Genomic DNA, 52,220 nt, shown 5'->3' with positions numbered 1-52,220 from the left:
CACACCTCTAATACATCATATAGGCATCTAATTCAAGCCATTAAACCATTAAAAATTGGCCTGGAAATGGCCGAACATGGCAGGGGCAAAATCGGAAGTTTTTGCTTCTTACACCCAATGAAGTTCCTACTAATTACCCACCACTAATGCATCATTATAATCACTAAACCAACAATATAATCACCATCAATCATCACATCAGCAACAATAACCCAAGTGTGGGAATTCCAAGAGCCCACTATCACATTTTTACACCATACACAAGCTAACCAAATGCATGCATGAACTTAACAAGGTAAGATAGCTTCCAAACTTCAAGTTTTCAAGAGTGGATCATCACTTACTTTGGGTTGATGTTCAGCAGAATTTTCGGCCCTCTATTACCCCAGAAAAACCGTGATTTCCAGCCCTTGTTTGCAGCTCAAAATGATCCTCAAGTGTCAAGCTAGGTGTGGTGCAAGTTTGGTTAATTTTGGAGATGATTTGGAGTGGTTTTGAGTGAGATTAGTGAGCAGAAATTTTGTTGCAAATGAGTTAGAGAGAGGAGGGAGCTGGCCGGCTGTTTGAAGCTCAAGAGAGAGAGAGAGTGATCAGATTTTAGCTTCCAAGAGAAGACATTAACTTGTGGCCTCAAGTCACCCATTAGTCAACTCACATTAGGGTGCGTTTGGCGCGATTAGGGCTCGATTTTCTCGCGCGTTTGGTTCACTAGTGCACTAAACCTCCAATGTATTTATATTCATGTAGATAATATTCACTCTTAATTGTCCCGAAATAAAGGTCTAAAGTCCCTCAAATAAAGTCGCGCGTGTGAAAACGCGTACCGTCAATTTTTTACGCTATAACGCGAAACCTCCGGGAAATTCTTATAACGATAGTACTAATAACTATCACTTGAGTATTTAAACATTAAAATACCGAATTTAGGTCCATTGTACATGTCTCCAATATTCCAAACTTATTGTACTCTCAAGCGGATAAAATCTTCAAGCACTATTCACTGTTTTTACTAAACGCGCTCCAGGAAATTAATTCATGAAATGAGTTACTTTAAAAATATAACGAAGTTATATTACCATGTATTTAGGTCTAATAAGACTAGAAAATATTCCTCGAGGCAAATATCCAATTAAATAATTTATTAAGCCACAAATTAGGCTAAAAAAATAATAGTTTTTACGAGTCCTCACAACCTCCCCTCCTTAAAAGAATTTCGTCCTCGAAATTCATACCTTCTGTAATCTCAGACAACTCTGAACCATGTGGTGTGTTCATGTTATGCTGCCATTGGTCGGTTTCTCCTTCCATTGACTTGTCGAGGGACAGTTCCATTTCCTTGTGGAGCAGTAGTTTCTCGTGGATACCTCCTTGGACAGTCATGAACTTTATGGTTGGTACTCCCACACCCCATACACTTTCGTCCCTTTAGCCAACAGTTTTCTTCAATGTGATTCGTCCTTCCACAATATCCACAAGTCGGACGAGGTGTTGTGACCTGACTGGCTTGCGAGGTTTTCTTTGATCGTGTCTGTTCTACTGAAGTCCCTCGCGACATAGTTCCTTTTGGTTCCTTTATCATGAGTGGTGCAGGAAATAACAGTCCTACTCCATCCACTTCTTTTCTAACTTTGGGTGGTGGTCCATTTCCTCCTAGTGTACTATCAGATGCATCTCTTTTCCTTGCTTGGAGAGCTCTCAGTTGAGATTTTGTGCTTTCTACCCTTTGCGCTTTTTCGAGAGCGTCACTAAATGTTTCAACCTATGCTGCAGCAAGGGCATCTTGGATTTCCAAATCTAATCCTTGGATAAACCTTCTTATTCTCTTCCGTTCAGTAGCCACCAATTCTGGGGCATATGTAGATAACTTTGTAAAGCGTGTTTCATACTCAGCTACGCTCAAAGTTCCTTGACGAAGCTTTATAAAATCATCTTCTCTCTTTTCTTGGACAAGTGGAGGAAGAAATTTCTCATTAAATTCACGTACAAAGTTTATCCAAGTCCTTAGGGTTTGATCTCTTTCCCACTTGTTTCTTATAACATTCCACCAGGCTCGGGCTGCTCCTTCAAGTTGAAATACAGCAAAGGTGACTTGTCTCTCCTCTGTGTAATCCAAGGCATCGAATATATTTCTTATATTCTCTAACCAATTTTCAGCCACCTCTGGATCAGGTCCTCCAGCAAACTTGGGCGGAGAGAATTTCTGAAACCGCTCTAAAGCTCGATCCTCCCCTATCTCTTGGTTTCCACGTTGGTTTCCTTGTCCAACACCTTGACCTTGTTGAGCTACCAAGAGCTCCAGGATATCCGTCATGCGAGTTAAAACTTGTCCCATTTGGTCATTTCCTCTCCCAACACTTGACTCAACGTTTTGATCAATACCGGACCCATTAGCTACTCTTTCATTTCGGGGTTGTCTAGGTTGACGTCCCTTTCGTTGTCCTCTAGTTTCCATGTTCACAACTAATCTATACGCACATGCATAACCCTCACACTTAGTTAAAATTGAACTATACTCATATACCAGTAGCAACATTTAAAGAGAATGAAGTCACTTACACAAATAACATTATCACTATGCAAGTAAACACAAACTAGAGTTCATTAAATTATAAAACAAGTTATGGCCAAGTAAAGTTCATGCCAAGTCAAAGTCAATAGCAAAATAAACAAGTGATCATCACAAGTACATTCATCTTCAAGGCGCAGACTCTAAGTTCTACTCCCATCGTCTCACTATAAAAGATCACAAGTAGGGATTCACTAGATTATTGGAACTAGACGATTCTCATTCCCTAACATGCTCGATTTCAATCCCAACACAAGGATCTTTTGAGTTACAATATTTTCCATCTTCCACTCTTAATTATTGTACCATCTTAACCAAACAATTATTGGTTTCCTGCAACCATTCACATGAAATATCGATTCATTCTTATTCCCCAAAAATAGAGATATAAAGTCCTTATGGTTGCCCTCAACTCTCAAGTACTCGGGTACAAGAATCCGAAATAAGGTAATTCACAACTCGAGCCGGCCGGTCCCAAGACTAAATCACCACATTCGAGATTCCTACCCAACATACATATCAAATTCCCTCCAATTATCAAGATAAAGGTTTTACAACCTATAACATTCATGATTCACAGCTTACATTTTTTTTTTGAAGGGCACTTAAACCTTTACTCAATCACATAGTAAGGACCATAACACCACTTGGTCCTATCTTGCTCCTTTGTAGAGACCACGTGAATTGGCTCTAAATTTCATTGCTACAAGCAATCATTTAACTTTCAAACCAGTCCCACAGTCCGGCATCCTAAACATTTAAGCCTAGGATACACTACAAAGATCTGAAGCCTAAGCTCTGATACCAACTGTGACGCCCCCACTTCTCCCTAAGGCGAACCAAAGGGTATCCGCGGGACGCCTGCCCAGCTCTCGCCGGGACTCACTACAATCGATCATTCAAAAGCTCGAAATACTTTAAGTAACCTCAATACATAATTAAAGTACTTCGAATATCTCACACTTACAATTATGCAGCTTTCAAGCTTAAATACAACCCAATGGAAAAGGGGTACTATAGCCATCCGTTATAATATAACTTAAAGTCTTCAAAAGAAAACAATCTAGTACTACTCACGAGCACCCTTGGTCTCGAACCCTGTAAAAGAAATCCACAACGTGGTATGAGCTACACAGCCCAGTGAGGTTCCAAGACACTCTAACAGTTCAAATAAATCAAATAAGTTGGGCATATCATACGCATGGTTCAAGGTTACACAATGGCATGTTATCATGAGGCAATAATCATTGTACAGGTAATTTGAGCATATCATAGGTATGGCACGTTTTCATAAAACGGTTATCATTATGTAAAATAAACACACATTGAAGGATACGGTGTTCTAGTGGAACTCTGTCGGTCATCTGCACCTTATGACTTCCGGATCCCCTCGGTTTGACTGGCCATCACCTTATCCCTCCAGTGGTAATACTCGAGTATACCGAAACGGTTGTCCAGGGTTCCAACCTACCCGACCGAGCCCAGTCCTGGCTCGAGTAGGTCAGTAACCGAGGCAGGGCCCAAGTTCAGCTTAGAGCTTACAACATGCACAAGTAATCAAGTAATTCGGCAAAAGGTAAAATTCATCATTTGAGTAGGTCGAGTGAGGTAAAGTACACACTCGCCTAGCAATGATGGACAACTTCATATAACATGCGATTCATGATAATCAAGTGATCAAGTAAGTTGGTGATCACGTAAGCAGATAATCAAGTAAGCAAGTAGCCGAATGGATTAGAAAACGGTAAGTAAACACGGTAAACGGTAAACGGTGGTAATTACGGTTAATTGGCAGACATATGTCATTTTAATAGGCTACCATTGGCCGATTTTCACTTTTTCCACATAAGAGTCGAGGAGATTCACTCCAACCGACTTATGCTGTCATAGCATAATTAATCATTTAAACACATCATGTAGATATGCTCTCCAAACATTTCATATCTAGTATTTCAAGTAATCACATAAATATGCTCTTTAAGCATTTCATATCGAATAGTTCAAATATACATATTTCAGGTATTTCATGTCGAGTAATTCAAGTATACCTTATTCAGATATGCATGAGTGTGGCAAATACTTAACATATAGCACTTAACACTTAATAATCATGGGTTATGCATGTCATAGACTTATTCCAATTACGTATTCCTATATGGAACACTCACCTATAGCAACAAGAGAGTAATACTCAAACAAGTGTCTAGGCGTCCACTTCGAGTTCTTCTTGAAGGTCCCCTTGAGCGCCTGAGCAAATAACCATTAACTATTATACACTATCACTTAGAACTCCTACTTATCAAAGAAGGTTGTACAATCTAAAGGGAATTCATGAATTGGGCCTTAATTATTAATAATCGAGGCTCAAGAGTAAAGTTTTAAAGTCTAAAGAAAGAGACTAACATTTTTCATGAAATCGAGTTCAAAATGTTCAATCGGTATCGAGAAAAGAAGGCAAGTTTCCAAAATCTCATTTCTAAGAAATTGTCAAATTTTAGCTTTGGGTGTCAATTCTAGAAAAATCGTATCTTGCACTACGTAAGTCCAAAATTGGAAAGCTTGATACCATTGGAAACTACATTCCGAGTACTACAAGTTTCTAGAAGACACTTTTCCATGATTCGAAATGGAAGGTATTCAAAAGTTGGATCAAAGTTACTGCTGTAGAATACTAAGACAGTTTCAAGGTTGGTTTTTGGCCAATTTTGGAAATTCAGTAAAATTCACTTGTTTTGAACTAACCTTTGAAATTTGGAAATCAAATAGTGTTCCAATCCAAGAGTATAACAAAACAAGCGGATTGAGAAACGGAGTTTCGAGCACCAAGATATAGTAGCCCCAAGTTGAGGAAGATTCAAGACTGAAGAAGAATTTCCAGTTTTGAACCTCCAACACTAGAAATTTAATTGGGTATCGAAACGAACTTGGATTGGTACCAAAATTGGCAGTATTTTACTCCCATATGAAAGGTACCACTCTATCAAATTTCAGGGAAAAATACTTTCGGTAAGATAGTTAACTAGTCAACCAAAGTTCAGGAAAATTATAAGGCAATCTGCCTTGAGACTTTCATTACCCAATTCAAAACGTCTAATCAAGCAAACTATACAATCATGGTTCATTTGTGAAATAAAGGCCTAAGAAACATCCATAATGCCTTTGGTAAGTGTTTAGTATCAAGAACATCAATTAACAAGTTCACTCCAATATCTTGTTCCAAACCAGTCCAACATTAGGGTTTTTCCAAAACAGAGCAGTCCACTTGTTTCAGTCACAACTCAGTCAATTTAACTCGAAATCGAGCATGGCTTACGCCGTTGGAAAATACGTTCATAGGGGTAAAATATCACAGAAGAAATCATTTCCAAATTCGGCACCAATCTGGTTCAAAATCGGGCATCAAGTTGCTGCCTGAACACTTCATTCCAGATGAACAGAGCAACAGGACAGCGAACTTAAAACATTTGGTTCGGCTTGCTCACAAAGAATCAGAACGTGAATTATATACCAAATTAAAGCCAGGAATGTCTAGTTTCCAACGCCACCAACGGCACATGATTTCGACATCCGAGGACAGAGTTACAGCCAAAATACTACCACTGGTCAGAATCATACGCGAACAGTTTTCCAGATTGCTAGTTTCTCAAGAAAAATTCATTTACTCAATCAAACCTCAATATTTTCCAATGAAATTTTTCACACATCTAATACATCCTATAAACATCTAATTCAAGCCATTAAACCATTAAAAATTGGCCTGGAAATGGCCGAACATGGCAGGGGCAAAATCGGAAGTTTTTGCTTCTTACACCCAATGAAGTTTCTACTAATTACCCACCACTAATGCATCATTATAACCACTAAACCAACAATATAATCACCATCAATCATCACATCAGAAACAATAACCCAAGTGTGGGAATTCCAAGAGCCCACTATCACATTTTTACACCATACACAAGCTAACCAAATGCATGCATGAACTTAACAAGGTAAGATAGCTTCCAAACTTCAAGTTTTCAAGAGTGGATCATCACTTACTTTGGGTTGATGTTCAGCAGAATTTTCGGCCCTCTATTACCCCAGAAAAACCGTGATTTCCAGCCCTTGTTTGCAGCTCAAAATGATCCTCAAGTGTCAAGCTAGGTGTGGTGCAAGTTTGGTTAATTTTGGAGATGATTTGGAGTGGTTTTGAGTGAGATTAGTGAGCAGAAATTTTGTTGCAAATGAGTTAGAGAGAGGAGGGAGCTGGCCGGCTGTTTGAAGCTCAAGAGAGAGAGAGAGTGATCAGATTTTAGCTTCCAAGAGAAGACATTAACTTGTGGCCTCAAGTCACCCATTAGTCAACTCACATTAGGGTGCGTTTGGCGCGATTAGGGCTCGATTTTCTCGCGCGTTTGGTTCACTAGTGCACTAAACCTCCAATGTATTTATATTCATGTAGATAATATTCACTCTTAATTGTCCCGAAATAAAGGTCTAAAGTCTCTCAAATAAAGTCGCGCGTGTGAAAACGCGTACCGTCAATTTTTTACGCTATAACGCGAAACCTCCGGGAAATTCTTATAACGATAGTACTAATAACTATCACTTGAGTATTTAAACATTAAAATACCGAATTTAGGTCCATTGTACATGTCTCCAATATTCCAAACTTATTGTACTCTCAAGCGGATAAAATCTTCAAGCACTATTCACTGTTTTTACTAAACGCGCTCCAGGAAATTAATTCATGAAATGAGTTACTTTAAAAATATAACGAAGTTATATTACCATGTATTTAGGTCTAATAAGACTAGAAAATATTCCTCGAGGCAAATATCCAATTAAATAATTTATTAAGCCACAAATTAGGCTAAAAAAATAATAGTTTTTACGAGTCCTCACAAATTCGGCCTCTAACTAGGATCTACAAATTCAGGCAGAAAGAAGAACATCAAACCCTAACTTTCCAAGATTTCTTCCAAAACAGAAATTGGTTGCAATTAACCACCAAATACACCTTCTAGCTTCATTCTATATCATTTCCAATCATCATACATAGCCACACAATCATGTTCATATTAAAACAGAAAAATCCCCAAAAATTATAAAACTTCACCAGTTCAACCAAACTCAAGATATAATCCATAAAAGTGCATCTTATACCACCACCAATCATGAATTGAACATCATTAGAGGAAGGAGAGGGGTCCTTCACAACTCACCTTAGCAATACAAGAGATAGAGCAACTAGTCACCTTAGCTTTCCAAACAACTTCACAACCAAGCTCAACTCCACCAAACTAAGAGGTTTTATGGAGTAATTGGAAGATTAATCGGTTTAATTGAAAGATTGGGCAAGATTGGAGACTAGAAAATTGAGAGCTTTTCTTCCCTTTTTTGAGCAAGAGAATTCGGCCAAGAAGCTTGCAAAATGAAGAGATTTTTGGTCAATTTCAATTAAATGGTAAAGTTATGAATAGTAGTCAAACTCAAGACTAAATCTTATGGTGACACTTGTCACCTTTAGGTTTAAAACTTATCTTTTTGTCTCTCCAATGCAAATATCTTAACACTTTGTAAAATAATATCACTTAATACAAAATTCCAACAAGTTGTCAAAAATATAATGCATTTACCGCACTTGCGGGTCCCACGTTCAAAATACGCTCTTAATTTCTCAAAAACTAACCGATACTAGAAAAATCATTTTAAAACTATCTTTGCTCATAAACTTTATCTGGGGAATTTTTCTAATAAAGAAATGTAGAAAAGGCGGGTGATTAAAAAAAAAAATAAACCCTAGAAAATTAGAAAATTTCCGGGTTCTCACTCTCATTCTTTCGGGGCATCACATAAAGCAAGAAAAAAAGGATACAAAATAGCAAGAAATTGAGAAAACTGGCAAAAACTAGTAGCAAGGCTTCTAGTAATTGATGGAGAACACCAACAAGAATTGGAGTTCTACATCTCAAATTTGGATCAGAAAATTTAACACCTTTATGCAAACTTTTGCCTAAAAGAATAGAGAAAAAAAAAAAGTGAGTAGAAACAACAAAACATCATGTTGCTTGCTTTGTGGGGCTTTACTATTACAATACTAGTAGAAGGTGAATAAGGAATATCTCTATGCAATGTAATTTTAATTAATTAAACATTTTTCATTGGTCTATAAATTGTTCCATGGCATATTTTTCAACTAATAAAATATTTTCATATGTCATGCATACTTAAGAGTTTGATTTTATATAGCCAATTATGTTTCTCAACATAGCATGTTGAGGAGTTCTAGTCGAACAAATATGTTGAGGTGTCTCTGCCAATCAAATTATGTTGTCACATGTCCATATGACTTGACAAAATAAAGATAAATATATACGTATTTATTTCTTTGTTAAAGGGATAGTATTTGGAGTTAGTTAACCCTTATATATATCTTATATACTATAATGATTTGTTCAATTAGATTGGTGTCATATGTTTCTACAACCTAACAAATCAAAGAAGTAACCATTAATATTATCTCTTTATTAGTAAATATAAAATAAAGGAATAACATTCAAGGTGTGCAATCCTTATATGATTGCATGTCTTGAAAGACAGGCAAAGAGGTATGCATGTCTTCTATCTTCATTCTATTCTAATGCTATAAATAGGGTCTCTACTGAAGGTCACATATACATATCTCATACATGCATATTTTCTTGAAGTTCCAAGGTTGTGAAAGCCCTGCATCTTCAAGTTCTTCAAGTCTTCCATATATTAAGGCTTGAAATCTTCAAGATCTTTGAATCTTTACCATACAAAGTTGTGAATTCTTCATCAAATTCATCAAGTTCTTCAAATCTTTCATGTGAAAATTTGAAGAAGTCAGCAATTGATCCAAGCACAAGTTGTGAAACCCTTGAATTGACGTTTGAAGAAAAGAATTGAAGAAAGCTTTCTACAGTATTGAGAAAATCATGGATATTATAATTTGCATTTTTTAAAATTTTCATATTTCGTATTTATCGTATACTTTTCTTATCTTGTAATTTTCTGCAAACTTGAAATTTTATTGGGTACAAATTCAGGCACACTCGATGTGTTGAATATACCTAGATACGTGTGATATATTATACATCAATTATAGGGATTAGATAGCCTGATTATTAGCCTGATTATCCTAGTCTAATTATAGGAAGTAGATAGCTAATTATTCTAGCTTGATTTTAGGATCTTGATAGCTTGATTTTAGGATCTAGATTATTTCAATCTTGTATATATATGTCAGTTATACTACTCACACTGAGAGGAGAACAAATGTTATCCCAAAACATCTTCCTCTCTTGCTTCTTCTCTTACAGGTGGAATAGTCTTATCTTGCATCTCTTCTCTTTATATATTCGATTGCATATAACAAACTATGGCTCTAAAGAATGACAAATCCATGGCTACATGTTCCAAGACTGGTGATGCCAAATTTGTTGATAATGGTATGTTGTTACAAACTCTCGTGCTGTTTGTCCAATGACAAGGAGCATAATAAGACCTTTCACTCAAAGTAGCATGGAAACTCCATTTACTTCAACTCCCATCTTTGGTTCAACATCATCCAAAATCTCTTCTTCCATATTAGGGCTGAAGGATGTCTCTGCTTCAATTGAGAAGACTCTTGTCATGCTCAAAATTGGATCTACATCCAAACTTTTGAAGCCTGATAATGACCTATCAAATATTGTATCAGAATCCTCCCATGAAACTCTATAGTCAACATTTCTTGTTGAAGATTCTACTATTCTTCTATTTCTTTCATACTGCATGTTATGGTGACAAGCACTCCAAATTTCAAAGAGCAAGTGGTAAACATGTCCAAGATAATAGAATTAATGATGAATCAACATCAAGGATCGAGATGCTCTCATTACTCAGCTTCTCAACCAAAGATATTCTGCTTCTAAAGGAAGTTATATAGACTTCAAAGTACAACAAGAACATGAGATTTCATCATTTAAAAGAAAAGATAAAGTGAAGGAAGTACACATAACCTCTGAAAGAACAATTCCCATGAAGCAATTAAAGGAGTTTGTTGAAGACATTGCTAAAATCAAACATGAAAGTGATTTGAAGTCAAGCTTCAATTATTCCAAGCCTTATACTATGAGAATTGACAATCTCATGATGCCTACTAGATATCAACTACCCAAGTTTAGCAGTATGATGGGAAAGGGAATCCAAAGCAATACATAGTCCATTTCATTGAAATTTGCAACAATACTGAAATATATGGTAACTTTCTAGTCGAACAATTTGTCTAATCTTTGAAGGGCAATGCATTTGATTGATATACTAATCTCTAGCCTGGATCCATTGAAAGTTGGGAGCAACTTGAGCAAGAGTTTCTAAATCATTTCCATAGTATTCAAAGAATGATTAGCATGTTAGAATTGACAACGCACACCAATGGAAAAATGAACCCATAGTCAATTATATTGATAGGTAGAGAAGTCTATGCCTAAATTATAAAGATAGACTTTTTGAAGATTTTGAAATTAACAAGATTTTGTGGTAAGAAGATGGCAATGTTCGTGAGTAGATCAAAAGCTATGAAGATCTACAAAGAAATTGTGACGCCCCACTTCTCCCAAGGGTAAATCTAAGGGTATCTGCGGAACGCCAGCCTAGTGTCGCGCCCCATTTTTTTAAAAATAAAAATTACCGAGTATTTTATAAAAATAGATTTTAAGTGAAAATGAGTTTTTGATTTGAAAAAAAATGAATATTGTTTTTTAGAAAAATGAATAAGAAAATGGGCCTAAAATGGGGTTTAATAAGTGCGATTATTTTGGCCCAAATTATAGTTTAAAAAGGGTTTTTGAATAAAAAATCGGAGTCACCACTTGGTATTGAGTTAAGGTGTACCAAGTCACCTAAAATGAATTTTAAAGAAAAAGTAGAAAAACCCCTTTTAAACGACTCCAAGTCTTCGAAAATTAGAGAAAAGTGTTCGGGAGTCACATTTGAAGAAAGGGAGGCAAGGATAAAATCCAAGGCACCCTTTCAACCTAGCCAAGGCTAGTCGCGTGATTTAGTCAAAGATTTTCTTATTTTAACCTAAGAATTTATCATATTTGGACGTACTATATGAATGCAAACCCTAGACCTAGTGTATCGTGGTCAACATGTCTCTTCAAATTTTAGTTGGTGCAAATCGCATTAATTACAATACCCAAAAGTAATTATTTGAAGAGGTCACGAATGTGCAAAATATGAGACTCGAAGAAAAAGAAAAAGAAAATAATAATTATACAAATATACATGACCTAGAGGAATGCATCATAACAGGTGCGGGGGCTAATACTCGTGACTTCAATATTCCCTTTGATAGAGGGAATACGAGCGTGCTAAGGTTAGAAAGCCAAACTCGTCTATATCCCATATTCTAGGGGTAACTCTTCTAATCTAGGCAAGCAAAATGATCTAAGCTAGTTCTAACTTTCCTTATACGAAATGTAAGTCTAATGTCATGTCTCACACATAGGGTTATATAGAGGAAAATATGGGATAAGGGATATATATAGGGGAAATATGGGATAAGGGATGTGTATACAAGGGAAATGTCATGCAAAAATAATAAAAAACCCTAAAAAGTAGAAAATATGCATGAGAGTGTAGTGATTGTCACACAAACATGATCTAACGCGTGGATGGTCCCTAAGGATCTAGCGTTGGACTAGTCCATGTCTATAAGTCCTCATTAGCATTGGACTAGTGAGAAGTTAGAAAGGAGGGCCACAACTAGCGTTGGATTAGTGCGGAATCGGAAAAAGGGGGGCCACAACTAGCGTTGGACTAGTGTGGTGACGTTAAACATTTATTACAATCAAATAAATCATGTAAAACATAATAAAGAAAATAAACACATAAATCACATATAGCACCTAGTACATATGTGAGAACCCGTAAAACCCTAATTATTTTCTTAGGGTTTAGTTCCCTTTAATTGCATGTTTTCTGCATTTTCTGGTTTAGAAATATTTTCTTAGTGGATTTTATGAGCAATTATAGTTTTAAGATGATTTTTCTAGCATTGGAGAATTTTTAGAAAATTAAGAGTAAATAGTGGACGTGGGACCCACTAGTGCGAAAAGTTCGGAAAAATTCGGCCAATAAGGTTAAGTTTCGGATACTGTTTAAAATTTATCGGGTGTTAAGTGATAAGTAGAATGTGTGAAGTGATTGATGTGAGAGAGGAAAGAAAGATAAGAATGCATTTATGGAGGTGACAAGTGTCACCTCCTCATTGGAAGTTTTTTTAAGAATTACTATTCCCAATTTTGACTTTTTTGACCAAAGGATTATATATCAAAAAAAATGCACAAAAAATCACCATTTTTCTTCTCTTGTTGGCCGGCCACCTTGAGCAAGGAAGGAAGAAACTTTCTTCACCATTCAAGCTTCTACTTGTTGCAAATCAACCAAAAACATTGGTTACATCCAATTCCATTCCATACAATCTTACCTTCTAGTGCTAGTAAGTTGTTTATTGAAGCTTGGTTGAAGGTTTAAGGTGTTCAACAACCTCTTCTCTCTTGTTTCTTGGTAAGTGAAGCTTGAACACCCTCTTACACCCTATGAAGCTTAAATTATGCTTAGTAGTGCTTGAAGTGCTGAAATTTCTGGTTTTATCTTGGTTTGAAGTGATTTGGTGAAGTTTTTCATTTTATTGATGATTTTTCTGGTTTAATATGATCTTGATGTTGGGTGCTTGTATGATGGATTGTAATGGTTGGAAATGACTCTAGTGAGTGTGAATTGTGGTTAAATGCAATCAATTTTGGATTTGGTGTGAAAATTGAAAAGTTAGGGTTCTTAAATCCCCTATTCTGTCCGAAATTTTAGGTCATAGCTAGAGGCCGAATTGGACTTTGCTCAAAACATGAAAGTTGTAGGTATTGGTGAGTAAGAAGTGCCTGCAAAATTGCAGGGAATTTAGAGTAGTATAGAGAGAGTTATGCCGTTTTTACTGTTGCTGTTTTTGGTGAACAGAATGTGCGGAACTGCGATAGTAATTGCCTATTTTGACTGGATTTGGTTTGGATTTTGAAGTTGGTGTCTTCTGATGAAATGTTACTGGATGTCTTAGCTATCATATGCCTTTGGAATTTCGGCATTTGGACTTGTATAGACTGAGTTATAGTAATTACAGTTTTCTGTGTTTTGCAAACCTGTTTTGGTAATTCTGGTATAGTATTTGGCACTTTCGACCTAGTTAAGCTAGGAACTGGATTGAGTGCCCTTCTACATTGTTGTAGCCCTGTTTCATAGCTTCGAATCGGTGGGTCTTACACCCCCAACCGATAACCGTAGTGAAATTGACGCCATTACCGCATTATAAGATCAAACACGGTTTTTCTATTAAGGCTTAAGTTAAGGTCATATATTAATTGCTGGTTTGCTACCATGTTTATTTATGCATATGAGACCCTATTGGGGTTGTGTTCAGCATTGTTTTATGACTCGTCGTCGAGTCTCTCTTAGGGCTTGCTTTCATTTTGGTTGTTTCCTAGCTAACTTTTGTACTTGTACCACTTTGAGCCCTGTACGGCTTTTGGGAAATGAGATGACCTTTGGTGTGAAATGTTGGGGCTAATTTGAGGAAATAATGAAGCCTTAATGGCTGGAAAAGTAAGAATTTTAGGGACGGTGCTGCCCGATTTTCTAGGCCGTTTGGTTCCTTTAAGTAGATTTGCCTTTTGGTGGAAATGAAAGGCTTTTGGGTTGTTTGCGCCTAAGTCTTCATGTTACCTTTTTGTTTCCAAGAAAATCATGTTTTCCACCCTTGCATTAGTAATTATTTTGGCGAGGCATACGACTAGTAGTCGAGCCTCATGTGCATTGTGTTTACTCGATTCTGGAAGTAAAACCTTCAATTGATTTATTTTGATTATTTTAGGGTTTCTTGGCGATTAAGGCCAATATGAAGTGAAAACTTTTGAAGTTAAGCCGGTGAGTGTACCACTCCCCTCCATTGCTATTTAACTTGATTTCTGCTCTGCAATCTGTTTATTTGTTCGAGACGAGGGTGTACTTTATCACACTCGTTCTCTAGTCTGCTCATATGCCAATTTACTATGCAAAAATTTGAATCTGTTATCTGTGTCTGCATCTGTTCGGATTTCTATGACCTATGAGCTCAATCCTGTGGCTAAGTTATTCGAGTCGGGCCGGCAAGGGCCTGGACGATTAGATAACGAACCACGGTAGTCTGTTCGGGGATTTTGGGTATTGAGACCCTTTGTGAGGACTCGCAAAATTTACTTATTTAATCTCCTATTTCTAGCTTATTTAATTATTTATTTGGTCTTTTACTCCGAATATTATTTTCTAAGCTCTTGAGACCTAATTACATGGAAATATAGTTTCATTATATTTTTAAAATGACTTGTTTCAAAAATTAATTTCCGAAAGCCCGATAAGTGAAATAGTGCACGTTCATTTGGAACGATAGCCGATTTGAGGATACACTGAGCTCAGAAAAATTGGAGATACGTGCCTTAGTCTTAAAATAGGAATTTTAATGTTTAAATACTCAAGTGATGGTTAGTAGTACGGACGTTATAAGAATTTCTCGGAGGTTTCGCGTTATAGCGATAAAATTGACGGTACACGTTTCCACACGCGTGACTTTATTTGAGGGACCTTAGACCCTTATTTCGGGATAATTAAGAGTGAATATTATCTACATGAATATAAGTGCATTAGAGGTTTAGTGCACTAGTGAACCAAACGCGCGAGAAATCGAGCCGAAACGCGCCCAAACGCACCCTAGTGAGAGTTGACTTTGGGGATGATTTTTGCACCACACATTGTGTCTTCCTTAAGAAGCTAAATTTAGACCAAACACTCTCTCTCTTAGTCTCTCTCTTGGCCGAATTCTCTGCAGCAAAAACACAACACAAAGTTGCCATTTTCATCTTCAATTCTTGCACAAAAACTTCATGGATTCACACCAAATTTGAACTACACTTAGCTTGTCACGTGGAGAGATCATCTAGCTAGAAAAAGGAGGAGTTTCTCACGGTTTCTTGGAGCATCTTGAGGACCGAAATTTCTGGTTTAAAGCAACAAGGAGGTATAACCTCATCCTACACCTTAAGCTTGGTTTATGATGGTAGAAATGCATCCTTAAGCTATTGCATGTGTATGGGTATCTTGATATTGTTGGAAAAATGTGAAAGTGGGCTCTATGGATTCCCACACTTGGGTTGTTGCTGATTTGATGATTGATGGTGGATATATTGTTGGTTTAGTGGTTAAAATGATGGATTAATGGTGTGTAATTGATAGAAATTTCATTGGGTGCAAGAGGCAAAAGTTTCCGATTTTACCCCTGCCTTGTCCGACCACTTTTGTGCAAAATTTTGAGGTTCTAATGACTTGATTATGTTGTTTACATGTTATTGTGAGTGTGTACAAAATTTCATTGAAAAATAACATGATTTGGTTGGTCAAATGAATTGATTTCGAAAGTTAGCAAATCTGGAAAATGATTCCCGTATTGCCCAGGCAGTCATTTTGTATCGGCTATAACTCTTTACTCCGATGTCGAAATCAAGTGCCGTTTGCGGCATTGGAAACTAGACATTCTCAGCTTTCCATTGGTACCAAATTCACGTTCTGGTTCCACTTGAGTGAGCCACACCATTCGTTTGAAAATCACTGCCCTGTTTCGTTGCTCTCCAGGAGACAGGACAGAAATTGCTTCTTGATGCTCAAAAACGAGCTGTTTGTAGATAGAATTTGAAAATGGTTTCTTCTGAGAAAATTCAGCTTTATAAGAGAGCTTTCCAACGCCATCAACCACGTCCAATTCCAAGTTGAATTGAGTGAGTTGTGGCCAAAGTTTGAAACTGCTACAGTGATAGAATTTTCCACTTGGACAGATTTGTAACTAACAATGATTTGGGACTTGTTGTTTTGGAAAATTTGATGTCCAACACCTACCAAACTTTAGATTAGATGTTCCTTGGACTTTGTTTTACAAATAAACCAGATTTGGGTTGGTTGCTTTGGACAAAATATTTAAAAAGGAAAGAAGAGCTAGAAGACAGTTTTACCTTGGGAAATTTCCTGAACTTTGATGGTTTAGTTAACTACCTTCCCGTGTGAATTTTCAAATGAAATTTGATAGAAGAGTAATCCTCATATGGAGGTTTAATTGTACAAAATTTGGTAATATTCTAAGACCATTTTGATATGCAAATGATGTCACAAAATTCGCTCATCGAATCTGGAAAACTTTTCGTTTTCTCTTAGCCAAATGGTCAAATCTGATTTGGAGAGTTTTATTTCTAGAATTTGGATGTCAATGGTCTTTAAATTGCTCAGTGGATGTTTATGAACTCTTGGTTTCAATAATGGAGAGATTTGAAACTGATTTCATGGTACAAAAGTTTGTAAACAAAAGAAAAAGTGAGAAGGTAGTTTAGCCTTGAAACTCTTCATAAACTTTGGTTGTTTTAATGACTACCTTACCGTGTGAGTTTTCGTATGAAACTTGGTAGAAACGTTGTTCACATATGGAAGATTTAGTGTACCAAGTTTTATGTAATTCCACTGCCAACTCGGTGACCAAATGATGCTTCGAATTTAGTTTTTAAACCTGGAAAATAGCCCAACCGTCTTAACTTTTTCAGCAACTTGGAGCTACTATATCTTGGTGCTCGAAACTCCGTTTCTCATTCCGCTTGTTTTGTTATACTCATGGATTGCAACACTAATTTATTTCCAAATTTCAAAGGTTAGTTCAAAACAAGTGAATTTTGCCGAATTTCCAAAATTGGCCAAAAACCAACCTTGAAACTGTCTTAGTATTCTACAGCAGTAACTTTGATCCAACTTTTGAATACCTTCCATTTGGGATCATGGAAAAGTGTCTTCTAGAAACTTGTAGTACTCGGAATGTAGTTTCCAATGGTATCAAGCGTTCCAATTTTGGACCTACGTAGTGCAAGATACGATTTTTTCTAAAATTGACACCCAAAGCTGAAATTTGGCAATTTCTTAGAAAATGAGATTTTGGAAACTTGCCTTCTTTTCTCGATACCGATTGAACATTTTGAACTCGATTTCATGAAAAATGTTAGTCTCTCTCTTTAGACTTTCAAACTCTACTCTTGAGCCTCGATTATTAATAATTAAGGCCCAATTTATGAATTCCCCTTAGATTGTACAACCTTCTTTGATAAGTAGGAGTTCTAAGTGATAGTGCATAATAGTTAATGGTTATTTGCTCAGGCGCTCAAGGGGACCTTCAAGAGGAACTCGAAGTGGACGCCTAGACACTTGTTTGAGTATTTACTCTCTTGTTGCAATAGGTGAGTGTTCCATATAGGAATACGTAATTGGAATAAGTCTATGACATGCTTAACTCCTGGTCATTAGGTGTTAAGTGCTATATGTTAAGTATTTACCACACTCATGCATATTTGAATAGTGTATACTTGAATTACTCGACATGAAACACCTGAAGTATGTATATTTGAACTATTCGATATGAAACCCTTGAAGAGCATATTTACGTGACTACTTGAACTATTCGATATGAAATGCTTAAAGAGCATACTTATGTGATTACTTGAAATACTAGATATGAAATGTTTGGAGAGCATATTTACATGATGTGTTTAAATGATTAATTATGCTATGGAAGCATAAGTCGGTTGGAGTGAATCTCCTCGACTCTTACGTGGTGAAAGTGAAAAACGGCCAATGGCGGCCTATTGAAATGACATATGTCTACCAATTAACCGTAATTACTACCGTTAACCGTTTACCGTTTACCGTTAACCGTGTTTACTTACCGTTTTCTAATCTATTTGGTTACTTGCTTACTTGGTTATCTGCTTACGTGATCACCAACTTACTTGGTTACTTGACCACCTGATTACTTGATTATCATGAATCACATGTTATATGAAGCTGTCCATCATTATTAGGCGAGTGTGTACTTTACCTCACTCGACCTACTCAAATGATGAATTTTACCTTTTGTCGAATTACTTGGTTACTTGTGCATGTTGTAAGCTCTAAGCTGAACTTGGGCCCTGCCCTTGGTTACTGACCTACTCGAGCCAGGACTGGGCTCGGTCGGGTAGGTTGGAACCCTGGGCCACCGTTTCGGTATACTCGAGTATTACCACTGGAGGGATAAGGCGATGGCCAGACCGTACCGTGGGGATCAGAAGTCATAAGGTGCAGATGACCGACAGAGTTCCACTGGAACACCGTATCCTACCGTATATGTTTACCTTGTATCATGATAATTGTTTCATGCTAAAATGTCAACATGAAATCCTGAACTATGCCTGTGATATGCTCCATACCTGTTACCTGACCAATGTACTTATATCATGATACCTGTCTCATGATAAATGTCTCATACCATGATAAATATCTCAAATTACTCGTACAATGATTATCACCTCATGATAACATGCCAGTGTGTGACCTTGAATCATGCATATGATATGCCCAACTTACTTGATTTATTTGAACTGTTAGAGTGTCTCGGAACCTCACTGGGCTGTGTAGCTCATCCCACGTTGTGGTTTTCTTTTACAGGGTTCGAGACCAAGGGTGCTCGTGAGTAGTACTAGATTGTTTTCTTTTGAAAACTTTAAGTTATATTATAACGGATGGCTATTGTACCCTTTTCCGTTGGGTTGTATTTAAGCTTGGAAGCTGCATAATTGTAAGTGTGAGATATTTGGAGTACTTTAATTATGTATTGAAGTTACTTAAAGTATTTCGAGCTTTTGAATGATGGATTGTAGTGAGTCCTGGCGAGAGCTGGGCAGGCGTCCCGCGGATACCCTTTGGTTCGCCTTAGGGAGAAGTGGGGGCGCTACAATTGGTATCAGAGCTTAGGCTTCAGATTTTGTAGTGTATCCTAGGCTTAAATGTTTAGGATGCCGGACTGTGGGACTATTCTGAAAGTTAAATGATTGCTTGTAATGATGAATTTAGAGCCACTTCACGTGGTCTCTACAAAGGAGCAAGATAGGGCCAAGTAGTGTTATGGTCCTTACTATGTGATTGAGTAAAGACTTAAGTGCCCTTCTAGAAATGTAAGTTGTGAATCATGAATGTTATAGGTTGTAAAACCTTTATCTTGATGATTGGAGGGAATTTGATATGTATGTTGGGTAGGAATCTCGAATGTGGTGATTTACTCTTGGGACCGGCCGGCTCGAGATGTGAATTATCCTATTTTGGATTCTTGAACCCGAGTACTTGGGAGTGGAAAGCAACCATAGGGACTTTATATCTCCATTTGTGGGGAATAAGAATGAATCGATATTTCATGTGAATGGTTACAGGAAACCAATAATTGTTTGGTTAAGATGGTACAATAATTAAGAGTGGAAGATGGAAAATATCGTAACCCAAAAGATCCTTGTGTTGGGATTGAAATCGAGCATGTTAGGGAACGAGAATCGTCTAATTCCAATTAATCTAGTGAATCTCTACTGGTGATCTTTCATAGTGAGACGATGGGAGTAGAACTTAAGAGTTTGCGCGTTGGAGATGAATGTACTTGTGATAATCACTTGTTTATTTTTGTTATTGACTTTGACTTGGTATGAACTTTACCTGGCCATAATTTGTGTTATGATTTAATGAACTCTAGTTTGTGTTTACTTGCATAGTGATAATGTTATTTGTGAAAGTATCTTCATCCTCTTTAAATGTTGCTACTGGTATATGAGTGTAGTTCAATTTTAACTAAGTGTAAGGGTTATGCATGTGCGTATAGATTAGTTGTGGACATGGAAACTAGAGGACAACGAAAGGGACGTCAACCTAGACAACCCCGAAATGAAAGAGTAGCTAATGGGTCCGATATCGATCAAAACGTTGAGCTAAGTGCTGGGAGAGGAAATGACCAGATAGGACAAGTTTTAACTCGCATGACGGATATCCTAGAGCTCTTGGTAGCTCAACAAGGTCAAGGTGTTGGACAAGGGAACCAACGTGGAAACCAAGAGATAGGGGAGGATCGAGCTTTAGAGCGGTTTCAGAAATTTTCCCCACCTAAGTTTGCTGGAGGACCTGATCCAGAGGTGGCTGAAAATTGGTTAGAGAATATAAGAAATATATTCGATGCCTTGGATTACACAGAGGAGAGACAAGTCACCTTTGCTGTATTTCAACTTGAAGGAGCAGCCCGAGCCTGGTGGAATGTTATAAGAAACAAGTGGGAAAGAGATCAAACTCCGAGAATTTGGATAAACTTCGTGCGTGAATTTAATGAGAAATTTCTTCCTCCACTTGTCCAAGAAAAGAGAGAAGATGATTTTATAAAGCTTCGTCAAGGAACTTTAAGCGTAGCTGAGTATGAAACACGCTTTACGAAGTTATCTACATATGCCCCAGAATTGGTGGCTACTGAACGGAAGAGAATAAGACGGTTTATCCAAGGATTAGATTTGGAAATCCAAGATGCCTTTGCTGCAGCACAGGTTGAAACATTTAGTGACGCTCTTGAAAAAGCGCAAAGGGTAGAAAGCACAAAATCTCAACTGAGAGCTTTTCAAAAAAGGAAAAGAGATACATCTGACAGTACACTAGGAAAAAATGGACCACCGCCCAAAGTTAGAAAAGAAGTGGATGAAGTAGGACTGTCACTTCCTGCACCACTCATGATAAAGGAACCAAAAGGAACTATGTCACGAGGGACTTCAGTAGGACAAACACGATCAAAGAAAACCTCGCAAGCAAGTCAGGTCACAACACCTCGTCCGACTTGTGGATATTGTGGAAGGACGAATCACACTGAAGAAAACTGTTGGCTAAAGGGACGAAAGTGTATGGGATGTGGGAGTACCAATCATAAAGTTCATGACTGTCCAAGGAGGTATCCACGAGAAACTACTGCTCAACAAGGAAATGGAACTGCCCCTCGACAAGTCAATGGAAGGAGAAACCGACTAGTGACATCTGAAAGAACGCTTGACATGAACACATCACACGGTTCAGAATTGTCTGAGATTACAGAAGGTATGAATTTCGAGGACGAAATTCTTTTAAGGAGGGGAGGTTGTGAGGACTCGCAAAATTTACTTATTTAATCTCCTATTTCTAGCTTATTTAATTATTTATTTGGTCTTTTACTCCGAATATTATTTTCTAAGCTCTTGAGACCTAATTACATGGAAATATAGTTTCATTATATTTTTAAAATGACTTGTTTCAAAAATTAATTTCCGAAAGCCCGATAAGTGAAATAGTGCACGTTCATTTGGAACGATAGCCGATTTGAGGATACACTGAGCTCAGAAAAATTGGAGATACGTGCCTTAGTCTTAAAATAGGAATTTTAATGTTTAAATACTCAAGTGATGGTTAGTAGTACGGACGTTATAAGAATTTCTCGGAGGTTTCGCGTTATAGCGATAAAATTGACGGTACACGTTTCCACACGCGTGACTTTATTTGAGGGACCTTAGACCCTTATTTCGGGATAATTAAGAGTGAATATTATCTACATGAATATAAGTGCATTAGAGGTTTAGTGCACTAGTGAACCAAACGCGCGAGAAATCGAGCCGAAACGCGCCCAAACGCACCCTAGTGAGAGTTGACTTTGGGGATGATTTTTGCACCACACATTGTGTCTTCCTTAAGAAGCTAAATTTAGACCAAACACTCTCTCTCTTAGTCTCTCTCTTGGCCGAATTCTCTGCAGCAAAAACACAACACAAAGTTGCCATTTTCATCTTCAATTCTTGCACAAAAACTTCATGGATTCACACCAAATTTGAACTACACTTAGCTTGTCACGTGGAGAGATCATCTAGCTAGAAAAAGGAGGAGTTTCTCACGGTTTCTTGGAGCATCTTGAGGACCGAAATTTCTGGTTTAAAGCAACAAGGAGGTATAACCTCATCCTACACCTTAAGCTTGGTTTATGATGGTAGAAATGCATCCTTAAGCTATTGCATGTGTATGGGTATCTTGATATTGTTGGAAAAATGTGAAAGTGGGCTCTATGGATTCCCACACTTGGGTTGTTGCTGATTTGATGATTGATGGTGGATATATTGTTGGTTTAGTGGTTAAAATGATGGATTAATGGTGTGTAATTGATAGAAATTTCATTGGGTGCAAGAGGCAAAAGTTTCCGATTTTACCCCTGCCTTGTCCGACCACTTTTGTGCAAAATTTTGAGGTTCTAATGACTTGATTATGTTGTTTACATGTTATTGTGAGTGTGTACAAAATTTCATTGAAAAATAACATGATTTGGTTGGTCAAATGAATTGATTTCGAAAGTTAGCAAATCTGGAAAATGATTCCCGTATTGCCCAGGCAGTCATTTTGTATCGGCTATAACTCTTTACTCCGATGTCGAAATCAAGTGCCGTTTGCGGCATTGGAAACTAGACATTCTCAGCTTTCCATTGGTACCAAATTCACGTTCTGGTTCCACTTGAGTGAGCCACACCATTCGTTTGAAAATCACTGCCCTGTTTCGTTGCTCTCCAGGAGACAGGACAGAAATTGCTTCTTGATGCTCAAAAACGAGCTGTTTGTAGATAGAATTTGAAAATGGTTTCTTCTGAGAAAATTCAGCTTTATAAGAGAGCTTTCCAACGCCATCAACCACGTCCAATTCCAAGTTGAATTGAGTGAGTTGTGGCCAAAGTTTGAAACTGCTACAGTGATAGAATTTTCCACTTGGACAGATTTGTAACTAACAATGATTTGGGACTTGTTGTTTTGGAAAATTTGATGTCCAACACCTACCAAACTTTAGATTAGATGTTCCTTGGACTTTGTTTTACAAATAAACCAGATTTGGGTTGGTTGCTTTGGACAAAATATTTAAAAAGGAAAGAAGAGCTAGAAGACAGTTTTACCTTGGGAAATTTCCTGAACTTTGATGGTTTAGTTAACTACCTTCCCGTGTGAATTTTCAAATGAAATTTGATAGAAGAGTAATCCTCATATGGAGGTTTAATTGTACAAAATTTGGTAATATTCTAAGACCATTTTGATATGCAAATGATGTCACAAAATTCGCTCATCGAATCTGGAAAACTTTTCGTTTTCTCTTAGCCAAATGGTCAAATCTGATTTGGAGAGTTTTATTTCTAGAATTTGGATGTCAATGGTCTTTAAATTGCTCAGTGGATGTTTATGAACTCTTGGTTTCAATAATGGAGAGATTTGAAACTGATTTCATGGTACAAAAGTTTGTAAACAAAAGAAAAAGTGAGAAGGTAGTTTAGCCTTGAAACTCTTCATAAACTTTGGTTGTTTTAATGACTACCTTACCGTGTGAGTTTTCGTATGAAACTTGGTAGAAACGTTGTTCACATATGGAAGATTTAGTGTACCAAGTTTTATGTAATTCCACTGCCAACTCGGTGACCAAATGATGCTTCGAATTTAGTTTTTAAACCTGGAAAATAGCCCAACCGTCTTAACTTTTTCAGCAACTTGGAGCTACTATATCTTGGTGCTCGAAACTCCGTTTCTCATTCCGCTTGTTTTGTTATACTCATGGATTGCAACACTAATTGATTTCCAAATTTCAAAGGTTAGTTCAAAACAAGTGAATTTTGCCGAATTTCCAAAATTGGCCAAAAACCAACCTTGAAACTGTCTTAGTATTCTACAGCAGTAACTTTGATCCAACTTTTGAATACCTTCCATTTGGGATCATGGAAAAGTGTCTTCTAGAAACTTGTAGTACTCGGAATGTAGTTTCCAATGGTATCAAGCGTTCCAATTTTGGACCTACGTAGTGCAAGATACGATTTTTTCTAAAATTGACACCCAAAGCTGAAATTTGGCAATTTCTTAGAAAATGAGATTTTGGAAACTTGCCTTCTTTTCTCGATACCGATTGAACATTTTGAACTCGATTTCATGAAAAATGTTAGTCTCTCTCTTTAGACTTTCAAACTCTACTCTTGAGCCTCGATTATTAATAATTAAGGCCCAATTTATGAATTCCCCTTAGATTGTACAACCTTCTTTGATAAGTAGGAGTTCTAAGTGATAGTGCATAATAGTTAATGGTTATTTGCTCAGGCGCTCAAGGGGACCTTCAAGAGGAACTCGAAGTGGACGCCTAGACACTTGTTTGAGTATTTACTCTCTTGTTGCAATAGGTGAGTGTTCCATATAGGAATACGTAATTGGAATAAGTCTATGACATGCTTAACTCCTGGTCATTAGGTGTTAAGTGCTATATGTTAAGTATTTACCACACTCATGCATATTTGAATAGTGTATACTTGAATTACTCGACATGAAACACCTGAAGTATGTATATTTGAACTATTCGATATGAAACCCTTGAAGAGCATATTTACGTGACTACTTGAACTATTCGATATGAAATGCTTAAAGAGCATACTTATGTGATTACTTGAAATACTAGATATGAAATGTTTGGAGAGCATATTTACATGATGTGTTTAAATGATTAATTATGCTATGGAAGCATAAGTCGGTTGGAGTGAATCTCCTCGACTCTTACGTGGTGAAAGTGAAAAACGGCCAATGGCGGCCTATTGAAATGACATATGTCTACCAATTAACCGTAATTACTACCGTTAACCGTTTACCGTTTACCGTTAACCGTGTTTACTTACCGTTTTCTAATCTATTTGGTTACTTGCTTACTTGGTTATCTGCTTACGTGATCACCAACTTACTTGGTTACTTGACCACCTGATTACTTGATTATCATGAATCACATGTTATATGAAGCTGTCCATCATTATTAGGCGAGTGTGTACTTTACCTCACTCGACCTACTCAAATGATGAATTTTACCTTTTGTCGAATTACTTGGTTACTTGTGCATGTTGTAAGCTCTAAGCTGAACTTGGGCCCTGCCCTTGGTTACTGACCTACTCGAGCCAGGACTGGGCTCGGTCGGGTAGGTTGGAACCCTGGGCCACCGTTTCGGTATACTCGAGTATTACCACTGGAGGGATAAGGCGATGGCCAGACCGTACCGTGGGGATCAGAAGTCATAAGGTGCAGATGACCGACAGAGTTCCACTGGAACACCGTATCCTACCGTATATGTTTACCTTGTATCATGATAATTGTTTCATGCTAAAATGTCAACATGAAATCCTGAACTATGCCTGTGATATGCTCCATACCTGTTACCTGACCAATGTACTTATATCATGATACCTGTCTCATGATAAATGTCTCATACCATGATAAATATCTCAAATTACTCGTACAATGATTATCACCTCATGATAACATGCCAGTGTGTGACCTTGAATCATGCATATGATATGCCCAACTTACTTGATTTATTTGAACTGTTAGAGTGTCTCGGAACCTCACTGGGCTGTGTAGCTCATCCCACGTTGTGGTTTTCTTTTACAGGGTTCGAGACCAAGGGTGCTCGTGAGTAGTACTAGATTGTTTTCTTTTGAAAACTTTAAGTTATATTATAACGGATGGCTATTGTACCCTTTTCCGTTGGGTTGTATTTAAGCTTGGAAGCTGCATAATTGTAAGTGTGAGATATTTGGAGTACTTTAATTATGTATTGAAGTTACTTAAAGTATTTCGAGCTTTTGAATGATGGATTGTAGTGAGTCCTGGCGAGAGCTGGGCAGGCGTCCCGCGGATACCCTTTGGTTCGCCTTAGGGAGAAGTGGGGGCGCTACACCCTTGATTCCGGGTATACTCGAGTATTACCATTTTTGTTCGTTTGAGGTGAGCGGGCCCGGTAAAGGGGTGTTTGGTGGACGGAATTCGGTGATAAGAGGGGTCTACGGACGCATTGGTTCTATATACGTTGACGGAGAGTCAACCGGTTAGGATCAAGTATTGCGCTGGAAATTTGGCTCCTGAGAGCCACCCGTATCCTTCTGATTTGAATCATTCGTTCCTTTGCTTTACATCTGACATGTGTATCTGATTTGTTAAATGTGAAATGCCATGATTTTAATGCTACCTGTTTGGTACCTCATTGAGCGCAAGCTCACCCCGTTCTGTTCCTTTTGTTTTCCTTACAGGAAAAATAAATACTTTTGGACTGGATTTGATAATCGGTTGCCGACTTGAGCTAGTTGAACATATGTTTTGTATAGCTCATGTATTAAAACCCTAAGTGTACTTTTGGGCCGTTTCTCTTTTGATTTGGCAAACCGTGTATATGTATTAACTTTTGAAAACTTTTGTATGTCCTTTTGGATTGTAATCGCTAAAGTTCAGATGTGAATGTTTGCGTGCTCTTTCGGTTGGGTTTTGACGGATCGGTTACTATTCATGGCCGGCTCCGGATTTCATCTCATTTTATTTTGGGTTATTTTACCATTTTGACCTGTTTACGCTCGTTTGTAAGTTCCGGATCGCAATAGATAGCTCTAATCTGATCCGTAGTCCTGGCGAGAGCTGGGCAGGCAGTCCGCTAACCCCTTTGGTTCGCCTTAGGGGAAAGTGGGGCTGTTACAATTGGTATCAGAGCCACTTCGCGTGGTCTCTGCGCGGAGTGAGACTGGGCCAAGTGGTGTTGTGGTCCTAATTTCATGAATATGTCTAAGTGCTCGTTTGAGCGTAAGTTATGAACCGGGCATGTGATAAGTGTACGAATCATTATCATAGGACTCGAGGAAGCTAGGTATGTATGTCGGGTAGGAATCTTTAATAAGGATGGTTTACTCTTGGGACCGGCCGGCTCGAGTTGTGAATTATCTTAGATGGGATTCTTGCGCCCGGATACGAAAGATATGAGGGCCTAGGTTAGAAAGGATTTGGTGAACTAGAAAGGCCATTCCTCGGTGGATCGTCTATGTTTGTACTTGACTTAACTGGCTGTATGTATGTGTGCGGCCTAATTTTGACCGACTTGTATATATGTGTTGATCTTGTTTGGAATGTATAAATGTGTGTTATCATAAAAGTTTTGAGTGTTACTTACATGTATCGTGCTTATTTTGGTTTAGCATTCTTGCCTAGACCGAGTGAAACTTATGGAAGGAACACGAAGTGGTTGGGGACGTGGGCGCGGAACTAGACAACCCACGCCGGTTAGGGAAACGGGGGAAACCTCTACTGGACCCAATCCTGAATCCCAAATAGACCCCAATGTGCAGATAGCTGCCGCTATGCAGCAAATGATAAACCTACTAGCACAAGTAGTACAACAACAGGGCCAAAACCCAAACCCTAACCCCGGGAACCCTGGTAACCACGTCGAGAGCGAGGATAGAGCTCTCGAACGTTTTCAAAAGTTTTCCCCGCCAAAGTTTATTGGGGGACCCGACCCCGACGTTGCTGAGAAGTGGCTTGAGAAAATGGTTGATATATTCGCGGCCCTACACTACCCTGACGAAAGGCAGGTCACTTTTGCCGTGTTCCAACTGGAGGGAGCTGCCCGTTCCTGGTGGAACGTAATTAGACAGAAATGGGAGCGGGAGCAGACGCCTAGGACTTGGGTGAACTTCATCCGAGAATTTAATGCAAAGTTTTTCCCTCCTCTAGTCCAGGAGAGGAAGGAGGACGAGTTTATCCGGCTCCGGCAAGGGGCTCAGACTGTGGCGGAATATGAGAGTCAATTCACCCGCCTATCCAAATTTGCGCCCGAACTCATCATGACCGAGCAACGGCGAATAAGGCGTTTTATCCAGGGCTTGAACGTGGAAATTCAAAAAGATCTGGCGGTAGCTCAACTTAATGCCTTTAGTGATGCGGTGGAAAAAGCCCAGCGCGTTGAAACTGCAGGGTTACAAGTTAGAAACTTCCAAGCAAGAAAAAGGGGTTTTCCGGGAAGCAGCTCAGAACAAGCAGATAATAGTACAATCTCTAAAGTTCGCAAGGGAAACGGGGAAGTACGGCAACCAGGGGTGTCGCGTGATGTCCCTCAGGGAGGACTGGTCTCTGCTACTCGTGGTCCCTGTGGATATTGCGGAGGGCCAAGTCATACGGAAACAAATTGCTGGAAGAAAGAAGGAAAATGCTTGCGCTGTGGAAGCGCTGAACATCGGATTGCTAACTGTCCAGCTCGCCTGCGCGAGCGGAGAGGGATTCTGCCACCGACCAAGCCCAATTCTCAGCAACCCGCCAAGAACAACCCTGGACAGACGAAAGGAGAAGGGACGGGATCGAAGGCACCAGCTCGAGTATATTCTCTAGAGCAGCATCAGGTCCCTGACTCGTCTGAGGATGGAGAAGGTATGGTCCGTTGGGTACTCTAGATTTGATAGATTCCGTTAATAAGAAATTTCGAGGACGAAATTCTTTTAAGGGGGGGAGAGTGTGAGAACCCGTAAAACCCTAATTATTTTCTTAGGGTTTAGTTCCCTTTAATTGCATGTTTTCTGCATTTTCTGGTTTAGAAATATTTTCTTAGTGGATTTTATGAGCAATTATAGTTTTAAGATGATTTTTCTAGCATTGGAGAATTTTTAGAAAATTAAGAGTAAATAGTGGACGTGGGACCCACTAGTGCGAAAAGTTCGGAAAAATTCGGCCAATAAGGTTAAGTTTCGGATACTGTTTAAAATTTATCGGGTGTTAAGTGATAAGTAGAATGTGTGAAGTGATTGATGTGAGAGAGGAAAGAAAGATAAGAATGCATTTATGGAGGTGACAAGTGTCACCTCCTCATTGGAAGTTTTTTTAAGAATTACTATTCCCAATTTTGACTTTTTTGACCAAAGGATTATATATCAAAAAAATGCACAAAAAATCACCATTTTTCTTCTCTTGTTGGCCGGCCACCTTGAGCAAGGAAGGAAGAAACTTTCTTCACCATTCAAGCTTCTACTTGTTGCAAATCAACCAAAAACATTGGTTACATCCAATTCCATTCCATACAATCTTACCTTCTAGTGCTAGTAAGTTGTTTATTGAAGCTTGGTTGAAGGTTTAAGGTGTTCAACAACCTCTTCTCTCTTGTTTCTTGGTAAGTGAAGCTTGAACACCCTCTTACACCCTATGAAGCTTAAATTATGCTTAGTAGTGCTTGAAGTGCTGAAATTTCTGGTTTTATCTTGGTTTGAAGTGATTTGGTGAAGTTTTTCATTTTATTGATGATTTTTCTGGTTTAATATGATCTTGATGTTGGGTGCTTGTATGATGGATTGTAATGGTTGGAAATGACTCTAGTGAGTGTGAATTGTGGTTAAATGCAATCAATTTTGGATTTGGTGTGAAAATTGAAAAGTTAGGGTTCTTAAATCCCCTATTCTGTCCGAAATTTTAGGTCATAGCTAGAGGCCGAATTGGACTTTGCTCAAAACATGAAAGTTGTAGGTATTGGTGAGTAAGAAGTGCCTGCAAAATGTCAGGGAATTTGGAGTAGTATAGAGAGAGTTATGCCGTTTTTACTGTTGCTGTTTTTGGTGAACAGAATGTGCGGAACTGCGATAGTAATTGCCTATTTTGACTGGATTTGGTTTGGATTTTGAAGTTGGTGTCTTCTGATGAAATGTTACTGGATGTCTTAGCTATCATATGCCTTTGGAATTTCGGCATTTGGACTTGTATAGACTGAGTTATAGTAATTACAGTTTTCTGTGTTTTGCAAACCTGTTTTGGTAATTCTGGTATAGTATTTGGCACTTTCGACCTAGTTAAGCTAGGAACTGGATTGAGTGCCCTTCTACATTGTTGTAGCCCTGTTTCATAGCTTCGAATCGGTGGGTCTTACACCCCCAACCGATAACCGTAGTGAAATTGACGCCATTACCGCATTATAAGATCAAACACGGTTTTTCTATTAAGGCTTAAGTTAAGGTCATATATTAATTGCTGGTTTGCTACCATGTTTATTTATGCATATGAGACCCTATTGGGGTTGTGTTCAGCATTGTTTTATGACTCGTCGTCGAGTCTCTCTTAGGGCTTGCTTTCATTTTGGTTGTTTCCTAGCTAACTTTTGTACTTGTACCACTTTGAGCCCTGTACGGCTTTTGGGAAATGAGATGACCTTTGGTGTGAAATGTTGGGGCTAATTTGAGGAAATAATGAAGCCTTAATGGCTGGAAAAGTAAGAATTTTAGGGACGGTGCTGCCCGATTTTCTAGGCCGTTTGGTTCCTTTAAGTAGATTTGCCTTTTGGTGGAAATGAAAGGCTTTTGGGTTGTTTGCGCCTAAGTCTTCATGTTACCTTTTTGTTTCCAAGAAAATCATGTTTTCCACCCTTGCATTAGTAATTATTTTGGCGAGGCATACGACTAGTAGTCGAGCCTCATGTGCATTGTGTTTACTCGATTCTGGAAGTAAAACCTTCAATTGATTTATTTTGATTATTTTAGGGTTTCTTGGCGATTAAGGCCAATCTGAAGTGAAAACTTTTGAAGTTAAGCCGGTGAGTGTACCACTCCCCTCCATTGCTATTTAACTTGATTTCTGCTCTGCAATCTGTTTATTTGTTCGAGACGAGGGTGTACTTTATCACACTCGTTCTCTAGTCTGCTCATATGCCAATTTACTATGCAAAAATTTGAATCTGTTATCTGTGTCTGCATCTGTTCGGATTTCTGTTCGGATTTCTATGACCTATGAGCTCAATCCTGTGGCTAAGTTATTCGAGTCGGGCCGGCAAGGGCCTGGACGATTAGATAACGAACCACGGTAGTCTGTTCGGGGATTTTGGGTATTGAGACCCTTGATTCCGGGTATACTCGAGTATTACCATTTTTGTTCGTTTGAGGTGAGCGGGCCCGGTAAAGGGGTGTTTGGTGGACGGAATTCGGTGATAAGAGGGGTCTACGGACGCATTGGTTCTATATACGTTGACGGAGAGTCAACCGGTTAGGATCAAGTATTGCGCTGGAAATTTGGCTCCTGAGAGCCACCCGTATCCTTCTGATTTGAATCATTCGTTCCTTTGCTTTACATCTGACATGTGTATCTGATTTGTTAAATGTGAAATGCCATGATTTTAATGCTACCTGTTTGGTACCTCATTGAGCGCAAGCTCACCCCGTTCTGTTCCTTTTGTTTTCCTTACAGGAAAAATAAATACTTTTGGACTGGATTTGATAATCGGTTGCCGACTTGAGCTAGTTGAACATATGTTTTGTATAGCTCATGTATTAAAACCCTAAGTGTACTTTTGGGGCGTTTCTCTTTTGATTTGGCAAACCGTGTATATGTATTAACTTTTGAAAACTTTTGTATGTCCTTTTGGATTGTAATCGCTAAAGTTCAGATGTGAATGTTTGCGTGCTCTTTCGGTTGGGTTTTGACGGATCGGTTACTATTCATGGCCGGCTCCGGATTTCATCTCATTTTATTTTGGGTTATTTTACCATTTTGACCTGTTTACGCTCGTTTGTAAGTTCCGGATCGCAATAGATAGCTCTAATCTGATCCGTAGTCCTGGCGAGAGCTGGGCAGGCAGTCCGCTAACCCCTTTGGTTCGCCTTAGGGGAAAGTGGGGCTGTTACAATTGGTATCAGAGCCACTTCGCGTGGTCTCTGCGCGGAGTGAGACTGGGCCAAGTGGTGTTGTGGTCCTAATTTCATGAATATGTCTAAGTGCTCGTTTGAGCGTAAGTTATGAACCGGGCATGTGATAAGTGTACGAATCATTATCATAGGACTCGAGGAAGCTAGGTATGTATGTCGGGTAGGAATCTTTAATAAGGATGGTTTACTCTTGGGACCGGCCGGCTCGAGTTGTGAATTATCTTAGATGGGATTCTTGCGCCCGGATACGAAAGATATGAGGGCCTAGGTTAGAAAGGATTTGGTGAACTAGAAAGGCCATTCCTCGGTGGATCGTCTATGTTTGTACTTGACTTAACTGGCTGTATGTATGTGTGCGGCCTAATTTTGACCGACTTGTATATATGCGTTGATCTTGTTTGGAATGTATAAATGTGTGTTATCATAAAAGTTTTGAGTGTTACTTACATGTATCGTGCTTATTTTGGTTTAGCATTCTTGCCTAGACCGAGTGAAACTTATGGAAGGAACACGAAGTGGTCGGGGACGTGGGCGCGGAACTAGACAACCCACGCCGGTTAGGGAAACGGGGGAAACCTCTACTGGACCCAATCCTGAATCCCAAATAGACCCCAATGTGCAGATAGCTGCCGCTATGCAGCAAATGACAAACCTACTAGCACAAGTAGTACAACAACAGGGCCAAAACCCAAACCCTAACCCCGGGAACCCTGGTAACCACGTCGAGAGCGAGGATAGAGCTCTCGAACGTTTTCAAAAGTTTTCCCCGCCAAAGTTTATTGGGGGACCCGACCCCGACGTTGCTGAGAAGTGGCTTGAGAAAATGGTTGATATATTCGCGGCCCTACACTACCCTGACGAAAGGCAGGTCACTTTTGCCGTGTTCCAACTGGAGGGAGCTGCCCGTTCCTGGTGGAACGTAATTAGACAGAAATGGGAGCGGGAGCAGACGCCTAGGACTTGGGTGAACTTCATCCGAGAATTTAATGCAAAGTTTTTCCCTCCTCTAGTCCAGGAGAGGAAGGAGGACGAGTTTATCCGGCTCCGGCAAGGGGCTCAGACTGTGGCGGAATATGAGAGTCAATTCACCCGCCTATCCAAATTTGCGCCCGAACTCATCATGACCGAGCAACGGCGAATAAGGCGTTTTATCCAGGGCTTGAACGTGGAAATTCAAAAAGATCTGGCGGTAGCCCAACTTAATGCCTTTAGTGATGCGGTGGAAAAAGCCCAGCGCGTTGAAACTGCAGGGTTACAAGTTAGAAACTTCCAAGCAAGAAAAAGGGGTTTTCCGGGGAGCAGCTCAGAACAAGCAGATAATAGTACAATCTCTAAAGTTCGCAAGGGAAACGGGGAAGTACGGCAACCAGGGGTGTCGCGTGATGTCCCTCAGGGAGGACTGGTCTCTGCTACTCGTGGTCCCTGTGGATATTGCGGAGGGCCAAGTCATACGGAAACAAATTGCTGGAAGAAAGAAGGAAAATGCTTGCGCTGTGGAAGCGCTGAACATCGGATTGCTAACTGTCCAGCTCGCCTGCGCGAGCGGAGAGGGATTCTGCCACCGACCAAGCCCAATTCTCAGCAACCCGCCAAGAACAACCCTGGACAGACGAAAGGAGAAGGGACGGGATCGAAGGCACCAGCTCGAGTATATTCTCTAGAGCAGCATCAGGTCCCTGACTCGTCTGAGGATGGAGAAGGTATGGTCCGTTGGGTACTCTAGATTTGATAGATTCCGTTAATAAGAAATTTCGAGGACGAAATTCTTTTAAGGGGGGGAGAGTGTGAGAACCCGTAAAACCCTAATTATTTTCTTAGGGTTTAGTTCCCTTTAATTGCATGTTTTCTGCATTTTCTGGTTTAGAAATATTTTCTTAGTGGATTTTATGAGCAATTATAGTTTTAAGATGATTTTTCTAGCATTGGAGAATTTTTAGAAAATTAAGAGTAAATAGTGGACGTGGGACCCACTAGTGCGAAAAGTTCGGAAAAATTCGGCCAATAAGGTTAAGTTTCGGATACTGTTTAAAATTTATCGGGTGTTAAGTGATAAGTAGAATGTGTGAAGTGATTGATGTGAGAGAGGAAAGAAAGATAAGAATGCATTTATGGAGGTGACAAGTGTCACCTCCTCATTGGAAGTTTTTTTAAGAATTACTATTCCCAATTTTGACTTTTTTGACCAAAGGATTATATATCAAAAAAATGCACAAAAAATCACCATTTTTCTTCTCTTGTTGGCCGGCCACCTTGAGCAAGGAAGGAAGAAACTTTCTTCACCATTCAAGCTTCTACTTGTTGCAAATCAACCAAAAACATTGGTTACATCCAATTCCATTCCATACAATCTTACCTTCTAGTGCTAGTAAGTTGTTTATTGAAGCTTGGTTGAAGGTTTAAGGTGTTCAACAACCTCTTCTCTCTTGTTTCTTGGTAAGTTAAGCTTGAACACCCTCTTACACCCTATGAAGCTTAAATTATGCTTATTAGTGCTTGAAGTGCTGAAATTTCTGGTTTTATCTTGGTTTGAAGTGATTTGGTGAAGTTTTTCATTTTATTGATGATTTTTCTGGTTTAATATGATCTTGATGTTGGGTGCTTGTATGATGGATTGTAATGGTTGGAAATGACTCTAGTGAGTGTGAATTGTGGTTAAATGCAATCAATTTTGGATTTGGTGTGAAAATTGAAAAGTTAGGGTTCTTAAATCCCCTATTCTGTCCGAAATTTTAGGTCATAGCTAGAGGCCGAATTGGACTTTGCTCAAAACATGAAAGTTGTAGGTATTGGTGAGTAAGAAGTGCCTGCAAAATTTCAGGGAATTTGGAGTAGTATAGAGAGAGTTATGCCGTTTTTACTGTTGCTGTTTTTGGTGAACAGAATGTGCGGAACTGCGATAGTAATTGCCTATTTTGACTGGATTTGGTTTGGATTTTGAAGTTGGTGTCTTCTGATGAAATGTTACTGGATGTCTTAGCTATCATATTCCTTTGGAATTTCGGCATTTGGACTTGTATAGACTGAGTTATAGTAATTACAGTTTTCTGTGTTTTGCAAACCTGTTTTGGTAATTCTGGTATAGTATTTGGCACTTTCGACCTAGTTAAGCTAGGAACTGGATTGAGTGCCCTTCTACATTGTTGTAGCCCTGTTTCATAGCTTCGAATCGGTGGGTCTTACACCCCCAACCGATAACCGTAGTGAAATTGACGCCATTACCGCATTATAAGATCAAACACGGTTTTTCTATTAAGGCTTAAGTTAAGGTCATATATTAATTGCTGGTTTGCTACCATGTTTATTTATGCATATGAGACCCTATTGGGGTTGTGTTCAGCATTGTTTTATGACTCGTCGTCGAGTCTCTCTTAGGGCTTGCTTTCATTTTGGTTGTTTCCTAGCTAACTTTTGTACTTGTACCACTTTGAGCCCTGTACGGCTTTTGGGAAATGAGATGACCTTTGGTGTGAAATGTTGGGGCTAATTTGAGGAAATAATGAAGCCTTAATGGCTGGAAAAGTAAGAATTTTAGGGACGGTGCTGCCCGATTTTCTAGGCCGTTTGGTTCCTTTAAGTAGATTTGCCTTTTGGTGGAAATGAAAGGCTTTTGGGTTGTTTGCGCCTAAGTCTTCATGTTACCTAAGTCTTCATGTTACCTTTTTGTTTCCAAGAAAATCATGTTTTCCACCCTTGCATTAGTAATTATTTTGGCGAGGCATACGACTAGTAGTCGAGCCTCATGTGCATTGTGTTTACTCGATTCTGGAAGTAAAACCTTCAATTGATTTATTTTGATTATTTTAGGGTTTCTTGGCGATTAAGGCCAATCTGAAGTGAAAACTTTTGAAGTTAAGCCGGTGAGTGTACCACTCCCCTCCATTGCTATTTAACTTGATTTCTGCTCTGCAATCTGTTTATTTGTTCGAGACGAGGGTGTACTTTATCACACTCGTTCTCTAGTCTGCTCATATGCCAATTTACTATGCAAAAATTTGAATCTGTTATCTGTGTCTGCATCTGTTCGGATTTCTGTTCGGATTTCTATGACCTATGAGCTCAATCCTGTGGCTAAGTTATTCGAGTCGGGCCGGCAAGGGCCTGGACGATTAGATAACGAACCACGGTAGTCTGTTCGGGGATTTTGGGTATTGAGACCCTTGATTCCGGGTATACTCGAGTATTACCATTTTTGTTCGTTTGAGGTGAGCGGGCCCGGTAAAGGGGTGTTTGGTGGACGGAATTCGGTGATAAGAGGGGTCTACGGACGCATTGGTTCTATATACGTTGACGGAGAGTCAACCGGTTAGGATCAAGTATTGCGCTGGAAATTTGGCTCCTGAGAGCCACCCGTATCCTTCTGATTTGAATCATTGGTTCCTTTGCTTTACATCTGACATGTGTATCTGATTTGTTAAATGTGAAATGCCATGATTTTAATGCTATCTGTTTGGTACCTCATTGAGCGCAAGCTCACCCCGTTCTGTTCCTTTTGTTTTCCTTACAGGAAAAATAAATACTTTTGGACTGGATTTGATAATCGGTTGCCGACTTGAGCTAGTTGAACATATGTTTTGTATAGCTCATGTATTAAAACCCTAAGTGTACTTTTGGGGCGTTTCTCTTTTGATTTGGCAAACCGTGTATATGTATTATCTTTTGAAAGCTTTTGTATGTCATTTTGATTTGTAAACGCTAAAGATCAGATGAAAATGTTTGTTAGCTATTTCGGTTGGGTTCTGACGGGTCGGTTACTATTCATGGCCGGCTCCGGATTTCATCTCATTTTATTTTGGGTTATTTTACCATTTTGACCTGTTTACGCTCGTTTGTAAGTTCTGGATCGCAATAGATAGCTCTAATCTGATCCGTAGTCCTGGCGAGAGCTGGGCAGGCAGTCCGCTAACCCCTTTGGTTCGCCTTAGGGGAAAGTGGGGCTGTTACAAATACACAAGTACATATCAAGTCAGGCAAACATTCATATGCTCAAATACACCAACTAACGTCATGTAATAAGAATATATAGGCGAATCAAACGAGGAGGTGATGTGTCGTCCCAGTCTTAGCTAAGGTAACCCCGTCCGGTCCCTCACGTCACTTACTATTCACACCAGATATCCCTTAACCTCTTGTACTCATTCCAGTCGAACAAAGCCTGTTCATGTTCCCACAATACAAGTCTCAAATACTTAGCACTACCTCAACTCTGGAGTACTCGGGTACGAGAATCCGAAATAAGATAATTCACCTCTCGAGCTGGCCAGTCCCAAGAGTAAACCATCTACAATCGGAATTCCTCCCAGACGTACCTATCTATGGTCCTCAGATTCCACAGGAAAATTACCTATTCACCACTCAATCCAGGCTCACTCCGCGCAGGGACCACGCGAAGCAGGCTCTGATACCAACTGTAACAGTTCTCAGGGTCACATTACAGGGTACCTATCAGCTTGCCACCCGCACGCGGGCATCCCCTACGGAGAGTTTCGCTTCAAGACTCTTCACGAACCCCTCATTCATTCATCCGTTCATTCATTTCATTCACCCCGTCCCTGGCTTTTGGCCAGGCTCCACCAACCTACAAGGTAATACTCGAGTATACCGAAACGTTCACCCAAGTCCCTAATCGCCCGACCGAGTCCGCTTCTAGCTCGAGACGACCGGTAACAAGGGGCAATGGCCAGTTCAGCCCAAAAGGCTTACATTCATGCACAATTAACATTTCAATCGCTCAGTCATTAAAATTTCACAATCATTTAGGCTAAGTGCGATAAAGTACACACTCGCCTCGAAAACTCGTTTAGCAATCATTGAAAGCATTTAACATGTTATCAATCATTCAAACAAGCCATATAATCATGAAACGTAACAAGCAAGGAACACTCACCTAATTATGCAAAATAACGTGCAAAATATTCTTCCAGATATTACCCTCGGTCACCGAGAAAACCTAAGATTTAACGAGAAAGAATATTACAAGGCATATAGCAAAACAAGTAAGTGAAATCAAGGAATTCGGCTAATTACGAGTAAAGCGAGTAAAACGAATAAAGGTGACTTTAAAGTGAAAGGAGTCCATTAGGGCCAGTGGATGAAATAACTAGGGTTGATACATTAAGTACATTAAGTACAAAACTAACTCCAAAAGGTTATTAAGTTTCCGACGAAAAATACCTAACTTAAAACAATTGATAATCCAACTTGATAGACTAAGAAATATCGTTTTCGAATGGTAAAATGGTCACATTAGTTGTCTTGCGGAAATATACAAATTTAACTAGAACTTAGCCCTCGAATCCTTATTTGAAAGACCCAAATGAAATTCTCAAGGAAATACACCCAATGTGATACAAAATACATTTCAACACCACTTTAACTCATTCAATTTCCAAGAAAATAAATGGACGGCATAACAACAAACCAGAACATGTAACTATAGCAAACCAGAAAATTAGGAAATGTAACTATATGAGCCCTAACAACAAAAACAGTTTTGGCCCCCTTATACGGTAATGGCACAAAATGCGCTACGCTTATCGGATGAGGGTGTAAGACCCACCATATCGAAGCTAAAAGACAGGGCTACAACAATGTATAAGGCCACTCAGTCCAAATCCTAGTACAACTAGGTCAAACATGCAGAATACCAAACCAGAACCGTAATTGCAGGTTCCCAAATCACACAATGCTGTAATTCGTCTAACTCAGTCTATACAGGTCCAAATGCATTGATTCCAAAGGCATACGGTAGCTAAGACATCAAGCTACATTTCATCAGAAGATACCAACATCAAAATCCAAAACAATTCCAGTCAAAACAGACGATTACAATCGCAGTTCGCACATTCTGATCACCCAGAACAGCAACAGTAAAATCGACATATCTCACTCTACACTAATCCAAATGACCTGAAATTTTTCAGGCACTTCAAAATCATCAATACCTACAACTTTCATGTTTTGAGCAAAGTCCAATTCGGCCTATAACCCTATGATCCAAAATCGGACAGAATTAGGGGTTATCAACCCTAACTTTTCTCATTTCAAACCAAACCCAAAATTGATTGCAATTATCAATAATTCACACCTACTAGAGTCATTATAAGCCATTGCCAATCATCAAAAATAGCCACAACATCCCATTCATATAAAACCAGAAAATTCCTCAATAAAATAAAAACTTCACCAAATCACTTCAAATCAAGAAATAAATCACACATTCCATCACTCAAGTCACCATTAGGCACAAAATAAGCATCATTAGCTATAAGAGGATGTTCAATCATCACTTACCTAGTAAACAAGAGAAGAGGAGTTGTAGACCACCTTAGCTCTTCCCAAAACTTCACCAAACTCACCACTAACACTAAATGGAAAGATTGTATGGAGTGGAAACTAGTTTGTGTGATTGATTTGGATGATTTGAGCTAGTGGAAAGCTTGAAGATTGAAGAAGTTTTCTTCCTTCTTGGCAAGAGAGAGGGCCGGCCACAAGGTGAAAGAAAATGGTGATTTTTTTGTGAAATTTTTAGATATTTAACCAATTTTGGTCAAAAGTCAAAAAAAATGAATAGTGTTCTTAAGTCAAAACCAATCACCAAGTGACACGTGGCACTCCATTAATGCATTCCTATCCTTTCTTTTCTCTCTCACATCAATCATATCTCATTCTCTACTTATCTCTTAACACCCGCTAAAGTTCAACCAGTATCCAAAACTTAACCTAATTGGCCGAATGTTTCCGAACTTTACGCACTAGTGGGGCCCACGTCCATTATATATCCTTAATTTTTCAAAAACTATCCAATGCTAGAAAAATCATCTAAAAACTATAATTACCCATAAAATCCACCAAGAAAATTTTCTAAGCCAGAAAATGCAGAAAACATGCAATTAAGGGGAAAGACCCTAGGAAACATATTAGGGGATTTACGGGTTCTCACATTAAATATCTTAAAATTACCACCAAAAATCACCATTTCTTGCTCCTTGGTGGCCGGCCCTCTCTATCAAAGAAGAAAGAAAAACTCTTCCAAGTTTAGCTACCATTTAGTGCCAATCATCCAACTCAAGTGCTTAAACTAGTTTCTACTCCATAAAATTCCTCCATTTGGTGTTAGTGAGTGTTTTGGTGAAGTTTCTTGGAGAAGCTAAGGTGTTCTACCACTTCCTCTCTCTTGTTTACTTGGTAAGTGGTGCTTGTACTTCCTCTTACACCTAATGATGTTTAATTTGTGCCTAATGGTGGCTATAGTGTTGAAAATTGTGGTTTATTTCTTGGTTTGGAATGAATTGGTGAAGTTTTCATTTTTTTGAGGAATTTTCTGGTTTAATGTGATCATGGTGTTGTGGTTATTTATGATGGTTGGTAATAAGGGGTTATGCCTCTAGTGGATGTATATGATAGGAAATTGCAATCAATTTTGAGTTTGGATTGAAATGTGAAAAGTTAGGGTTTCATAACCCCCTTTTCTGTCCGGTTTTGGATCATTTGGTTATAGGCCGAATTGGCCTTTTCTTAAAACATGAAAGTTGTAGGTATTGATGTGTTTGAGATGCCTGTAAAATTTCAGGTCATTTGGAGTAGTGTAGAATGAGATATGTCGTTTTTACTGTTGCTGTTCTGGGTGATCAGAATGTGCGAACTGCGATTGTAATCGTCTGTTTTGACTGGAATTTCTTTGGATTTGGATGTTGGTGTCTTCTTATGAAATGTATCTTAATGTCTTAGCTATCATATGCCTTTGGAATCAATGCATTTGGACCTGTGTAGACTGAGTTGGACGAATTACAGCATTGTGTGATTTAGGAACCTGCAATTACGGTTCTGGTTTGGTATTCTGCATTTTTGACCTAGTTGTGCTAGGATTTGGACTGAGTGGCCTTCTACATTGTTGTATCCCTGTCTTTTAGCTTCGAGATGGTGGGTCTTACACCCTCATCCGATAAGCGTAGAGCATTTTGTGCCATTACCGCAAAAGGAGGACGAAAACTGTTTTTTTTGTTAAGGTCACGTGAGTGCATTGCTGGAATTTCTGGTTATCTATGCTACTTGTTTATGCATATGAAACCCTATTGGGGTTGCGATTGGCATGGCTTTGTGACTCGTTATCGAGTCTTATGGTAATTGTTTACATGTTCTAGGGCGTAACGTTAGTGCACGACGTACTTTGGACGGCGGTGCATGAAACCTCACTTACTTAATTGGTGAGTATATTACTCACTTGGATGTTTATAATGTGGCTTTGCTATGTGTGATTGTGATGCCTTGAAGGCTTGTTTGGCTATTGGAAATGATTAGGGTGGGGGTGTACTTGACCGCCCTCATTCCTTTTATTCTTGTGACTGACTGTTTACCGTTTCACTGTATTACTGTACTGCTATATGAATTATTGGATTCCATTCATGGGATATTGTTTGGGTGTCGGTTGGACGAGTATCCAACGGCCCTACTGTACTACTGAGCTCGACCCCGTTGGTAATCGCTTGAATCGAGCCAGCGAGGGCTTGGTCGTGAAAAGTGACTAGCCACGGGGACTGAAATGGGAATCTTGTGGTAATGAGACCCTTGGTTCCGGTGTACTCGAGTATCACCTAAAGTTACTGCTTGGAGTGCGGGCCCGGTTGGGGTATGTTTGGTGGAAGGGATGGGAGTGAAGTGGGTTCTACGGTTGGTACTCATAAACGTTGACGGAGAGTCAATGAGATTGGATCAAGAATATAAGCGTGGAAATGGGCTCTTGAGAGCCGTCCGTATCCTTTTACTGATTTGTTTTATTCCTTAATTGTGTACTTGAAATGAAAGGTTATGCTTAAGTGATCTTTGTTGCTTATGTGGTAGTAACTCACTGGGCTTAAGCTCATTCCGTTCCATTTGTTTTCCTTACAGGAAATGGCCATTTTTGGAAAAAGTTATGTTAGTTGGTTTGTAGACACCAAATTTTTGGTGTTTTATTATTTATTCATTTGCTATTCGTTTTTATTTGTTCTATTTTTATTCGTCACATTTAGTTTTATTTACTTTTAGTTTTAGTTATTTTAGCCATTTTAGCTAGAATTTCTCAAAGGAAAAAGAAAAGTGTTCAAAAAAACATGTTTTAGTTGTTTAGGATTTAGTTTCATTATTTAAAGAAAAAAAAGGAAAAATGAAAAATGAAAAATGATGATGATTTGGAAATTGCATTTTTTCGTTGTTTCTAGTTTATTTTTCATCCAATATTAATTAAAGTGTTTTTTGTTATTTATTTCTGTTGTTTTAATGTTGTTTGCAAAAAAAAAAAAAAAAAAAAAAAGAAAATGCGGCATGCAAGCTGCGTTTTGGCAAAGCTTGCAAGGAAGGGCTTCGGGCAGCCCTTGGCTGTAAATACAGAAGAGGGCTGGGAGTGTTTAGGGTTGTGAGGTTTCCATATAAATAGAAAGAGAGCCAGCAGCCGCAGGGGGGAGGTTCTCGGATGAGGTGAAAAAGAAAACAGCGGAGAGAAAAGGAGAGCTTTGGTTGGCGGCGGTAGAAAGAAAAAGGCTGCGGAGGCTTATTGGAGTGAAGGACTGAAAAGAACTAGAAAGCTACTAGGGTTTCTGGGGAGCGAGGGAGAGTTTCTGGGACGGCAAAAAGAAAGGAAAAACTGAGAGGAGAGAACGGCTAAAAACTGGAGAGAGCAGGGAGTTTTTGGGGGGCTAGCAGCGATTCCCCAAGATGCGTTTGATGAACAGCAACGAAGGTCGGATATCTATACCTACGAGGCGCCGTGGCACATATACGCCATGAACTAGAGCGTCCGCAGGGACCAAGAATACCGGCTAACCATCGCCAGTCTCATGAAGCAGTATCCCAACCGCCTGGATATCGTCCAGCTCGATGACACCAACGGCGAGATCCGCTCCGACCCCAACCTCTGCTTCGAGCATCCCTATCTTCCTACCAAGATTATCTTCATCCCTGACAAGGAGTACCAGAAGCCCGACCTCCTCGCCACCTCCAGTGACTGGGTTTGGAGGGTCGCCGACGATGGAGCCCGTGTCGACATGAAGAGCTTCCTCAACAACAACCGCAACAGCGAGTTCTCCGACCTCCTAACCTCCTTCGACTGGAACGAGGCCGAGCCCAAGCGCATCAGCGCCTCCAGCGTCGACACCACCTGCACCATCTGGGACATCGACCGAGAGACCGTCGACACCCAGCTCATCGCCCACGACAAGGTAGACGTCCTGGACATCCACCTCCCCACGCTTCCAGTCGTGGAATCGCAGCGGCACCAGGCCAGTGTCAACACCATCGCCTTCTCGAATAAGTTTCAGATTCTGAGGGTATGGCTCGATCCCAGGTAATCGCTACCGTAGCTGCAATAACCGTTTTCTTATCCCTTGTTTGAATCGCACGCATGCTTTTTTTTCCAGAACTAAGTATGACATTTTTTTGAGTTGCTTGTTCGCTTGGATCATGGTTGCTTAATCTAAAGTTGTTAGTTGCTTAATCCTAGTCGAAGCTGTGTATTTGAACCAGAAAATCTGGGTTCGTTTGCAAGCAAAGTGCAGCAATTTCATTCTTGGTTGATTGAAGCTTAATAGAAAATAGCTGCAGAAAATGATATCTGAAAAATGCAGAAATGTTTTCGATGTTCGCGGCTGGTCTTTCTTTTGTTCGTTCATATGTTCCAGTAGCAGTTTTCCTTGCGTTTTTGTGAATCTTGGGGTTTGCTTAAGAGCATGTTTGAGGGGTTTTTGGTTTGGGCAGCATTACGCCAGATTTTAGTTGCTGTTTTTCTTTTACAAGGCATGCGTGTGATTAGCAACTTAGAAAATAACAGCCATCAACCCGGATTTTCCTGATTTGATCTAGCAATGATAGTGTATTATTTGGCTTGGTTGGTGATTTGGGGGATTGTCTTATGATCATTTGATTCAAAAGTTGTTATTGGTTGGTAATGTTTGGGTTGGTAATGAAGCAACAGGCTGCGGTTGAAGGTAAACCAGAAGATGAGAAACAAAGGCTTCGTGCATGCATGAAATAATTCTTTAAAATTGCCTCTTAACCCCCTCAAGTTTCACCTTATGCTACTATGACCCACAAAATTGAGAAAACTAATCAATTGGGTCCCTGTGATTTTTGCAGCAATGCATTATGACCCAACCAATTGAATAATGTCCTCAATTTGGTCCTTGGTAGCTTTAATTTTTGCAATTGCGTTGCTTGCTTTACTTCAATTAACTACCATGCTTTGTCATTTGCATTTAAGCCATAACTTTAGAGGCTTTACGATCAAGTGAGCTTTGTTTTTGCACATTTTCTTTAATTTTCCCAAATAAATTGGTACCTTGACCATTTCTTTTATTTTGGAGGGTAATTGAATAATTCCACTTCATTGGGGCGTCAATTCAAGGGAGGTACACTCTATCCCTCATTTGCACTACATTTAGCCTTACGTGCTCCTACGTGTTATGTGAATATGCATGCCTACTCCGCTTTCCTTACCTCCTTGCCTGCATTTGCTTGTTTTTACTTTTATTTAAGTTTTATGGGGTATGTGTACACCTCTTGGCTTGTAATAGATAGGGCTCGGAGAGCATCTGGTCCATTTCCCCTTCCCCTTTATGTTTTCATGGGGTATGTGTACACCTCTTGGCTTGTAATAGCTAGGGCTCGTAGAGCATCTGGTCCATTTCCCCTTCCCCTTGGTTGCTTGTTTTTGTTGCTACATGTTTAATTGCTTTAGTAGGCTCTTGCATCTAGTCGAGCATGCTAAGTGCTACGTGCTACGTGTTTACGAGTGTTTTGGCATGTCTACTTGCTTTCATAACCATGAATGAATGGAATGGATGAATGTACGTCACCACACTAGTCCAATGCTAGTTGTGGCTCATTAGGCCATCCCTTTTTGTTAGTGCATATTTGCATGTTCACTACATGTCATGCATTTTTCTTAGTTTTATCATTTGGCATGCTCCTCGAGCCCCTTTTCCCTCATTTTAGGATTTTTTGCATCTCATGCTAGTTAGGGTACATTTGCCTGAAGAGTCCCCTTAAATATGGGATATAGACGAGTGTGGCTTTTTCTAAGCCTTAGCACGCTTGTATTCCCTCTATCAAAGGGCAAATTGAGTCACGATTTAGGTCTCCCCGTACCCAATATGCATAAATTCCCTAAGCTCATGCATTCTCAATCCACTCTATCATTACACTTTCACTTTTGTCTCATTTGCACACATGCACCCTTTTATCACTTTCACTTGCACACGAACACTTTTTTATCTTCACTTGCACACGAACACTCTTATCTTTACTCGCACACGAGTACTTTCATCTTCATTTGCACACCGACACTTTCGCACTTTTCTTTAAATTGCATACATGCATTTTTTGCCCACTTGCACTTGGAGTATATATATTTGCATTCAAAGACATTTGCACACCTCCACTTGTATCGTATTTTATCAATCTTCCCACTTCACACAAACTCACACTTTCACATGGCATGCATTCCACTCATTTTTTACGTCATTTAGGTTTAGGTGTGACCTCTCCAAAAGGATCATTATTGGGCTTCACAACTAATGTGATTGGCACCACTCAACCTTTTGAAGAGAAATTTCCCCCCATACCCCTAGGTCTAGGGTTTTGCATTCATATAGACATATCCAACACGCGATACATACCTTGGGTAGAAAAATTAGGGAAAAATTGGTTTAAGTCACGCAACTAGCCTTGGCTAGGTCGAAGGGGTGCCTTGGATTTTTATCCTTGCCTTCCCCTTCGTCAAATGTGACCCCCGATCCCTCTTTTGGTTACGCAGACCCAAAAGTTCTCAAAAAGGGTTTATTTACTTTTTATTCAAAAACAAAAATCATTTTTGGGTGACTTGGTACACCCTAACTCTATACCAAGTGGCGACTCCATTTTTGATACAAAAAACCCTTTTGAACTTCACTTGGCCAAATCGTCGCATTATAAGTCCCATGGCCTTTTACTTTTCACATTGCACACCACACACCACACCACAACACACATCATTTCAAAAAGTGGGGCGCGACAGTTGGCGACTCCACTGGGGACTTCCTAAGTGGGTCCAAGCATTTGACTTAGCCATTCGTTTCCTGTTTCTACCCTTTTTATGCATAGCATTTGGATATTAGGCTTGCATTTTCCATTTTTAGGGCCTTTTTGCCTCGCGCGCGTATCCAACTATTCCCTCACTCACGTATGTGTGATTGGTTGATTGGATGTATGTTTACTTGTTATCTCGCGCTTGCATTGCATTTTGGGAGGTATGGGTCACCCTAGAGCCTCGCGTTGGTTCTTGACCCTTCCCCTCCAAACGAGCACTAACATACGAGCATACGCTTTACTTCTTTTATCCCTTTATTTTTCTTTTAGTGGCTTGTCACGCCACTCTACCCTATTAGGATTAGGTGACTCACTTGGACATGTGATCACGACACGATGTGTGTGTAGCATGTTCCAATGGGTCACTCAATCTTCCACTTAAAGCTATTGGTTGATAGCCTTTAGCTTTTGGTCGAAGATTGAGGTTTTGATAGATTCACTCAAACACGTAGCCGTGACACGATGTGTGCGTAGCGGTGTTTGGGGAATCGCTCGAGCCACCGACAAAGAATCTTGGGATTGATGACCCTTGATTTCTAAGTCTGAAGGCTCGGGGACCTGAGCTTATCGAGTCTAGATGCATTAGCGAACCCCAACCTCATGCATCCATAGTAGAATTGCCTAAGGTAGAGTCTGCCTTATCCTGTTAGGGACACTATTCACGAGGGGAGGGGTCCAACCCCTTTTTCCTTTTTATTGCTTTGTTTCTTTGATTGCTTTATCTTGTTGTTATAATGTGTTATGTGTACTATCAATTGCACTAACCATTTTTTTGTTTTCTTGGCCTGCATTCATGTGCCATAGCAATAAGGGGCCTCTTTGGCACTCTTTTAGTGACTCATCCACTAGATAGCTCACATGTCTAAATTTCAGTCTTTGCACTTACCTTTCAGTAAATACATTTCATGTTTAGACCTTTTCCCCCGTTGCATTATTTATATCCTTTAGGCCATATTTGTCACATATTTATATCGCTTTAATAAACTGGCATCACGCATAAACCCTAGAAAGGGAATGCCATTTAGGGGATCCCGTGTTAGGAATAAACCACCCCATGTCTCGGATATATAATCCAAAATGAGACTTGCACGTTTACCTTTCTTGTACCATCCGAAGGGGTAGTGCACAAGGTAAGGTAAAGATCCGATCATTTTCATGAAGCAATTTTTGGAATATGAGCATCTAATAATCACTTTTTGGCCATTTTCTCAAAATTGGTAAAATTCCCTTGCGTAAAAGGACATTAATTCGAAGAAAATTCACAAATGATTCCTCATTGTTGAGACGATAAATATAGAGGCCAAATTTTGATTTTAGAGGCTCATAGACCAAGGCATTTTAATGATTTCTTGAAACCACCCAGTGGGCGAATAATTCAATCGATTTTTGAACAAATCATCCATCTTATCCAATCCATTTTTTCCAATTCATTCAATTTTGGTCCAATCTAATCATTTTTGAATAAATTCATTTCATCCAATTCATTTGACCAATTTACCCTTTTTAGGGTCGCCTGGTCGATTTTTGAATAAATCATCAATTCATTTGACCAATTTACCCTTTTTAGGGTCATTCGGTCGATTTTGAATAAATCATCAAATCATTTGACCAATTTACCCTTTTTAGGGTCGCCTGGTCGATTTTTGAATAAATCGTCAATTCATTTGACCAATTTACCCTTTTAGGGTGATTTGGTCGATTTTTGCATAAATCATCAATCTCTCTTTCATTCATTTGGCCAATTTACCCATTTTTAGGGCAACCGAGCCGATTTTTGAATAGATCAAGTTTCGTTCAATCTATTTGATCGATTTACCCTTGTTAGGGTGATTTGATTAATTTTGGATAAATTAAATTTCTTTGAATTCATTTGACCTGTTTCCCTTTTAGGGTGATCCGGTCGATTTTCAATAAATTGTCAATTTCATTTGACCAATTAGGATTTCAATGTCGAATTCCAAGTTGGGAAATCTAGTCGATTTTGGAAAAAACCATCCATAGCATCCAGCCATTTGATCAGTTGGAGTTTTGACACGCGCTTCACTAAGAAAATTTGTTAACGAGTTCCAATCTCTTCGATAGGAAGTTTGTTAAGGTCAAACCCGTGCGTTTTTGCAAGTTCTTGTATCGATCAAAAGTGCTCAGTCCCTTCGGACGAAGTCCTCATTTTGACAAACGTCTCTTCTCATTCCAATGGGCCAAATTTTTCAAATTATTTTTCACTCCATAAGCTGATTGGATCCATCAGGTATAGTATGGTGTCTACTCTAGCGGATTGCATTTTCATGCTAGGCCTACCCTTGGCATAAAAGGGTTCCCCCATAGGACATGCATACCGATTTTATATTCTTGTTCACTAACTCGGGGTATTTTTCTTTTGTTTCCCCCCTCCCCTGCATTCATAAAAAATGTTGCAATAAGATGAAAATATTTCCCTATATTGGATAACAATTTTTGATCCGATAAAGTTTGGAAAGTATTATTTGATTCTTCCAACAATGGAAACCTGAAAGATCCATCTGAAAGCTCTAGGCTAAGAGCTTCTAAGAGAGTTCATAATTGTTTTCAAGGAAATTTCTGTATATTTGACTTGTTAATATATTTTTGTGTCAAAAGAGAAGGAGACAAAAAGGGATATATATGTGGAGCTCTTTAGAAGCTTTCTATTCTCATTTGTATCATAATTGAACTAGAAATTTTGTTTCAAACTTTTTCAGCAATAAAATTTTTGGACAATTATTGTTTTGTGTATATTCATGTACATTTCATTCTTTATTGAGCTCTTTAAGAGATTTCATGGTGAATTTTGAGAAATAAGACTAAATTGGGATTTTTTCAACCTCCGGCCTGAAAATTCACAATAAGAGTGCTTTCAGAAAGAAAAAGGGTGAGCGATCACTCAAAAGGCCCAATGAGATACCTTTTCTCCTTCATTTAACCTCCAAAATAAAATCAGTCACATTGATTGATAAATTGCAAATTGGGACATTCTTTGCTTGGAAAAATCCCCATTGGTTTAACCGGATTCAATTCACATCTAAGTGAAAGCAAAAATGTGCATTATTCTTGTTTGTTTTGAAAATTTGGAATGATACTTTGAGCATTTGTTTCACTACCTATACAGATTTTTATCACTTGCTCTCCCATTTGAGCCTATGAAAGAATAATTTCGTTTCAAATAAGAGCCCTAATGATCACTACCCTATGTTGGAAAATTTTCAAATATCAAATAGGGGAATGGATTTTCAATAACCGTTTCGTTACTTTGGTTGTCATGAGGTGTAAGAATGATGCTTTGGCCGTCGTTTCTACAACCTAAACACTGATCACCCCTTGCATCCCCATTTTGAGCTAAAATTGGTGGTTCTTTTCTAATGCACTCATGGTCGTACCCCACATTGGGGAGGGAGATTGGAGAATTTTCAAAAAAAAACAAAAAAAGAAAAAAGGAAAAAGGGAAAAAGCAAAAATGCTAGAATAAGGAGGGAACTGCAAATTGGGGAAATTTGATTCCACTTGGGTTCCAAGTTTGAAAAAAGAAAAGGAAGGGTTTTTGTCCATGTGAATCGCCTATGTTTCACAAATATGGATGAGCAAGGGTCTTCCTCAGTCAATTAATTCAAATACATGCCAAAAATTTCGCATTAATGAAAGTTTCCTTTCAGAGTCATTGTAAGGGCAGAATAAAAGTCAGGCCCTCTTCTTTTCCAATCAAACATTCTATCCTTAGTTATCCCTTTTGAGCCATCAGAATAAATTATTTCGTTTGGCAACCCCTGAGAATCGCAAACCCCACACTGGGGGCGAGTTTGAGTTGAAAAGAAAATTTCAAGAAGTGAAAAGTGAAAAGCAACAAGATCAAAAACAAAGGAAGAAAAGAGAACCTCAGTTCAAAAATAAACTGGGGCAAATTTTATGAAAGTTCAAAAGAATGGCAAAAGGCCGAAAAGTCAAAAGGAAAAAGGAAATGAAAGTGAAAAGCCTCAATTGAGCAAAAACCGAGGCAAATTCTGATTTTACCCTAAAATAGGGTTTGGCGCAACAATGCGATCTCAGATTCTTCAAACCACTTTTGAAATCCGTTTTCAGGCCTTAACTTTTCTAAGCACCCCACCTGACCCCATTACAAAGCCGAAAGTCCTGACTCCTGTTCTTTGCAATGGCCCTGTCAAGAAAATTTCTGATGCCGGAAAATTTTAGCTGTATTTCTGAATTGCTTGAGTATGAGGTTGACGCTACTCACCATGTGAAAACCCATCAGCTCGAGGGAAAGGGAAAAGAGGCAAAAAGCAAAGAAAGAAAAGTATATGCAAGAAAATGCAGAAAATTCGGCGCTGAAGTCTCTGGTGAGTGATAAGAAAAATGCAAACAAAGTCTGAGATCTTTTGATTTCAAAATAGGGGCAATTTTGGAAAAATGCGATCTATGGTGCAATATCCTTGAAAGTCTTAAACTATCGTTTTCAAGCCAAATTACAAGCTAATAAAGTCCATCGTTGACTTATTCTTTCATGACAATCCAAAATGAGGATCATGCTCATAAGAAATTCATCAAATCATTTGTGATCATAAGGGCATAACCCGTTTCCACATGTTTAGCTATCACTTCTGTCCATACGTTACAAGCCTAGAAAGCTTGTATGTTGACTAAGTTTTCTTGAAAATAAGGGTAACAAACTCTTTGCTTTCACTAAGATGTGACATTGAATGGATTACATACAACTGGGGCACAAAAATGAGACAGATTCTTATCTCCCATTTCCTTAGCCATTTCAAAAATAAAGTCACTTGATTGGTCCTGAAAAGATGAGTCAACCAGAAGTGGTGACCCGTTACCCTAAGCACCAATGCTAAAAGTAAGGAAGAAATCTTCTTCTTAAATTTGGTGTTATTTCGAGGAATTCATCATGAAATTTCTGCATGAGTTCAAACTTGACGATTAAAGTTTCTTCACAATATTGTATATGTGCACTCTTTTCTAAATTTTAGAAAGTGCGGTTTTTCTTTGTTCAAGTAAATGGGAAATCATCTAAACCAATTTTTGCAATCAAATGGGCCCAAACTGGGGCAAAATTTTTATTTGCAAAATTTCGCAAAATAAGCCCACACAGGGGCAAATATTTTTGTAGTCCAATTGAGGATTTCGTCCAAGAATCAAAATAATGCATTTTTTCAAATCAGTCACGCTCATTTGAGTGCATGTAAGCCCTGTGCAGGTATTCATAGTTGAAATCGACGAAAGAGCGTCTGGTGATATGGAAGGCCGATGCCGAAGAAAGAGAGGAGAAAGAAGGGAGAAGGGCCCTACACTGGGGCAAATTATTTTTGAAAAAGATTCTCTCGAAAAATCAGAAAAATTCAAAAAAATCAAAAATCAAGTTCAAAATTTTGTTTCTTGGAAAATCAAATTTAATTTCTTGTATTTTGACAAATCAAATTCAATTTCTTCACCAATTGGATGGCAGGATTGGGTCTTATCCCACTGACCATTCTAAAGATCGCGTTGGGCCTGGACTTCGTGCCGCCAACATTTCACAAGATCACGTTGGGCCTGGATTTTGTGCCGCCAACTTCACAAAAGTCATGTTGGGATTGGTTTTCATTCAACCACCGTTAGCATCGAGTCTATCTCACTAACGCGTGTGTTTTATTTTAATCTCGGCAGGACCGGGTATAATCGGCAAATTGGGACCGGGTTTATCCCGCCAATCTCGGCAGGACCGGGTATAATCCCGCTGACCGTTTTTATCAAATTGGGACCGGGTTTTATCCCGCCAATCTCGGCAGGACCGGGTATAATCCCGCTGACCGCTTTTTAGCAAATTGGGACCGGGTTTCACCCCGCCAATCTCGGCAGGACCGGGTTTTATCCCGCTGGCCGCCAATCTCGGCAGGACCGGGTTTTATCCCGCTGGTCGCTTATCTCGGCAGGACCGGGTTTTATCCCGCTGACCGTCCACACCCCGTCAGGCTCAGATGTTGTCTCATTGACCAATTTATCATACTGGGGCAAATTTTGAAAAGATTTCCTCAAAAGATCTGAAAAATCAAAAATCAAAAATCAAAAGATCAAAAAATCAAAAATCAAAAATCAAAAAATCTGAAAAATAAAAAAAAAATAAAAAA

At 39.1% G+C, this 52,220-nt stretch overlaps 1 pseudogene; it reads left to right on the top strand.

Annotated features, from left to right (window-relative positions):
• Window positions 1-9,953: 9,953 nt before the first annotated feature.
• On the top strand, window positions 9,954-43,318 carry LOC113756393 (annotated as a pseudogene).
• The last annotated feature ends 8,902 nt before the right edge of the window (window positions 43,319-52,220 follow it).

This window comes from Coffea eugenioides, unplaced genomic scaffold (genome assembly GCF_003713205.1).
Source record: "Coffea eugenioides isolate CCC68of unplaced genomic scaffold, Ceug_1.0 ScVebR1_2273;HRSCAF=3270, whole genome shotgun sequence".
Lineage (NCBI taxonomy): Eukaryota > Viridiplantae > Streptophyta > Magnoliopsida > Gentianales > Rubiaceae > Coffea > Coffea eugenioides.
This window is presented reverse-complemented; position numbering and strand designations above follow the sequence as displayed.